At 42.8% G+C, this 51,571-nt stretch overlaps 1 protein-coding gene and 1 long non-coding RNA gene across 4 annotated transcripts; one reads left to right on the forward strand and one right to left on the reverse strand.

Annotated features, from left to right (window-relative positions):
• Positions 1–3,812: 3,812 nt before the first annotated feature.
• On the reverse strand, positions 3,813–48,391 carry ifngr2 (interferon gamma receptor 2). Of its 3 annotated transcripts, XR_014598021.1 has the most exons (8): positions 48,175–48,390; positions 35,961–36,075; positions 35,540–35,709; positions 30,009–30,154; positions 20,628–20,766; positions 8,166–8,314; positions 5,231–5,947; positions 3,813–5,198 (listed from the first exon to the last, which is right to left on the reverse strand). XR_014598021.1 is itself a non-coding variant. In XM_084022284.1 (7 exons), exons 2-7 carry the CDS (start codon positions 36,034–36,036, stop codon positions 5,849–5,851), a joined length of 765 nt encoding a protein of 254 aa, XP_083878410.1. In that variant the 5' UTR covers positions 36,037–36,075; positions 48,175–48,391; the 3' UTR covers positions 3,813–5,848. The 3 variants fall into 3 exon arrangements, 2 of the variants coding, with proteins under 2 accessions (XP_083878410.1, XP_083878409.1); XM_084022284.1 differs by having other exon boundaries at positions 3,813–5,947; positions 35,975–36,075; positions 48,175–48,391; XM_084022283.1 differs by having other exon boundaries at positions 3,813–5,947.
• Positions 8,321–17,671, forward strand: LOC311021623. Its single transcript, XR_014598025.1, has 3 exons — positions 8,321–13,286; positions 13,956–15,286; positions 15,621–17,671. It is a non-coding gene; the product is annotated as an uncharacterized lncRNA (long non-coding RNA).
• Positions 48,392–51,571: the final 3,180 nt, after the last annotated feature.

Below are 51,571 nucleotides of genomic sequence, written 5' to 3' on the forward strand. Positions count from 1 at the left end.
ACCACGTGCCACAGCAAAACAAATTAAGGGATGTGAGATGGGACCACCACCAGGGAAGTCTGCCGCCCACTGCACCAACTCCTGTCCTGAAAAGAAAAGAAAACAAAATTATGCGGAGGGACACTCAAAGGTTCGACTGTACAGGCAGCAAAGATTAAAACAGAAGGCCTATACTAAACCACACACACAACACTCACACCCACGCACACCAACAGAAAAGATAAATATTTTAACCTAAATACAAATAATCAAAAATGTACTTGAAAAGAAACAATTCAGCTGTGGGTGGGACCAGGCGTAGTGATAGGCCCGTCTATACTGACAACCCCACAGCTAAGTAACTAAATAATCAAATTAAAGATAGACTGTTAAAAAGGAAATAAATTGATCAAGAAACAAAAAAAATGTTTTAAACAGCTGGCCCACAAAGAACCGAACCCACAAAGAAACTAATCAAAAACAAAATAATTCAAACCATAAACAAACCCAAATAAGTAGCAAATTAAATAATTAACCCAGACAAATAAACAAACTAAATTAATCAAAACAAAAGTTGTGGTGAGGATGAGAATCCGGCGCTGCCTGGACAACAGCCGCAACGGGAGCTCACAGTGGACTGTGAGAAAAGGACGTCGTCGAAGACGGAGCAGAAGACGGAACAGAAGACGGAGCAGAAGACGGAGCGACTGCACCAGAGCTGGAGGCCGTGAATGGTTTACGTTTGGATAGCCGCTGTGGTGCACGTCACTGGCAGTGCAGTGCAGCCTCACACAGAGTGCAGGAGGAGAAACAGAGGAACCGCTGTGGCTTCAACAGCCGAACGAAGAGAGCTTGAGCACCCCAGAACCAGTCAGTCTGCAGTGACAACAGAGAGCAGACGCCAACTCCTCACAATGCTGCAACCCAACCAGCACGGCCAACGACACTTGAGAATGACCACATAGGAAACACGCCAAACACACCAAGCAAACCGGAGCACGCCAAGCAAACCGGAGCACGGCAAACCAACGGAGCACGCCAAACAGAGCCCTTCCAGGTGAACGCCAGAGAGAGAGTGCGCCCCGAGGGAGCGCAGTAATTCAACAGGTGGCACCAATGCGCAATCAAGCACCGGTGGTGCTGATTGAGTGGGCGTGGAGCAGAGCCACCCTCGACCTGCCACACATTGATGAGGTCAATCATTTCGAAGATGCCGCATCAGAAATAATCCTCCGATGTCTCCCACTGATGAGACTGACCACCATCATCATACCACGCAGGTGCTGGTATTAGATCCTAGTCTGAGTAAAGTAGTAGCTGTTCAGCAACCATGTCTGGTGAAGCTTGCTGCTGAAACAGCTGTGCAAATACATTTTCAGCATTTGGACAGCAACTGCGACTGCCTCTGATGTAGAACATTAATGCATCCTGTACATTTCAGAAATTAACTCTACTAATTAAATATGTCATGGGATATGTATTTCGAGTTATTTGCGAATGCCTCTAAGTGTTTGTTTTTGCACTTAGGAGAGCCACAACCTGTTTGAAATTACACTCCTCATCAGTATGACCCCGGATTGCCAGCCCCTGTCGGATGACGAATTGTAGACCACTCAGCACTTTCATCATGCATTCGCGTCTCCGTTGCTGGTCGACTGCTTCACGCTTATGGAGAATTGCGTTTATAGGTGTTTGGTGGAGGTACGCGATATACTTTTGGTGGCATTCCTTGTGGAACTGACTGCTCTGGTATACCTGCCCGTCACCACCCTGCACCTCCTCCTGTCCCTGGCCCCCCACCAGCTCCTCATCCTGCTGCTCCTTGCCACCTCCTCCTGCCCCTGGTCCCCCACCAGCTCCTCATCCTGCTGCTCCTTGCCACCTCCTCCTGCCCCTGGTCCCCCACCAGCTCCTCATCCTGCTGCTCCTTGCCTCCTTATATCTTGAGCTAATTTGTAAAGCCTGTATCAATAGCCTTTAGCCGCAAATATCGTTAACCTGCTGTGCTGACTGTGATTCAAATTCTTTAGTATTTGATCATGATAACACTAAACATAACAGCAACATTTTATTAAAGTCCCAGTGGGCAAGTCCGGCGGATCGAGGGCACTCTGTCAGATTTTGAATGTTTACAACTCTCATGCTCCTCCCCCACGACCACTGAGCTCCTTCCCCTTACTCCATGCCCTCTGAAATCCCTTAGATCACGCCACCTTTGATGGTTTTCTAAATGGATCTGAATCTGCTATACCTTGTTGGTCCGATGTTGACTGTTTTTATCACGGGCACCATGGCAATCTTTCTTTTTTTCTTTATTTTCCACCAGTGTTTTCTTATCCTTGGTTGTTTTGGACCTCCTCGTTTCGTTTTTTAACCAAGGAATTAGAAGCTTGTTCCTACTTCCCTCCGCCTCCCCCCCTGTGATAGTGGAACATAGGCTACCTGGGCTGGGTAGGTGTGAATTTTGATTCATATGTTGTGCGATAAAAAAAAAAAAAATTAATAAAGCGTTATGTGGCATATTGCTAACTGTCTTTATTGTTATCCTGCAGAGTTAATTTGGTTGGATGACTGACGTTATTCATCATTGTCACAACTTCTCGGTGCATTTAAAGGAGGCTGTGTGTGTGTCAGTTAAGTTGCAGCATGTGCGAGACCTTGCAAACGGCTTTTAATTTTTGGTAACGCATGAGTACTCTAACGCATTACTTTTATTCACAGGTAACGCTGTAACGTAACTGATTACTTTTAATTGATGGTAACGTTGTAACCTAATTAACTACTTTCCAAAGTAACTATACCCAATACTGGTGATGAACGCCCCCTCTCGGATATCTCCAGCTACAAGTGCATCTCTCTGCTTCAGCCTAAATGTGTGCTGATGCAGTAGAAGATTTACCTGATTTCTTACTAGAAACAGTTTCAAGATTCGAAATGCTGTCACTGCATTCAAATCCTCAGAAAATCCAATGACACTCAACATTTTTGCTTTGAACCATATCTCGTGTTTTTCATTTTCTTCAGGTGGTAAAAGTTGTGACAGAGATTCCTGTTTCCTTTGCTTCGTTGCACAGTGTTTTGTATTTGTGAAAAGTACAACACACCCCCCTTCCCGGATTCTCTGTCCTATATTAGGTCTTGAATTGTTTTCTTTAGGTTTGATGCTTTGTTTAATTTGGACTGCCTTGCCTTTTGCAGTTTGTCCAGTTTATCAAGCAATGCCTTGTGTGTTAGTTTAACAGAATGTTTACTGATTGATTGATCAGATTGTTCCATTTCACCACTGGTACCCACATTGAACTGTGTTTCAGCCAAGGCAGGCTCTGTAACAAGAGAACCTGGATTCTGTGCCCTTTTATAGGAATCCATCATCAATACACACAATACCTTTCACAGAGACCACCACACGGCTCTTAAATACATGTTGAAACCAACGCATTGGATTTACACTCAAAATACATGTGTGCACACAATTTTAACATGTATTGTATTGTTGGTAGCGTTACACCTGTTGTTGGCCGGCGGAGAGTGTGTGCCGTTGCTGGTCTCTGTTCCTGGTCCTCAGCAGCGTAAGCAGCTAAACTGGCAGGTGCTCATCGTAATAATATAACATTGTCCAATGTAATCCAAAGCCAAACACAGAAATCCAGCCATGTCCAATCGATCAGCTGTTGAATCCTGTGAACAACAATCCTGGCAAGTTCCAATAAAGAGTTTTTTACTTCACTGTAGTGATTTTTAACCAGATTAAATAAGCCACTGAGGGGCGAACAGATAAACTTGTTTCAGATGCATGTTATGGGCTAAAAATTAACCATTGTCCAGTACATGTATATCTTTGGATGCGGTGATCCGTTTATTTTACATTCAAATCCATATTCAAATCATAAGTGCCCTTACAGCGAACAGCCGAACAAAACACGGTAAAATACTGTTTGCCGGGGCGGTCGGTGGCGCAGTGGATAAGGCAGCCGCCCCATGTACGGAGGCTCGGCCTCGGCGCAGAGATCAGGGGTTCGACTCCCGGACTGGCGATCTCTTTCGCGCATGTCTTCCCCCTCTATCTCCCCTTTCCACACTGTCTCTCTACAAAAATCAATAAAAAGGCTTGCATGGCACTCTAGCCAAAAAAATAATCTTTAAAAAAAAAATACTGTTTGCCTCCTCTGTGCCACACACACCCGATTCTCATCACCTTGAAGGTTAACTATACTTTTTAGATTAATGCTCCACCCCGTGTACAACTCAAGAACTGAATGTGTATAAATAAAACAGACTTATGGCTCAAATATCCTCCTCAGATTGCTCCAACCATTATTCATTTATCAAGGAACATATACTGTATGTCTGATCAGCTTCACACTGCAGCTGCTGATAAACAATGATGTAACATGTTTGTCTATCAGGTTGTTGTTGCAGCTGGTTCTTACGGCTCCATGGTGAGAGGTTAACGTCACACTGCTTCAGTGTTGTCGCTGCTGTTGTGTCTCAGCAGTTTTATGAGGCTGCATGTTTGATTGTTCCACTTCTAAAATAATTAACGCATTAATTCCACTATTCATTCCGCGTTAATGCATTCTTTTTCACAGCCCTAATATATAACAAATCATCTTAGGTTTCAGAAAACCATCATGCTTGATCGCCATGTTAATTTAGTTTAGACAACAAAACCATAGGACATGTAGTGTCCAACACCAGTCTGGTGGTGAAACGTCCTTAGTTATTCTTAAACTGGTTGGAAACTGAACAGAAAACGTCAGCTTGAAGAGGGCTCGGTACGATGCCACATTAAAGCTGAATCTGTGCCAATGCTTTCGGTTCAATATGTCCATTTGTTGACATAATTGATTTGTCCTTGATTTATTTGTTATACCCTGGATGGCTTCAGGTCAAATGCCTATAGATTAATTCAGAAGTGTCAAGAAATATGCAGGTGTTTCAGAGAAAACACGGTTTCAACAAATGACTTACCGGTATTCTGATGGAACTTTGTGACACAACCAAACAGTTAATGCTAGAAGTATAACAATTCAGTTCATTAATGCAAAAAGTTAAATGTCATATTATAGAAAGATAAAGGACAGCATAAAACATTGTGAATGGATCTCCAGACTCTAGAGAGATCTTGATGTTGCTCTGCTGTTGGATGAGAAGGGAGAAAACACCATGAAAAGAAAAAAATGGATAATTCATCCCAATTAAAAAGCAGTAATATCAGCCTTCCATTATCCCTTCCAACCACATCTACTGCCCTCAGAGCATGAAGGAAGTGGTGAAGTAGTCAAGCTTACTCCATTTGGTTGGCTGCCTGGGCCAAGTGTGACATTGATAAGTGGTGTGACTCCATACCTGGCGATGAAACATTGAGAATATTTGAACTTTTATGTGTCTAAAAACTGCTAGTAAACATGACGCAGGGGCTTTGGCAGGGTGATGCGGCGGGTGACGCGTTTCTAGCGATGCATCTCAGTGTGATCAGATCAGTGTGATCAGCAGAAATGCTGCCAACCCCCATCAAGGTATTTGTTTAATTTGGCAAGATATATTTCCTACAAATTTGCTAATATTTCTTAACCTCAGTGTTTAACTCAGATTTAGTTTGTAATTGTCTACTATCTGGCAGCCATATTATACCAAATTAGAGTGGTGATAACAACACAGTGGTTCATTCTTTCCATTTTTCCGTTTCTCTCCTGACCTTGAGTTAAAGCTAAATCTAGAAGAAAATTAGACTTCCTCTTCCCAGCTTCATAAAATGATCCCAAGTCTCAATCAGTTTCAGCGGGAAAGACTTCCTTCGGCAGGCTGCAGCGCGTCCCCCAACAGCTCGACCCTCAGGTCTGATCCACACGGAGATGGTGTAGTGCTTTCATTCTCTCAACTCCTCCTGCAGAACGGTAAGTGCATCACAGTGCTCCTCTGGAGGGCTGATGAAAAGTTGATGCTCAGGAAATGGCACAGGGAAGAACTAGAGGGGGCAAAAACAGTAAATTGTATTTCTATCAAACCTCAAAGATACTGTAGGCATTATGAACACTAAATACATCATCTGGACGTTACGTTGGTGGCAGGTCTGCGGTTGTTTTTCTGTGTTTGCATTGATTTTATGCCTCAGTACTTACAAAGCATAAATAATGAATTTGCATTTTATTGCATGACAAAGGTATTTGATTACCTACCAACCGGTAAGAATTGTGGCTCTCACAGACCTGTTATTGTTCTTTAAGAAGCCCTCCTGTCCTCCACTCATTACTTGTATTAACTGCACCTGTTTGAACTTGTTACCTGTATAAAAGACATCTGTCCACACACTCAATCAAACAGACTCCAACCTCTCCACACTGGCCAAGACCAGAGAGCTGTGTAAGGACATCAGTACGGTGGCCTTGAAGTGCAAACCACGAACGCAAATCAGAAACCACGAACGCAAATCAAAAAACACGAACGCAAATCAGAAAACACAAACGCAAATCAGAAAACACAAACACAAATCAAAAAACACGACATTAACCAAACCAGAAAAGGTGGGTACTCTCGTTGCCTCTTTCCACTCATGTGGCAATCTGCACTTTTAGTACCCGTGTTTGTATGTTTTTACGCACTAGTTGTGAACGGATTACGCCTCAAGGGGGCACAAATGCCTTAGTAAATCTAGTCCTCTGCGTGCTATCAGTCTTGTTGGAGATATACTGCATCTTGCCGTTGAAATCTATGAGATCAGGCAGCAGGCGGAGACACAAAGCTGCGGCCCAGTCAGACAGTTTTCAGCAGGAAGTCACACAATAGCACAACATCCTGTTAGATCGGTTCTGAAGGCTACCTGTAGTTCTATCAACCACATCCAATGTTTGAGTACCTGTCACTGTATTCTATGATTTCTTCTATTGATGTTGGCCTTGTAAAACACACTGTAACTGCTGGTTTTGATACGTGTAGTACAGCCTACTATGTAGTGTTAAGGCTGAGTTATGCTTCCGCGTCGACACAAGGCAAGGGGGGCTTGCGGACCCCCCTCACGTCCAACGCAACGGCCTGACGTGTACCTTCCAAAAATCCTAGACGCGCGTCGAGGCGACGCAACACCAACGCAACGCCAACGCAGCGGCATTGGCTGTGATTGGTCCGCTAACTACATCCGCTGGAGACTGCTATCCGGTTTCCACTCATAAACACCGCCATTTAAACTTTTAAAAGGCTACTTTTATTGTTTGCACCTCGTTTTATTGTTTGCACCTTCTCGCTTTTGCACAAAGAAATAAAACACCAAGTTCAGAAAAATAGTGGATGTTTAAAGCCGGAAAGTAAACAAATAGGCTATAACGAGGCTAACGACGATATATGTCAAGAGTCTCAGTCGGTGGGTCAGTCTTTACAAAAAACATAGCGCCCTTTACCGGTGTGGCATTGAATTGCATTTCGACACGTAAACCCAACGCAGAACCATCACGGTCTCCAAGCAACTGCGTGGCCGTTGCGTGATCACTACGCGGAAGCATAATCAGGGCTTTAAATATTACATTTACATAGAAAATACGTTTTTCTTCTGCAGCCAGCCGTTTCCCATCATGCCCAAGTCTTGCAGTCCCCTGGCTCTACAAACTGCAGCCGCCTCCATCTGATGTGGTAATCGTTGCCCACGTGTTCAGACATCAGACATGAATGTAACCAGCATGACGGTAATCGTAGACATGTCCTTTGGAATGTCGGGGCGGGCTCAAAAGTAAAGAAATATTTTGATACAACCTAGTTTCATCTTCGGAAATAATATATTCAAACTGTTAATAAGAACAGAACCAGATCCGTTATTAAAATACCATGTAGAAGAATACATAGATATTAAACCTATTTAATGTCTATAAACACATTTTATTGACTTTTATACTGAGGTGCATGGTTTTGTGTAAATTGTTTACATTTATTTTTATTAATTTATCATTGTCCATCCTTCCATCGTCTTCCGCTTATCCTGTATTCAGGGTCATGGGGGTCCTGGAGCCAATTAATTTATCATTGTATCATTTATTATTTATTTCAGTTGATTTTCTGAATGTAGCAGTTAATAAATAATATGGCAGCACTGAGGTAAAACATTGTTTTCCTGGAAAATAAGTGAGACTAACTGCAATAAGCCTGGCTTATTTGGTAGACCGGCTTGTTGTGTGGTGTTTTTTAGTACTGAAGCTCACGTCGTCTGGAATCTGGTACGGAGATCTCAGCAACTGTTTGATTCTCCCACGTTGGCAGATAAGGACGTAGGCTGTCGCAGGTATTACCAGGAGCAGGATGACGATACACACCCCGGCTGCTATCATCCCGGAGTGGTTTGGGTCGTTTCCTGGGAGATGGACAGCAGAGACAGTGGTCACCCATTACAACTCTCCACTGACTTCAGAAGAATGATCAGCTTTAAAACTCTGCAACTTCAAAAATAGATGACACAAACAATCAGATATCAAGGCGTAGCACATTTAAGAACTAAAATGAACCCTTGCTTTAGTTATGTTGTGGAGAATCTGAAAGTGTTTTAAAAAAAACAAACGTACGGATGAATGGGGAAACGAGGAGCTGTACGAGTGGTTTCTACAGTGTAGGGGCCACAGCCCCACGATTCTCGGATGTGACTTCTCAACAAACGAGAGATGAACTATTCACCCTTAAAAGATATACAGATAAAAGGTCCTCTCGCAGCAGATGAGTAAACATTCTCCTTCAGGTCACTGGACCGACCTGGAGGAAATGTGTGGCCGCTTTATGGTTAGAGGATTTACAAACCCTTAAATCAGAGCATCTACAAGTTCTCCTCGCACCCCCGAACGAGGAGGACCAGACCTTCAGAGTCACCAGACTTTGAGGCACCTAAACACAGCTGGAAACTGATTAACACACTGTAAGAAATAAGGGTTCCAATAGGGTTCTTCTACAAGGGCTGGGTTCTACCTGGAACCATTTGCTTCTGAAAAACCCTTTCCCGAAGAAAGGGTTTTTCAAGGGTTCTTGGTAACACTAATGGTTCCAGTAAGAACCATTTTGATCCAGAGAACCGTTTTTGGAAGAAAGAGTTGTTCAGGGATTGTTGAAAGCATGGGTATAAGATCCTGTGTCACCAGGGACATACTTCCTGATAACACTTACCAATAATGGCACAAAATACAATTCCTTGTGACTACTGATACAAATACTTTGCATATCCATTTTTTCTGTTTATTTGTTTTTTCTTCTTCTCCAGATCCTGTTGATCAAACTAACATAATTTCCCATCTTTGGATTTGAACACCTGCCACCCAGTCTAAAGTCACTGGCAGTAGTGACTGAGCTAACCTGCTAGCTGGGTGGAGTCATCAGGTCCACCATACTAGTCTATCACCTTACACCTTCTGATCAGACATACAAATAATGAAACTGAAATGTTCTGTTACCAATTTATTTTCACAACCATTAATTATAAGAAAGCAACAAATCTTGTTGACCCAGGCAAAGGTTAGCGGTGACTGGGATTTTAACCCCCACCCTCCAAATCTAAAGTCTGTACCATTACCCACTGAGCAATCCAGCAGAACGTGTAGATCAGGGACTCCTCTGACTCGCCACACTCACTCACACAGCCAGGTTGACAGCTCCTTCATGTCAGTGGTCAGACAGAGAGAGCTGATCATGTGTCTGTTTCGCTCTGTCTGTATAATGTGTGACTTCTGCTTTTAGGTCACAGGTTCAATTCCCATGTTGAGAGATATCATACGTTACTGATTGCCCTTCCAGGCAATTAGCTCAGTTGGCTAGGAGCTGGTTTTTGGTGCCAGATGATGTGGGTTCAAACCCCAGCAAGGGTGATAATGGTAAGACATCAAAATACCTGGTAGTACAGGGCTCCAGAGTGCGACCATTTTGGTCGCAAATGCGACCGAATATTTTACGAGTGCGACTGAAAAAAATTGTAGGTCGCACAGGTGCCCCTAACGCTGCTCGGGTGAAAAAAAAATCATAAGCGCAGCATCTCTTTGTGTCCTCCTGATGGTATCGTGGTCTAAACCAATAAGAGACAGAGCTTGGGCGGGTCCTTGCCTCTGATTGGCTGTGGTCCTTTTCACTGCTGTAAATTGTGTCAGTTCGAAAAATGCGAGCAAGCTGAGCAGGTACTCCTGAGCGCTCAGGAATACCTTTTCTTTGAAAATGAAGAGAGGCAGAAAGCCTCGCCCCAAGACTAATTAAAAAGCCCAAAAATATGCCTTCAGACCGGACTAGTTGAAGCAATTTCCCTGGCTGATGTACGATGAAGAAAGGGACTCAATGCACTGCATTTATTGTCGGGAGTGCGGTCAGAATATGGCCGGTAATAGTGCATTTGTGGAAGAGTCAACAACATTTCGCACCGAGACGTTGAAAAAGCGCAATATGTCCAAAAAGCATACTACATGCCATGAAAAGTGTGTTAATAAAGTGGCCCCTCTCCCTGCTGCATTTCAGCGTCAGGCTGTATCGATCAGGTCCGCTGAGGAATCTGAAATGATTATAAAAGTCAAGGTCGGATACAATATTGCAAAGGAGGAGTTGCCGTTCACCAAATTTAAGTCTGAAATTATTCTGATGGGAAAAAAAATGCCAACACACTAAAGAACAAGACAGCTGCGGAGATTGGAAACGCCACATACAAGTCATTCATGATTGACGGCGACACAGACGTCTCTACGAAGGAGTGCATTATTGTCTAGTGCCGCATTTTGCGGAAAGGGAGGCCAGTCGACATGTTAATTGGACATGTCGAGGTGGAGCATGGACACGCACAGTGTTTGAAGGCCCACATTACAGCATGAGAGATCATGAATAGGAAATTGTATAGTAGCCTATTCCTAATATTATTAAAAATGAATAGCCTAAGTAACAATATAAGTAGGCTAGGCTAAGATCACATAAAAACTTTTCCATTTGCAATCTATAGGCTAGTGACCTGTATGATCTTTTTATTCTTGAGGAATTTATGCTGCCACAAAGCAAGCATGCTTGCGCTTGGGCATCAGTGTGCAGATTGGCTGGAGAAAAGGGTTGCTCTGGGTGCTGATGGCGCTGCAGTTAACCTAGGCCAGAGAGCGATAAAAAGGTGACTTTTTGGCTTTTAAAGGCGACGCAATGAAAAAAATTTGGCGCACCAGTGCAACCAATGCAAAAAGTTAGTCTGGAGCCCTGGGTAGTCTTTGTGTAACAAATGTACACATTTTTAGAGTCATGGTAGATGATGTTTGACAAAAACATATCAGAATTTTACCTCAAAAACTGATTTTTTCTACAGTGGTTTCAAATCTGCCTGCGCGACAGTGAATGGCTTACTCAATTTCTGAAGCCACAGTTGAGTTGCCACTTGTCAATCGGCTCAGATCAATAGACAATGGTCTTTGGTTCCAGAAATTGTGGATTTCAGCCTCAACTGGTGCAAAATGAACATTATAATGTCAACTGTCTTGCCTTCTTATTCTCCCGTTTGTTGCTCAGAATTGCCTAAATTTGCCAAAAATAGCCCGACCCATCGCTGCGCAGCAGTTAAAGTTTAGTTACACTACTCCCTTATTCAGGAGGAAATGACTCACAGCAAAGAAGTATAGCCTGGGGAATTGAACCCAGGGTCCCTGCAGCAAGGACATAACCCCTCTTTCTGGGGCATCTAAGTGAGCTATACTACTCACTGGACAAAGGCTTTTGAAAGTCACTTGATCTAGAGATACAGTTTGAGGTTGTGAGTTCAAGGCCTGGTTGATGCAGAGTGACCATGTTAATGCCTACTGAGGTGATGTGTGGATTAGTGACAGACAATTTGAAAAATATTAAACAATTATTTTACAGACAATTTTACTGTCTCCTCCTCATACTTTTCCATGATCGGCCTAATCCCATGGCTGCTGTACCCTGCTGACTGGCTTAGTCAAGTTGTGAAGCTGCACATAAGTTCAGTGATAAAGGAAGGTCTTTGATGTCAGAGGCCAAGCCTTAACTGATGCAAAAATCATATTGTAACACTGACTTTGTGGCTACTGCATCAGGGTTTGTTGATGCCGGGAATTGAACCTTAATCTCCCAGGGGAAAGGGCGAGGTTTGGTGTGTTGGGCCTGGGAGCTGGCCCCATGGTGGCTGTCATGTGTGAGTTAAGAGCTGGTTGCCCCATGGATTGCACCATATAGTCTGGTCTTCACCCTCTACAAACCAGGTGTGACATACCAATAGTGATTACTGTGAACAGAACAGAACAAAGAAGAACAGAAGAGAGAGAGAACAGAAGAAACTAAAGAGAATCAAGGTGAGCTAAATATAATATCTTATTTCAGCATGCTCGACCCTAGCTAGGACTTTTATGGTGAAAGTTGGACTAAGCATTTGTTTCTTGTTATGTTATGTTTTGTTCGTTTGCTTGTTTGTTTGTTTTCTTGTAGAAATGACTTACACAGCTTGGACGAAAGCCGAAGTGTGCCATTGGCTTGAAAAAGAGGGTTTTGCCGAGATTTCCATTATTGTTACAATACGTAACATTTTGAGTACTTGTTACATAACACTGAAAAGTATTTTAACATTATTTAAATCAATGTGAAAACTTTGGACACTTGGACACCTGATGCGGGAAAAGCATTTGTTGACCTAAAACTAGCTCTACAGACACCCCCCACTCTGGGGCTCCCTGATTGCAGCCGACCTTTTACACAAACTGTTGACGAGAAGGGGCACTACATGACTTCCGTGTTACTGCAGGACTATGGGGGGCAAAAAAGGCCTGTTGCCTATTTCTCATCCAAACTTGATCCCGTGGCAGCCGGCCTTCCGGCTTGCCTCAGAGCTGTGGCCGCAGCTGAGAAAGCGGTCGTAGCTTCACGTGACATTGTAGGTTACTCTCCACTAACCTTATTAGTACCACATGCAGTCTCTATGATCCTTTTAGAGAAGAAAACTTCACACCTGTCCCCTGCGCGGTGGCTAAGATACAATACCATTTTACTGGAGCTGCCTAACATCACTGTACAACGCTGCACCATACTAAACCCTGCGACTTTGCTCCCCACAGCTGAAGATGGGGAGCCCCATGATTGTGTGGCTGTCATTAACAAAATCTGTTCCCCCAGACCTGACCTCCGGGAAACACCACTTGACAACCCCGACATGGAGCTCTTTGTGGACGGCTCAGCATCAAGGAACCTGGAAACAGGCCTCAACCAATCAGGGTTTGCAGTCACCACATTACATGAGACACTTTTGGCTGAGCCTCTCCCATCTAACTATTCAGCACAGGCTGCAGAGCTGGTGGCTCTGACTGAGGCATGCAAACTGGCTAGAGGTAAGACTGTCACTATTTTCACAGACAGCAGATACGCGTGGGGGGTTTGCCACTCTTTTGGACAAATTTGGGCCAACCGGGACTTTCTGACTGCATCGGGCAAACCCATCGCTCACCACAGACTGGTTGCTTCTCTCCTTGATGCTTTGCTGTTGCCACGTCACATCGCCATATGCAAATGCGAAGCACACACACACAAAACAGACTACGTTTCACAAGGAAACGCCTGTGCTGATTCTGCAGCCAAGGTCGCTGCTAAGCAACCTTTGATAACACAGCTCGCTATCACTTCCAGCCCAGCTGTAACACCCGATGCAGACTTACAAGAACTACAGAGCAGAGCAACACAGGGGGAGAAACATGCTTGGAGACGGGCAGGCGGGGTGGTGAAACAAAATGTCTGGTATGGTCCCAACGATAAGCCCTGCCTACCAGGCTATTTGTTTCACTATTACGCTAAATTGACGCATGGTCAAGACCACACGTCAAAAGAGGGGGAGAATCAGGTCCAGAAATAACCTCAGCCCATTTGAAATCCTGTTCGGCCGGCCTTTGCGAACCGGGATTGGGCCTGAGCTAAGACAACTCCCTGAGACAGGGCATTGTGAGGATGAAATGTTGCGGTATTGCGCTCACCTAACCTCTGTTCTCTCCGATATTCACAAACAGGTGAAAGACGCACTGCCAACACCCACCACACAAAAACTGCATAACCTGGAGCCAGGTGACTGGGTCGTGGTCCGAGATCTGAGAAGGAAAACTTGGCGATCACGAAGGTGGAACGGGCCCTACCAGGTGCTGCTCGTCACAGAAACTGCAGTAAAGATTGCAGAGAGAGCCACCTGGATCCACGCCAGCCACTGCAGAAGGATCCCAGAGCCATCAGCCGACGCTCCTACACAGGCCGATCAGAGAGAGCCAGATGGCATCGACCTTCAGCAGCCCGCCACTCCAGAACGGGGGGGCGACGTCAGCTGCACCTGCTGACTACGCATCTCCTCCTGCTTCTCCTGCTGCAGATCGAGCCCTACTTCGGCCTCGCAGGCCTGGACCGACCAGAACTACCCACGGTGGACGTCGCCCCGGTCACCCGGCCGGAACAGAACGCATGGTACCGAGCCGTCGCTCTGGCCGCCAGATTGGTGACGAATGAGAGTTGTTATGTCTGCGCCCAACTCCCCAATGGCGTGGGCACAGCACTGCCTGTGGCACCCTGGCCACTGAACATCTCTGAGACCATGGGGGTCATGGTGGCCTTCACCAAGCCTGTGGAATCACCAGAACGAATCATCACAAACCTTGCTCCTTGGTTGGAGGATTTGAACATCAGCGTCGTCAGCTACGAAGGATCCGCGGTGAGCTTCAGAAATGTTACAACTGCTCTGAGTGAGGTGCACCATTCAATAATGACAACAAATCCCACACGGCAACGAGGAGCTGTGTGCTTTGTGAGAGAGTGCCGGACATCGCTTGACCACAACCTGGGCACGTCCTTTTGTAACCAGACAGTCAAGGCCACGTGTGGCAGTGCATGGAACTCTGCATACACCAAACCTGAGTGCAGGGGCGTGAACCCTTACCTTGGCAGATTGAACCTCACACATACACACAGTCTAGGCAGAGAGGGGGAGGACAACCCCGTGGTAACCATGCCCTCTAGCGATGGGTTTGGTGCATTGAGAGAGCATGTGTGGGTGTGTGGACAGCACGTCTATCAGTCCTTGAGACCAGGCTGGTGTTGGTCTTGCTATCTCGCCAGACTCTTGCCTTCTGTTGCCATTGTGCCGAGCCTGGAATATTTTCACACTCATTACAGTCACTACTACAGACCGCACAGGGCCAGGCGCACGGCAACACGTGTTTCACAACCCGAGAAGGGGCTCTCGGGAATCCTCCCCTGGTGGGGGACTGTCAACAATGCACATAAGATTGATGAAATATCCCTGGAACTCGAAAATCTGACTGAACTCACAGCTGCCGGCTTTGCAGCATTGTCCCCTGTTGTCCAGGGCATCGGAAACGTGGCTCTGCAAAATAGAGTCGCCCTCGACTTGACCCTAGCCTCACAGGGAGGCGTGTGCCATGTCATAGGGACAAAATGCTGTACCTTCGTGCCTGCAATAGATGACAACATGACCCATGTTGTTGCCCACCTGAACGAACTGTTACACAGAGAGAAAAGCAAAGACTCTGAGGCTTTTGAGGGCTGGGACATTTGGTCCTGGCTCACAGAGGGGGGGTGGAAAGCCACCGCCATCAGATTCCTATCACCTGTGTTGATGGTTGTGGTTGTAATGTTGCTGGTAGTTTGTTGCGTACTGCCCTGCTGCCGAGCTCTCGTGGGTTCGGCGGTGAGCTCTGCCGTAGGACAGTACCCGAAAATCACCATTGTTCCAGATGAAGATCTGTGGGTACCGCCCTTTTTGGATTCAGATAGTGAGTCAATCTGATATGTTAACTCACACATAGATGTTAGAAGGGGATCACACTACAACTTCATGCTTAATAATAAAACCCTTTTTGTGTGAACCTTGAAATGTAATTGTGTGCGAATTGTCTCACTCAGGAACCGCCTGTCTACCTGTCCGAACTTAGTTCCTTTACCTTCTACAGCTCAACCAGTCCGCTACAAAGGGGGAGGGTGGTTTAGAAGCCCTTCGTCTCAACCCGGTGAAGAATGGCAAATTACTTTGTCAGGGGGCTGTAGATTTTAGAAAGCAGCTCAGCTACGATGGTAGATTATGGGGCCCTGAGGTAGAAATTCGTTCAGATACATGTATGTTATATCCTCACTCCACCTGCTAATCATATTTTGTGCATCATTTTCCCTGTAAGGTGAAGGTTTCAAAGCACCAGGTCACTACACATGACCTGTATGTTTGAGGGAAGGGTGGTCTGTATCAGAAAGAGAAAGCAGGGTTGGAGGGTTCTTTTTTTTTAATTATCCATTTCTTTTTCCTTATTATTGGTATATTTGTGATTATTGTGCTCATAGCAGACATGTTATCAGTAGAGTATAGAAGGTTGTATACTCCTGGGAAAGAGGTTCTGTTCCTGGTACCATGATGGCAACTCCTGATATGAAATTGTTTAGCTTGTGCTTTTAATAGTATGATTTTCTTGTTTGATCAATATTGCTTGTTCACTATTTCCACATGCATGTGTAATGAAGAATGCAATTAAGAACAGCTTATGTTTTATTCTTTCATAATATAAAAGGCTTTTTCTCCAGGTTCAATGCATGCCCTGTTAAACCTTGCCGTGAATTAGAGACATAGACAATTATAAATTACCTTTTCTAGTGAACATAAAATGTTCAAAGGGGGGACTGTAATGGGAATTTTGGATGTTTGTACTTTAAAATTAGAATATTTGTCAGGCCAGACGTCGATCCGCATCTCCTCATCTGACTGTTATGCTATGACGAAAATGAATGCCTGTTTGTAGATGATATGAACATGAGTGCCACATTGACATAAGATAATTTCAGGACTATGACGCCTGTGTTCTGTAAATCTTGACCTTGCCTGTACATCTTGTCTTTGTAAGATAGGACATGATCCGTCCTTTGGTTCCTCCTCCTTAAAAGGGAGACTGTTGTTGGACTCAGGGTCGTTCCTGCTGATTCTGAACCTTTGCATCAGAAGGCAGGGGTGACCAGTCCCTCCTCTGCAGATGAGAATACTTAGTGGAATAAACCTCGGAGAAAAAGCTGATCCTGGTTGTTGATCTTTATTGGGCAGATTCATTTTTCCACAACAGGAGAAACCTAAAACATGCAGGACAGTGGCTCTCCAGGACCGGAGTTGGGCACCCCTGCACTGGACCGATGCTGACTTTTGACCTGTTCTCCCCTGGGACCTACACAGCCTGTTCTGTTGGACTATCTTTAAATGAATGTTTTTCTCATTAAAATGTTTTGAATCTTTGTTAAATATCAACATGATAAATGACCACACTATATTATGAACTACACTGATCTGTAGAATAAAATATGGTTCTTCATAGAACCCTCAGAAGACAAGATGGTTATTTGTGAAAACCTTTGAAAAGGTGTGAACCCCCTGTGTGAGGTCTAGATGAAACCCTTGAAATATGAAAGGGTTCTTAGTGGAACTCCTTGTGTGGGTTCTAGCTGTAACCCTTGAAATACGAGAGGGTTCTTAGTGGAACTCCCTGTGTCGGTTCTAGATAAAACCCTTGAAAAACGAAAGGGTTCTTAGTGGAACTCCCTGTGCACGTTCTAGATGACACCCTTGAAATATAAAAGGGTTCTTAATGGAACTCCCTACGTGGGTTCTTTGTAGAACCTCTAATGAGAGGTTCTGGGTGGAACTCCCTGTTTGGGTTCTAGATGAAACCCTTGGAAAATAAAAGGGTTCTTGGTGGAACCCCCAGTATGGGTTCTTTGTAGAACCTCTCATGTGGGGTTCTGGGTTGAACCTTACACACACAGTTCTAGGTATAACCTTTTATGTGGGGTTCTCGGTAGAACCCTCCAAAAGGGTTCCAGGTGGAACCTTTATAAAAGGTTAGTTATCCAAGAAAAGGATGAGATATGTGTTCAACATTAGTTAAAAACCATCCATAATAATCATTGAGGAATTATAAGCATACTGGCGAACTTCCCGTCGTTCTACGCCGAAGAACAGAGAAGTTACCAAAAATTCTAAAAATTAACATTGTCATTGTAATGGACTTAACTACTGCACTCACTCAGTCAGACGAAAATATGTCTGCTCATTAATCTGCCCGCATCACCGAGGACAAAATGCTTACTAAGTTACCAAACGTGTTTGGGCTAGCTTGATAGGTTTGCATTGTATGTGTTGGATCAAAGTTCCTTTCAACTCTACCAAATATGATTTATACAGAGAAATGTTTACAATTCATGTTACTTTGTTTTGACCTATCATTCTGTGTGAGAACTATATGCAATGTGCCAACTTTGACCATAACGGCGAGATGGTGTTCAAACGTTCTAGTCATAGGATTGCATTTCGTTTTGTTTAACAGTTTAAATCACAAAGATTTCGGACTGTAACTCGAATGGGTCCCTCCTGGACACGCCCCCTCGGTCAGCATTAAAGCTGCGTGTTACAGACACCCGTTGCTCTTCCCTCCCGGGCTCTGGCCTCCCGGCTCTTGCCTCCCCGCTCGTGCCACCAGGCGCTGGCCACCCGGCCTTCGCCTTTGCTCTGCCCCTCTTCGAATTTAGTCCCTTTCTTAGCTCCTAACTTTTACTACTTTATTAGAATAGTTCGTTCGTCGTTAGATTCTTCATTTTTGCATTTAAGCCATTCTTTTTACCCGCAACGATTTTTGATCAATGCTAACTCAACCGGCGGCCGCAAGATTTGGCATATTGACTGGTGCTTATACCCAAATCACCCAAGGCTGAACTCGAAGATGACAGCTGTTGAACTAAGACGGATTACGGCAAAGAAGGACGCCCGTTACGAAACTACCGCAGATCGGCGCTAACGGTTCCCTCGGTCCACGGCAAGGAAGATCCCCTCGGGTCTACGTCACCGACGGAAGAGCGACCGCTTGGAGTTTCAGTAAGCCGAGAAGAAGCGTCCCAAAGTAAGACCGAATCCGCATTCAACAGTAATGACCGAGTTGCAGGGTGAAACTAAGTATAGCGTCTGTTAATATTTAATATCTGTGAGGTCATTTAACCCATTATTCACTTTTTCCTCTTACTAAGGAGTCCAAATTCTTAGGAAGAACACACTCGCCTTATCGCCAAACGTGCAAGATGAGCTGTTAATCACATTTCCAGTTATATTTCTGGTGTTGTATTGGTGTTTTGTTTATTCCATCTGTTATTGTTTTATTCACTTTTGTTTAATCCCTAGTTAATCAATAAATTCCCCTAAAGCATAAAGTCGTTGTCCGTGGATATTTCTCCTGTGCAGAATACAAAGATCCCTATTTCAAGAACTTATGATCTAAGGAAATGAGACTGATTTATTAAATGATATTGATTAATTGTTAATTAATTAATAAGTGGTCATTAGAGTCATTAACGTGAATTCTATAAAGTTCTGTCTGACCAACAGATGGTGCCCCTTTTATGAGAGCAGGTATTAAAATTGTAGATTAATACACATTGATATACATATTTTAATATCGTCCTTAGTTTCCTTACATACACAGTTTACATAGACCATTAGGTATTATTAACCTTGTTTTCCTACAACAGCTATGAATACAAACTATTAACAACTTGTCAGAGCTTGTATGGAAACGGAGAGAAACAAATAATGTTTTGATCTGTTTGTATTATACCATGAAGTCCACATATGTGTTGGGTGTTGGGTACCTGGATGTAACGTTACTCACACTAACAACAGGTCTCTCTGTGTGTTGGGTACCAGGATGTAATGTTACTATAACAACAGGTCTCTCTGTGTGTTGGGTACCAGGATGTAATGTTACTCACACTAACAACAGGTCTCTCTGTGTGTTGGGTACCAGGATGTAAAATAACGTTACATTAGTGATGGAGCGTAGCGAAAATAGCTAGCTAGCTAGCAAGACGAGATAATGGCCGTGTTGGTGACGTACGTTGTGCGAGACCAGAGATGAGAGACGACAACCTCACCATTCTCATGGTTTTCTCATCTGTTTTTACTGCTACACTGAAGTTACTGAGATCTACCTGCCAGTCAATTCCCCACATCAGACCAAGTTAACTCAATTACAAATGAAAGACTAGTTGACTCATAATTTCCTTCAGTAAAATGAGGACAAGAGATCCTCCTGTATCAGACTATGTTCTAAAAACCTGTGTTACATTTGATGGCAATATGGGTTTCAACAGGCATGTCAAGTCAGAACAGACCCATTTCATTCTCTGGCTTTTAATTATGTTTAACCTGTTAATATCCAATTATTATCCAAATATTATCCCTCTGTTTCAATTCTGTTTTTTTTATTTTCATCTTGTTTTATTCATTTCCATGCAATATGGCTCTATGCTGTATGTGTAAGCTTATAAATGTCTTTGCGAAGCACTCTAGTTCAAAATGGGTTTGCTTTTTAAAGTGCTGTATAAATGAAGTCAATTTGAAAACACTGCAGGGCTTGCTTGAAACTCTCTCTCTGTTGTGTTCAAAGAAGTTTTTGACAGCCAACTCTGACAGTTTGGATGTCAGTGCTCCGTTTAATACATCATAACGGCAAATGATTTAGAATGGTCCAGGGAAGGAAGTCAGGGAAAAAACAAGCAAAAATCTATCCCTATAGCCAATTTGGTTCTTTAATGTCTCAACAACAATTTCTGGCCAGGCTGAAAAACCTTTGTAACAGCAGAGGCTACAAACATGGTCTTACTTGATGCAGGGATGACCTCACACTGAGTACAGGTAGCCAGTCCAACGGGGTTATCAAAGTAGATATACTGCACCGCCGTACAGTAACGTCCCTCCTGAAGCCCTCTGATGGTCTCTGAGGCAAGAGCATCCTTATACTTCTGTTTCAGGGTGGAATGAAATCAACACATGAAGATGTATAAGGCTTATACATTTCCTATACACTTGACTAATAACATTAAGGGATATGGTCTGATGAAAACAGTAACCATGCTGTGTGATGGATCTAATTTATGCCAATGTGACGAAGGGTTACTGTTCTCTATACCTCTACATAGTCCTTTACATAGTCCTCTACCGTCCTTTACATAGTCATCTACATAGTCCTTTACGTAGTTGTTATAAGAATTTTGTATAACCTCATGTCTTAAAGTTTTCATTGTTCAGGTTACAGCTTTAGGTGTAGAACTGTTCATTACTTTTGTATCCCCATTGCTGACCTAAATGTTATCAGGGGCCTGGCAGTCAGGATGTCTGGTTCTACACGAAGGTTAACTGTCAGTGACACTTCCTCTGTAGCGTCCTCATACGTTGTTGCATTGTAACTGCTCCTCTTGGCCAAGATTAAAGTCAGACGTCGACTTTACATCTGTCTCTGATCTCCTCCTTGGGTGAATTTATTCGTTTACGGACAAATTCCTTTAAGAGTAGTCCTCTACATAGTCCTTTAGATAGTCCTCTACATAGTCCTTTAGATAGTCCAGTGTTTCCCCTACCATTGTACAGGCCTGGCGGCCCGCCAGGCCAAGGAGACCTGCCGCCAGGCCCAAAAAAAAATCAATATACCAAAAATAAACCACCTATCAATTCATTCATAAATCAATAATCATTTACATTAGGAGCGCCTCCGCGCAGCACAGTAGACTTGCTCCGCAAGACGCGCGGCCGCAACAATCCTCGCCGCGCGCTCCCGCTACTTTTTTCTTCGTGTAGCCTACTTTACGCGCTTGATGTTGTTCTGATGCCGTTCCGCCTCGTTAAACCACCACGATGTCGCTTTCTACTTTGAAAACACGGAACGTTGACACTGTATTTTGATAAGCTGTTGCACTCTTCAGACTCGTGGTGTGAGCGGAACCGTTCCATAGGGTCCATAATATTTATTTTATTACATTACATTATTATTTATTTTTACATAATAAAAATGCCGCTGTGTGTCTCCGTCCAAAACCCGCTGCGCTCGCGCTGTCTGCTCGCACAGATCCGCTCGTGCGCACATGCGCTGATGCAGGTCGAGTGTTGTCGAGAAATATAAGCAGAGACGGCGCTCCTTAAAAACAACATCACGCCATGTGTGTGTAGTATTAGGACGTGATGACGTATGTACAACCGGCCAAAGCCCGTTTGCCCCCCCTCCCCGGGGGGGGGGGGGGGAGGATTGTTTTTGATAAGATGTGGAACTTTGAGTTAACTGCTGTTGAGTAAACCTATAACTTATATTTTACTTGATAAAATAAGACAATATATGCACTCATATGTCTTTGTAGTGTTTTACAGTATCTGTAGCTATTAATGTGATGCTCATCCTTTTCCAGCCATATTTTTCTGGACCCTGATCATTTCCATCAACCAGCACCTTAATAAGTCACTCTCTCCTTGTGATCTTGAATACACTCTGGTTGAACAAAAATGTTGAATGCAAATATAATAATTGCAGAATTGCAGACTGCTTGCTGTGCCACCTGACTTAATCCAACTGCACCAATACACCATCCGACACGTCTCGTCTGTTTAGGGTTTTTTCGGTGGGTACCACCGGGCCTGAAAAAAATTCTAGGGGAAACACTGTAGTCCTCTACATAGTCCTCCACATAGTCCTTTACAAAGTCCTCTACATAGTCCTCTAGATAGTCATCTACATAGTCCTTTACATAGTCCTCTACATGGTCCTCTACATAGTCCTCTAGATAGTCATCTACATAGTCCTTTAGTCATCTACATAGTCCTCTATATAGTCATCTACATAGTCCTTTAGATAGTCATCTACATTGTCCTTTACATAGTAATCTACATAGTCCTTTAGATAGTCATCTACATAGTCCTTTACATGGTCCTCTACTTAGTCCTTTAGTCATCTACATAGTCATTTATGCAGAACTCTACATAGTCCTCTAGATAGTCATCTACATAGTCCTCTACAAAGTCCTCTAGATAGTCATCTACATAGTCCTTTACATAGTCCTCTTTATAGTCCTCTACATACTCCTCTAGATAGTCATCTACATAGTCCTCTATATAGTCCTCTACATAGTCCTTTAGTCATCTACATAGTCCTCCACATAGTCATATACATAGTCCTTTAGATAGTCATCTACATAGTCCTTTACATTGTCCTCTACATAGTCCTTTAGATAGTCATCTACATAGTCCTCTACATACTCCTTTAGATAGTCATCCAAAAAGTCCTTTACATAGTCCTCTATATAGTCCTCTACATAGTCCTCTAGATAATCATCTACATAGTCCTCTACATAGTCCTCTATATAGTCCTCTACATAGTCCTTTAGTCATCTACATAGTCCTCTATATAGTCATCTACATAGTCCTCTATATAGTCATCTACATAGTCCTTTACATAGTCCTCTACATAGTCCTTTAGATAGTCATCTACATAGTCCTCTACATACTCCTTTAGATAGTCATCCAAAAAGTCCTTTACATAGTCCTTTAGATAGTCATCCAAAAAGTCCTTTACATAGTCCTCTATATAGTCCTCTACATAGTCCTCTAGATAATCATCTACATAGTCCTCTATATAGTCCTCTACATAGTCCTTTAGTAATCTACATAGTCCTCTATATAGTCCTCTACATAGTCCTTCAGATAGTCATCGACATAGTCCTTTACAAAGTCCTCTATATAGTCCTCTACATAGTCCTTTAAGTAGTCCTCTACATAGTCCTTTAGATAGTCATCTACATAGTCCTTTACGCAGTCCTCTACATAGTCCTTTAGATAGTCATCTACATAGTCCTCTAGATAGTCATCTACATTGTCCTCTAGATAGTCATCTACATAGTCCTCTATATAGTCCTCTACTTAGTCCTTTAGTCATCTACATAGTCCTCTATATAGTCCTCTACATAGTCCTTCAGATAGTCATCGACATAGTCCTTTACAAAGTCCTCTATATAGTCCTCTACTTAGTCCTTTAGTCATCTACATAGTCCTCTATATAGTCCTCTACATAGTCCTTCAAATAGTCATCGACATAGTCCTTTACATAGTCCTCTACATAGTCCTTTAGATAGTCATCTACATAGTCCTTTACGCAGTCCTCTACATAGTCCTTTAGATAGTCATCTACATAGTCCTCTACATGGTCATCTACATTGTCCTCTAGATAGTCCTTTAGATAGTCATCTACATAGTCCTCTACATGGTCATCTACATTGTCCTCTAGATAGTCATCTACATAGTCCTCTACAAAATCCTCTAGATAGTCATCTATATAGTCCTTTACATAGTCATCTACATAGTCCTCTACAAAGTCCTCTAGATAGTCATCTACATAGTCCTCTACATAGTCTTTTAGTCATCTACATAGTCCTCTACATAGTCATCTACATAGTCCTTTAGATAGTCACCTACATAGGCCTTTAGGTAGTCCTCTACATAGTCCTTCAGATAGTCGTTGACATAGTCCTTTACGTAGTCCTCTACATAGTCCTTTACAAAGTCCTCTATATAGTCCTCTACATAGTCCTTTAGATAGTCATCTACATAGGCCTTTACGTAGTCCTCTACATAGTCCTTCAGATAGTCGTCGACATAGTCCTTTACGTAGTCCTCTACATAGTCCTTTACAAAGTCCTCTATATAGTCCTCTACATAGTCCTTTAGATAGTCATCTACATAGTCCTTTACATAGTCCTCTACATAGTCCTCTAGATAATCATATACATAGTCCTCTACATAGTCCTCTATATAGTCCTCTACATAGTCCTTTAGTCATCTACATAGTCCTCTATATAGTCATCTACATAGTCCTCTATATAGTCATCTACATAGTCCTTTACATAGTCCTCTACATAGTCCTTTAGATAGTCATCTACATAGTCCTCTACATACTCCTTTAGATAGTCATCCAAAAAGTCCTTTACATAGTCCTTTAGATAGTCATCCAAAAAGTCCTTTACATAGTCCTCTATATAGTCCTCTACATAGTCCTCTAGATAATCATCTACATAGTCCTCTATATAGTCCTCTACATAGTCCTTTAGTAATCTACATAGTCCTCTATATAGTCCTCTACATAGTCCTTCAGATAGTCATCGACATAGTCCTTTACAAAGTCCTCTATATAGTCCTCTACATAGTCCTTTACGTAGTCCTCTACATAGTCCTTTAGATAGTCATCTACATAGTCCTTTACGCAGTCCTCTACATAGTCCTTTAGATAGTCATCTACATAGTCCTCTAGATAGTCATCTACATTGTCCTCTACATAGTCCTCTATATAGTCCTCTACATAGTCCTTTAGTCATCTACATAGTCCTCTATATAGTCATCTACATAGTCCTCTATATAGTCATCTACATAGTCCTTTACATAGTCCTCTACATAGTCCTTTAGATAGTCATCTACATAGTCCTCTACATACTCCTTTAGATAGTCATCCAAAAAGTCCTTTACATAGTCCTTTAGATAGTCATCCAAAAAGTCCTTTACATAGTCCTCTATATAGTCCTCTACATAGTCCTCTAGATAATCATCTACATAGTCCTCTATATAGTCCTCTACATAGTCCTTTAGTAATCTACATAGTCCTCTATATAGTCCTCTACATAGTCCTTCAGATAGTCATCGACATAGTCCTTTACAAAGTCCTCTATATAGTCCTCTACATAGTCCTTTACGTAGTCCTCTACATAGTCCTTTAGATAGTCATCTACATAGTCCTTTACGCAGTCCTCTACATAGTCCTTTAGATAGTCATCTACATAGTCCTCTAGATAGTCATCTACATTGTCCTCTAGATAGTCATCTACATAGTCCTCTATATAGTCCTCTACTTAGTCCTTTAGTCATCTACATAGTCCTCTATATAGTCCTCTACATAGTCCTTCAGATAGTCATCGACATAGTCCTTTACAAAGTCCTCTATATAGTCCTCTACTTAGTCCTTTAGTCATCTACATAGTCCTCTATATAGTCCTCTACATAGTCCTTCAAATAGTCATCGACATAGTCCTTTACATAGTCCTCTACATAGTCCTTTAGATAGTCATCTACATAGTCCTTTACGCAGTCCTCTACATAGTCCTTTAGATAGTCATCTACATAGTCCTCTACATGGTCATCTACATTGTCCTCTAGATAGTCCTTTAGATAGTCATCTACATAGTCCTCTACATGGTCATCTACATTGTCCTCTAGATAGTCATCTACATAGTCCTCTACAAAATCCTCTAGATAGTCATCTATATAGTCCTTTACATAGTCATCTACATAGTCCTCTACAAAGTCCTCTAGATAGTCATCTACATAGTCCTCTACATAGTCTTTTAGTCATCTACATAGTCCTCTACATAGTCATCTACATAGTCCTTTAGATAGTCACCTACATAGGCCTTTAGGTAGTCCTCTACATAGTCCTTCAGATAGTCGTTGACATAGTCCTTTACGTAGTCCTCTACATAGTCCTTTACAAAGTCCTCTATATAGTCCTCTACATAGTCCTTTAGATAGTCATCTACATAGGCCTTTACGTAGTCCTCTACATAGTCCTTCAGATAGTCGTCGACATAGTCCTTTACGTAGTCCTCTACATAGTCCTTTACAAAGTCCTCTATATAGTCCTCTACATAGTCCTTTAGATAGTCATCTACATAGTCCTTTACATAGTCCTCTACATAGTCCTCTAGATAATCATATACATAGTCCTCTACATAGTCCTCTATATAGTCCTCTACATAGTCCTTTAGTCATCTACATAGTCCTCTATATAGTCATCTACATAGTCCTCTATATAGTCATCTACATAGTCCTTTACATAGTCCTCTACATAGTCCTTTAGATAGTCATCTACATAGTCCTCTACATACTCCTTTAGATAGTCATCCAAAAAGTCCTTTACATAGTCCTTTAGATAGTCATCCAAAAAGTCCTTTACATAGTCCTCTATATAGTCCTCTACATAGTCCTCTAGATAATCATCTACATAGTCCTCTATATAGTCCTCTACATAGTCCTTTAGTAATCTACATAGTCCTCTATATAGTCCTCTACATAGTCCTTCAGATAGTCATCGACATAGTCCTTTACAAAGTCCTCTATATAGTCCTCTACATAGTCCTTTACGTAGTCCTCTACATAGTCCTTTAGATAGTCATCTACATAGTCCTTTACGCAGTCCTCTACATAGTCCTTTAGATAGTCATCTACATAGTCCTCTAGATAGTCATCTACATTGTCCTCTAGATAGTCATCTACATAGTCCTCTATATAGTCCTCTACTTAGTCCTTTAGTCATCTACATAGTCCTCTACATAGTCCTCTACTTAGTCCTTCAGATAGTCATCGACATAGTCCTTTACAAAGTCCTCTATATAGTCCTCTACTTAGTCCTTTAGTCATCTACATAGTCCTCTATATAGTCCTCTACATAGTCCTTCAAATAGTCATCGACATAGTCCTTTAGATAGTCATCTACATAGTCCTTTACGCAGTCCTCTACATAGTCCTTTAGATAGTCATCTACATAATCCTCTACATAGTCATCTACATTGTCCTCTAGATAGTCATCTACATAGTCCTCTACAAAATCCTCTAGATAGTCATCTACATAGTCCTCTACATAGTCTTTTAGTCATCTACATAGTCCTCTACATAGTCATCTACATAGTCCTTTAGATAGTCATCTACATAGGCCCTTACGTAGTCCTCTACATAGTCCTTCAGATAGTCGTTGACATAGTCCTTTACGTAGTCCTCTACATAGTCCTTTACAAAGTCCTCTATATAGTCCTCTACATAGTCCTTTACGTAGTCCTCTACATAGTCCTTTAGATAGTCATCTACATAGTCCTTTACGCAGTCCTCTACATAGTCCTTTAGATAGTCATCTACATAGTCCTCTAGATAGTCATCTACATTGTCCTCTAGATAGTCATCTACATAGTCCTCTATATAGTCCTCTACTTAGTCCTTTAGTCATCTACATAGTCCTCTATATAGTCCTCTACATAGTCCTCTACTTAGTCCTTCAGATAGTCATCGACATAGTCCTTTACAAAGTCCTCTATATAGTCCTCTACTTAGTCCTTTAGTCATCTACATAGTCCTCTATATAGTCCTCTACATAGTCCTTCAAATAGTCATCGACATAGTCCTTTACATAGTCCTCTACATAGTCCTTTAGATAGTCATCTACATAATCCTCTACATAGTCATCTACATTGTCCTCTAGATAGTCATCTACATAGTCCTCTACAAAATCCTCTAGATAGTCATCTATATAGTCCTTTACATAGTCATCTACATAGTCCTCTACAAAGTCCTCTAGATAGTCATCTACATAGTCCTCTACATAGTCTTTTAGTCATCTACATAGTCCTCTACATAGTCATCTACATAGTCCTTTAGATAGTCATCTACATAGGCCCTTACGTAGTCCTCTACATAGTCCTTCAGATAGTCGTTGACATAGTCCTTTACGTAGTCCTCTACATAGTCCTTTACAAAGTTCTCTATATAGTCCTCTACATAGTCCTTTAGATAGTCATCTACATAGGCCTTTACGTAGTCCTCTACATAGTCCTTCAGATAGTCGTCGACATAGTCCTTTACGTAGTCCTCTACATAGTCCTTTACAAAGTCCTCTATATAGTCCTCTACATAGTCCTTTAGATAGTCATCTACATAGTCCTTTACATAGTCCTCTACATAGTCCTCTAGATAATCATCTACATAGTCCTCTACATAGTCATCTACATAGTCCTCTACATAGTCCTTTAGTCATCTACATAGTCCTCTATATAGTCATCTACATAGTCCTCTACATAGTCCTTGAGATAGTCATCTACATAGCCCTTTACATGGTCCTCTGTATAGTCCTCTCCATAGTCCTTTAGATTGTCCTCTACATAGTACTTTAGATAGTCATCCACAAAGTCCTTTACGTAGTCCTCTACATAGTCCTTTAGATAGTCAACTACATAGTCCTTTACGTAGTCCTCCACATAGTCCTTTACATAGTCATCTACATAGTCCTTTACGTAGTCCTCTACATAGTCCTTTACATAGTCCTTTACGTAGTCCTCTACATAGGCCTCTTTCCTGGACAGAGAGTAGGGAGGAGTGAGTGACTTCAGACAGATCCATAGTCTTGGATCACCTACTTTGCACATACAACAGGAAGCAAAACCATGTGTATCTTGTAGGGGTGTGACGAGATCTCGTACCACGAGATCTCGCGAGATTAAAGTCGACGATATTTCTCATGAGATTTGTGAGCTATACATAGCTGAGGTTTTACATACAGCTGTTACTGACTGGGAGCTTAAAAAACCCAACCACGGCATCGCTTATTGTTACAGACAATGCACGTAATATGGACGTGGCCGTGCACGACGCGGGATTGAAGTCGCACATCGGTTTTGCGCACACTATAAATCTTGCAACCCAAGCTGGCCTCGGTGTTCCCCGCGTCGCTTGTTTACTCGGGCGGGTGAGACGTGTGACTGCTTTTTTTCATCGTAGTTCAGCGGCTACCGCGGTGAAAATGTCCAGGCAGAAACGGCTACAATTACCATCACACAAGTTAATGACGGGCACGTTGGATATGCTGGCTCGTTACCTTGAGTAGCAAGCTGCCATAGCAGCATCACCAGCCCAGAGATAAGACAAAACTCCCGAAGCATTGATACACTTGACAGCTGCGATGTCAGAGATGCTGAAGATGCTGTAGTTGCAGCATGTTGTTCATGACATACTTGGTCAGGCTCCGTTTGCACTATTTGCACTCTGTATTGACAAAGTAGAACTTTGATTTGGTTTTGCACATATTTACACTTGGGAAAAATAAATATTTTATTTTATTTATTTTATTTTAACTTTTATAAATTTTAGTTTCAGTTTAAATTTGTGAAAGAAGAAGTTTATTAAAAGATCATGCTTACATCATGCATGTAAAGAGTTATAATAAAATATTTCTAAATGCATGTGCAACTCTGTTAAATTAAAGTCTGTTAGTCCAGTCATATATTTTGTCATTGTAGTTTTCTTAGAATCTCGTCTCGTCTTGTTCTCGTGAACCCAATATCGTGTCTCGTCTCGTCTCGTGAGTGGAGTGTATTGTCACACCCCTAGTATCTTGCTAAACCTACATGGTCCTTCTCACCTGCAGAGGTTCTCCTTCCTTGCCATAATAAACTCTTTGTTTTGCATGGTCTCCATGTTCCAGGGCCAAACTGTGGTTCCTTCTCAAATGTACAGTCAGTGAGCCAGGTCCTGCAGTCAGACTGAAGTCTGGAGTACAGGAGTCACCTGGAAGAGCAGTGCACATACATTGACAGTTGACATATGACAAATCTACACCACCTATCCTCTATCCACATTGTAGATGTGAGATCTTGTACAGTATGACAACCAAAAACCATTCAGACTTAAAATAAACAAATAAACAAACAAATAAATCCAGCACAGTAGGTTTTTTTAAGTTTGCCATCATAACTTCCCATTCTGAGCATGCGTCTGTATGAGCAGAACTCAATTAAAACAACAAGGAAATAACAACGTGGCTCTAATAACCAACCACTTAGACCAGCCATCCCCAATTAGCGGCCCGCGGGCCAAATCCGGCCCGCAAGAGTAAAGTGTCCGGCCCGTGCGGACCCAGTGACACTATGCAATAACCTGCCTTAAGGTGAAATAAAGAGTTCTGTAAAGTTGGAAATATATTAACAGATTCTAAATTCCTGGATCAATAAATCTGAAGTGAAATGTTTTTCAAGAACAAATAATTCATCTGTCCCACTGTAATATCATAGACTACGAGCTACAAGGACCAAAACCCAGATTTTTTACAAAAATAAGCCAATTGATCTCTATGCGCAGCCGGCAGCCGGGCAGGTGCGCAGTGACCGTATGCAAATCGCAAGACAAGAGCAAGACGCTGCAAAAAAAAAATCAATAACTCCACTGTGTTATACAATCTGTTATTCCTCTTGTGCACCACTTGCTATAGTGCTATTTTTTGTTGTTGATGAAAACGGTCATATTTTGTGGATCAAAATATTCTCCAGGGGCATTCAAATAAATTAATCATTACTATTTAGATTTTCTTTCAAGTGTGCATTTTTTATCTGTCCCTCAGTCTATGACTACTACTACTACTACTACTACTACTACTACTACTACTACTATCTGCTACAACAACTACCACTGGTAGTACTAATCATTACAATAATAATACTTCTTATAATATAAACAACAATAATAACATTTGCACATAAAACAATGTTTAGTGGTCCAATGAAAAAAAAAGACAATTTGGCCCTCGACTTGGCAACCTGGACATAATTTGGCCCTCAGTGAAAACTAATTGGGGAACCCAGACTTAGACCAACCAACCACCAGACTTAGCATCTTTTCTGAATCTGTCCAAGCATCTCCTGTAATTCATCAAACACATAATCCACCAGAGATCACGTGTTAGTCTTACATCACTGTATTTCTCATTAATGTGAAGTGGACAGAAAGGAAAAGAGTAACATTGTTTTCACAAACACCACTTCAACACAACCCAGAGCTTTCTACCGTTACTGTGGTGTCTTCCTCATTTAAGCAGCTTCCCCTCCTCAACTTCTCACAGAAATGAATCTGAATTTATTATCATTGAGTGCTTTTTTTGTTCTGGAAGCATCTCTGTCTCTCTGCTGCAGTACCACTCTCCACCTGAACTGTTACTGAAGCACCGGTGGGGGCGCCGTTTTATAAGTAAAAGTCTTATTAAATGCTGTTTAATGTGATCCCTGGTTGTAAATATAAAGATTACTATCGAAGAAATCACAAACTCTAATTTAGGGAAATCATATAACATAAAACAAATTACAAGTCCATGTACTGTCATCTTTATTCCATTACTTTTCCTGATTTTTATTTTTTCATTTCAGTATCAGTATCAAGATATTTAGGCAGGTTATCATATCAAAGTCACAATTTTGAACCAACACTACTTCAAACCATCGTTAGGTAGTTTGACACCTAAACTTATAAACATACAGTATAGACACAATTAGGGTTGCAAAATTCCGGGAATTTTCAAAAGTGGAAACTTTCCATGGGAATTTATGGGAATAAACGGGAATAAATGGGAATTTTTAAAATTGATGGTTGGCTTTTCAAAGGGGACTTAAATATAGCTGAGGAAAGTTATTTTGTAGCATAATCTTGACTGAAACAAACAGATGCCATTCAAATACACTTGAATATACATGCCATTCCTCAACCACATGCACAGAGCACACTGCTTAGTGCATGGCTATTGAGACCACACCCCCTACTGGCACTGTGCATGCCTCCATCACATGTAGATCACTAGAAGACTGGACCACACTTTTGAGCCTGAAGCACAAAGACTATTGAAGGCAGTAGGCACACATTTGAGCTTCTGGACTAAACAAAGTGAAGTAAGTTTTGATGCTATTATTATAATATATGTATTAAAGCTCTAGTCTTCGATTTGAAAGGTTTGAAAAAAGTACCCCCCCCCCCCCCACACACACACACACACACAACCCTCCCCTCTGTGCTCCTCCGAGCTCGTATCGTTCTCCCCTCCCTCTTATTTTATAAGCCTCCCACCTCCCTCTTATTTTACGAAAATAGTTCACTGAAATGTGTTTCTGAAAAAAAGATAGCTATGCAGTTGCTGAATCTGTCTTTATTTTAGATCGACAACGGTCAGTTTAAAAGATTTTCGAGAGCTTGCGGGCGGCGCTCCGTCTCTCGAAATTTGCCGCTCCGCGACGGCATTGCACGGCTTCTTACATAGACAATGAATGGGAACATTCCATTCCATTTTTGAATGAGTGGGGTTGGGAGTATTGAACCTAACATTCCTGTTTTTGACTTCACCCATGAAACAACTAATTAAAACATGTTCTGTTCTACTTTCAAATAAATCTGTTGAAATTGAAAACATTTTGTATGGATGTTTTCTTATGACTTCTGTTCATATTTATGCTTGGATATAATATATTCCTAGTTAGTTCCCCTAAATTCCCATTCATTCCCATAATTCCCATTATTCCCATGGAGAGTTTCCAAATATTAAATATTTCCAAAATTGGAAACTTTCCGGAAATTTACCGGGAATTTTCCGCCCCTTTGCATCCCTAGACACAATTAAAGGTGCTATATTATGCTGTTTTTGCCCTCAATTCCACACAGCTGTCAGAGGTCCAACAACACTGTATTTGATATGCATTGCCCCAAACCCATCCATGGTCCTGAATTCCAGCTGTCTAAAAGTTGCTCAAATTAGCTCTGCTGCGAACAGGCTGTTTCTGTGTCTGCACCTTTAAGTGCTTATGGCCTCCGTCTGTCATCGCCTACTTGGAGAGAGACGGAGACGATGCCACTTACGCTAGCAGTAGCACGCGCCAATGTTTATGGTGGATGTATCGCTATAACTCACCTATGTGGCTCAAGTGATGTTGCTGGTCCCGTATGGTTGGGACAGATCCTTTTACGAGGTCAGTGTCGAGGCAAAGCCAGCTTTGTACTGACCCTCGTTACTGAAGCAGTCCGATGTGAAGTGGTTAGCACACACACACAAGCTAACACGAACCGTAGCCGGCACATTGTCATTAAAAATGAAACGCAACCACTGTCTCTTCTGTTCTTCTGTAGCTGGGACCGAATAGAAGCACTTATGTTGATTTGTACAACCAACAACAGAGCAATCTGTGTGTCTATCTCTGAGCGACGACATTGTGAAACACTGATATCTCACTGCTGTTTCACTGCAGGACACACCAAACTTCACCTCGGTGATGAACGCCCCCTCTCGGATATCTCCTATCATCAGAGGAGTTCAGTCTATGCGAATGAATCCCTTCGTTACGTAACGACGAGAGCTGAATCTGAACAGCCTGTAGGAGCGCCGTTGTACCAGTGGGAGTTGTTAGGATTCTTCCATTTTTTACTTTACCACTAAGAGCCCAGTTCCATTTTATGATTGTACTATGGGGAGCTTTACTCCGTTCTATTTACTTTAACGTTCTATTTACTTTAACACTGTTTATTATGTGAGCCTTACTGTTACACTGACCCCTGCCTAGCACTGCTAGTTCACTTGACCACAGATTACCATCCGCATGAACACCTGGGGGATTCATGCATCTGTTATCAAGTCCAAACACTGACTACTATCACTGCCATGCACCAGCACACTTTTTATTCAAGTCTAAAGACACTGTAATTTAATTGCTATGCACCAATACCAATTAACTGTATTCTAAATGGTTTCATCAATCATCTGCATTATTAAAATGGTTACACATATCCTGTAGACAAATTAGGAAGCCAGGATATGTGAGAGCACCAGTGTTGTGCATAAACATCGTGAACTTTGAACTGAACGCAATGCATTTTTAAATAAAGAACTTGAAGTTTTTCATAGTATCTCTTCTATAAGTTCAGCAAAGTTTGTGTTTGTGTGCGCCCACGCCGGGCTTGCGCAGCACTCTACACATCTCAGGTTCACATCAGCCGCCGAAGCGCCGCCGAAGCTCCGCCGAAGCGCCGCCGAAGGGCCACCTCCAAGGCTGAAAGGCGTGGAACAACACAGACTGCAACAAAAGGTCCATTTTCATGACTTTCAATTAAAAAAAAAACATTTTGCCCAAACCTATCCATTTCAGGCCCCCAACTCCAAACGTTTTGCTGCACGTCACCGCACCACAGCTTCAGGTATTTGTGCTCAGACCAATCAGCGTCCTGTGATGAGCTAGGGGCATGGCGTTGGTGTGTGCGGTGCAACACAGAGATGACTGTTTATACTTAACAACAATGGCGGCTCCTGAACAGGTTAGCGTAGCGGCATCGATAGCAGGGCTTGAAATTAACAACCGCCAATCCGCCAAATACAGGTGAATTTCAGCTGTGGTGGGTTGAATATTATAGATTTTAAATGTAGTCTTCTCGAAAGGCATCTCAATATTAACGCCCCTTGGACTGTCCAATATATTACAGCATGGTGTAAGATCCAGGCAGGTACAGCACATGGAGCACTATAACCAATTGGCTGCATAGTGTACAGGAGCATCTGGCTGGAAATGGTCAAAAGGTCAAAATAGGAGACACCTCCAAAGGTGGTTTAGAATGACCAAGCTAAGATCCTGAGGGACTTCCAGATCAAGTTAGACATCCCAGATCTCTGTCCAGAAGAGCGCAGTCCTAGGAACAGCTAAGATACTGTGCAGAGCCCTCAGGCTTGCAGGCCTCTGGTAGAGAACACAAGACCGCCCATTGGGTGAGTGGGGAATATACATATATAACGAATCTGTGAATTATGTTTATGTGACTCTGGAACTACCCCCCCCACATCCGTGCAGCCCAGTCTGTGAATATTTTTAAGTCCCTTTTAAAGACCCACCTCTATTTACTTGCCTTTGGCTAGTGTCTCCTTTTATGTGCCAGTGTATATTGCATTTTTTAAACTTATTTTATCTGTAGCCCTTTTCTTTTTTGTGCCTTAGTTTATTCTTTGATCATTGCACTTTATTGTGAAGCACTTTGGTGCGGCTAAGCCGTCTGTAAATGCACTATATAAATAAATTGACATTGACATTGACATGTACGGAATAATTCTAAATCATATTGAAAAAACGCTGCCTGTTAACATGGCTGGTTGTGCTTTCTTACCTTGTCTGCTACAGGCTTTTACTGGTGTAGAGGTTAGCCCACGACGCTCTGCCTGTACACGCAGCATAATGCAGCCTAGCTCGTCATCAGCTTTGGTGGAAATCACATTACAGGAATTCAAAGATGTGTGGACACATGCTGGTATACGTGTCCACACATCGCTGTCAAAGCTGAGGACAAGGAAACAGAGATTTACGATCAGTCCTTTACTTACAGCTAGGAACACATTTTCATACATTCAAATGGAAATACAGTGTCAATTGATATCATACAATGTGTTTTATTAGCCAACATCTGTGAGCTGTGTTGCAACAAATGAAAGTGAAAATGTAGGAAGGGTAGGATAATGCAATTGTGTGCTCTTGCCATGCAGGTTGCAGATTGCCACACTGCAACAGGCACTGAAACCATCAGAGCTCACCTGCTGTACTCAACTGTGTAGGTGATGTCTCCTTCCTCACCGGCAGGACGCCATGTAAGCAGCCAGTTATCAACATGGATGTTCTGTGGCGCTGCTGGTGGCTCCTCAGACAGTACTGGGACAAACACATGTGGACATGGACAGAGCAGCAAATGAAATTAAGATCTTTTGTTTGGGGAAGTAAAGTGCACGTAAATATCATGTTAATAAGGGCCACCCTTTATTGAAAAAAAATTAATTCTAAATTAGTTTTATCTTTTTCCGTCAGTCAGCAGCGGTTGGTCAGCAGGTGGAGCTACTCACGGAAGTGCAACTGCTGAGTCAGGCTCCCTCTAGTCTAAAGTGTTTGACCAGGTACATTTCATGCTGACTCACAATGGAGGATCAACAGGCAGAGAAAGAAGACCATTCAACTTCCAGTCCCAAGAAAAAGAAACAACAAACTAATGGAAGTGAAGAAAGAAAGTCATCAAGAAGCAAAGTGACCGCCAACCAGGGAAAACCACAGACCTCCTTTCAGTGAGGAGCATTTGAAGGCATCACACAGATGAGACAGTGAGGACGCGTTCACACTATACACGCATGTTGACGGACGAGGGAGGGCGTGTCTGGTGCATGGGGGAGATGCCTTTGCGGATGCAGCCAGCAACCAATGAAATTGTTAGCCAGCTTATTCAGGCTACTAATGTGCAAGTGAAAATTCAGTATGAACATTCAACAAGAATTTTGACATGGTTTAGACTTGTACTCAAGTACACTCAGCATCAATGAAAACTTAACACTGGTATTTTTTTATGTGTGGTCGGATCCTTTTGATGTAGGTACTTGAACTTTTATATTCGGTTAGTATGGATATTTTACTGATGAGTTTTGAAAGAAAGCAACAAAAAGTACACTTTTTTATAATTTTATTGACATTTAACAATGACATGCCCAATTTCCAAATTCCTGAAATTTCAATATCTCGTGTTACCGCCATTAGCATCAAGACAGGCCACACAACGTCTACGCATTGACCGTATAAGACGTCCAACATTGTCCTGGGGTATGTTTGCCCATTCCTGGTGCAACGCAGCCACCAGTTCCTGGCGATTCCTGGGTGGAGGCACACGTCGAGAGACACGTCGTCCCAGCTGGTCCCAGAGGTGCTCAATGGGTGAGAGATCCGGCAAGTATGGTGGCCAGTCCAGCACATAGATGTTCTGTTGCTCAACATACGCTGTGGTGACACGTGCAGCATGCGGGCGGGCGTTATCCTGCTGCAGAATGCTGATCTCAGGTGGATTCCTGATGAACGGCACACACGTTGTCTCCAGCACCTCGTCAATGTAACGTCCGGCAGTGAGGTTGCCATTAATGATGACCAGTGGGGCTTTATGGTTGGCAGAGATGCCAGCCCACACCATAACACCCACACCACCCCATCGATCGCGCTGACGCACGCAGCACTGTGCATACCTCTGCCCAGGGCGGCGCCACACCCGCTGACGTCCGTCGCTCCTGTACTGACAGAATCTGGACTCATCAGAGAAGAGGACTCCACGCCAGTGTGCCTGAGTCCAGGGTAGGTGGCGCCGAGCCCATTCCACACGATTCTGGCGACGTTCATTGGTCAAGACAGGTCCAATATTGGGTCTTCTGGCCGCTAAGTTGGCAGAATGCAGGCGCCGACGTACAGTACTGGTACTGATGCGTGGTTGGTGCCTGCCTGGAGTCTCTGCAGCCGTCTCGGCAGCTGTCTGGAACCTGTCCCGCAGGTGCTGCATCACAATGTAACGGTCGTCGGCCTCAGTCGTCACTCATTCGCGTCCAGGACGTGCTCTATCCCTCACAGACTGGGTTTCGTTGAACCGGCGTCTCAAGTTCATTATTGTGGGTGGAGAACAACCCATTCTATGAGCCACCTGTCGAATCGACAGTCCACCCTCCAACAGACCCAAAGCTCGATGTCGGTCGTTCTCTGATAGGCGAGGCATAATGGCATCCAGGACAATGAAAAGTCATTTTTTCAACATGGCTTTTTATAGAGAACAAGAACCAATCCCAAAAACTCACAGGATTGGCAGCAAACACAACGAGCACAACGACATTGCTCTAATTACAAAGCAAGTGCAGTCAGGTGTGACCGTAGGTCAATGGCAAAACAACCACCCAGATTTCACTTGTTTCAGTGTTTCCCCTTGAATTTTTTTCAGGCCCGGTGGTACCCACCGAAAAAACCCTAAACAGACAAGACGTGTCGGATGGTGTATTGGTGCAGTTGGATTAAGTCAGGTGGCACAGCAGTCTGCAATTCTGCAATTATTATATTTGCATTCAACATTTTTGTTCAACCAGAGTGTATTCAAGATCACAAGGAGAGAGTGACTTATTAAGGTGCTGGTTGATGGAAATGATCAGGGTCCAGAAAAATATGGCTGGAAAAGGATGAGCATCACATTAATAGCTACAGATACTGTAAAACACTACAACGACATATGAGTGCATATATTGTCTTATTTTATCAAGTAAAATATAAGTTATAGGTTTACTCAACAGCAGTTAACTCAAAGTTCCACATCATATCAAAAACAATCCTCCCCCCCCCCGGGGAGGGGGGGCAAACGGGCTTTGGCCGGTTGTACATACGTCATCACGTCCTAATACTACACACACATGGCGTGATGTTGTTTTTAAGGAGCGCCGTCTCTGCTTATATTTCTCGACAACACTCGACCTGCATCAGCGCATGTGCGCACGAGCGGATCTGTGCGAGCAGACAGCGCGAGCGCAGCGGGTTTTGGACGGAGACACACAGTGGCATTTTTATTATGTAAAAATAAATAATAATGTAATGTAATAAAATAAATATTATGGACCCTATGGAACGGTTCCGCTCACACCACGAGTCTGAAGAGTGCAACAGCTTATCAAAATACAGTGTCAACGTTCCGTGTTTTCAAAGTAGAAAGCGACATCGTGGTGGTTTAACGAGGCGGAACGGCATCAGAACAACATCAAGCGCATAAAGTAGGCTACACGAAGAAAAAAGTAGCGGGAGCGCGCGGCGAGGATTGTTGCGGCCGCGCGTCTTGCGGAGCAAGTCTACTGTGCTGCGCGGAGGCGCTCCTAATGTAAATGATTATTGATTTATGAATGAATTGATAGGTGGCTTATTTTTGGTATATTGATTTATTTTTTGGCCTGGCGGCAGGTCTCCTTGGCCTGGCGGGCCGCCAGGCCTGTACAATGGTAGGGGAAACACTGCTTGTTTGGCTCATTACTACTCAAGTATGAGTAGTAAATACAAATACTAAACTCTGAGCTAAAACTAGAGTGGTATTGTAAGTGTTAAGTTTTCATTGATGCTGAGTGTATCTGTGAAACTAATCATCTAAGAGAGACCATATTTTGTAGAATGTTTAAGCTAACACCAGAGATAGAGGCAGAAGTGATAGAAGTCCTTATCTGCAAAAATGGGGGCTCAACCACTCTTCAAATGTACTACTTTATTTCAACAAGCCACATTTTAAGTACCTACCATACTAGGTTATCATTGAGCTACACCCCTGATATTCCATGTCTGGAGGCTATTAGTAACAGATATACACTGTAGAAATTGAAGGCCACAGGTGAGATAGTTTTCCAGATATTGCGGTTTAAAAATGGCTTTTCAGCGTATGATGCCAAAAACTGTCTAAACTACCCTTCATTCAATGATGTTTCATGAGAAAACTGTTGACAGTAGAGACCTAATATTTTGGATTTGTCCTATAAACAAGTGTGTCTTTGTAATTTAATTTTTTCAGGACATTCTGAGATGGTCAGGTGGAAAGATTTTCAGAAATTTGATGAAATGACACGGAATGACCCTTCAGCTTAACTCAAGACAAACAAAGTGGAAACAAGTGAAGCTGCTAAAGCGGACATAGTAATGGTATACAAAAGAACAAGAGACCGAGGTAAAGAGATATCAAAGCTACTTTCATTTTCCTCAAAAAGAGTGAGCCGGCCAGTGGTGATGCAGAAGTCAACTCCCTGACTCAGCTCCATGTACAGTACATGTAGAAAGGGGAGATTTAACCCACACTCCATGAATTACAAAGACAACATCTCAGCTTGTGGCTGAAAAGAGAAACGAAAATGCTGATAGCCTGGCAATGCTGATAAAGGAAAAATACCGACACCATTGAGGCTTTCAAAGAGCTGTCAGAGTTTCTTTTCAATGAAGTTGGAGACATGAAAGCATAAGCCAGTGATGATCAACAGAAAAGACAACTGTTGAAGGCAAGATGAATGACATGGAACGCTATCAAAGAACCTGCAGCTATGCGGCCTACCAGAGCAAGAGGGAGAGAATAACATCAAACAATGTGTGGTAGACATCAGCAGAGTGGTCATCCCCAACGCTGGAGAGGACCTCCGCTTCCACATCCACGTCAGCCCTTGGCTGCGGTCGAATAGTAAAAAAATTCGGTCCTAAATCCTATTCCTTGACCTCGGAGTAAAACATCACAAAGGAAAGGTGATAGGAGAACTGAAAAGGATTTAGGAAAAGTCGACCGCGGTCCTCAGAGAATCCGACTGGACTTTCACTATCTACGTCATTATAATGCTGCTGATGAATTACAGCTGATGATCCAGTGATTGACGTGCGTCTGCGCTGGAGAAACTACAATAATGGACTACAAAAAGCATGTCGTCCACTTCTCCCCATGTTGTTGGTTTTATAAACAGGTCCAGCAGCTCCTCCTTCCTGTTTGACTGTTTGCTGTATTTACAATTCATTTGTGGTTTTAGTTTAGTTTTTGTCATGTTTGTAACAAGATTTAAATAAATAAAAAATACCATTAATTTATTATCACTGTCTACACACATTTATCAACACAATTCCAATGACTATATGTCTGCGTGAAGGTAATTGTTAAATATGCAAATATGCATATCGTTTGTTTTCATGAACGGCCGAGGTGTGCGGCACGTTGCTCTCGCAAAGAATTGTGGGTCGGTGTGATCGCCTTTCCTTTCATATAGGAAGGTCCGTTGTATCCTATGCTAAAGGAGCTCTGAAAGGAAGCATTGGAGCTCCATTCCTTTGCATTTAGAGAGTTATAACGGCTCTTATCATGGCAGCCACTTGTTTACTTCCAGGTCACTTCTTTTTTTTTTTGTAAATTTTATTTGTTTTATTTATTTATTTAAAAAAAAAAAAAAAAACATACAGCCAGCACATTATTTAGTGTATAATGTGTACATGTCGATTCACTGAACAGATGTCCCAGAAAGTCCACTCACACAGATTGAGTCAAGGAGGCCGGAGGGGAATGGCAAAGTCTCAGTATGGAGCACATTTAGGTCCCAGTTTTTGGTCTATCCTTCCTGATGTAGTCTATGAAAGGGCCCCAAATCTTCTTAAACTTAGCTTGGGAGTTAGACATAGAAAACCGAACTTCTTTAAGGTATAAACAAGAAACCATATCATTTAGCCACCTCTTGAAGCAGGGAGGGGAAGCTGACTTCCACTCCTTTAGGATGACCCGTTTTGCAATGGTCATACCAAACATGAGGGCTTGTTGTAAAGCGGAAGGAAGAGCCAAAGAACCGCTGGAGCAGCCCAGTATCACTAAGAGACAGTCAGGAACCAGTTGTCTATCATAAACAGCACTGTACAAACTGAAAATGTCAACCCAGAACCTTGTGAGCTTAGAGCAGGACCAGAAAAGATGCCCAAGAGTTCCATCAGCTGATTTGCATTTATCACAAGTGGGGGAGACAGAAGGAAAAATTCTGTTCAGTCTGGTCTTGGAATAGTGCAACCTATGAACTACCTTAAACTGAATGAGCTGTAGTCGAGCATTAATAGAGCATGCTTTTATCCTATTTAACCTTTTCGCCCATAGCTCGTCAGAAATTACTTCGCCGGTGTCCTTGATCCACGCCTCTTTAATATGGTGAGAGGGGGTTGCCATAACGAAGAGGTTAACAAACCGAGAGATCAAATGTTTGGAGGTGGGAGGTCTGGTCATAATATCATAAAAGTCATGTTGTATGGGGGTCGCATCTAGGCGAGAAAAAGATTGCTTGACAAAATTCCTAATTTGTAGATTACGAAAAAATTGATTAGCAGGGAGTTTGAATTTGGCCTGGAGCTGGGCAAAAGATGCAAAATGATTATCAATGTAGAGATCCCTGATAGTAGTTAAACCCTTATCTGACCAGTGCTTAAAGGCAGCATCCATCAAACCAGGCTTAAAACAGGGGTTCTGACATATGGGGGCATGAATTGACATTTCTGGGAGGTTCAGAATTCCCTTGATTTGCTTAAAAATTTTAATTGAGTTGCGGAGTAAGAGATGATTGCGTAGCGATTTAATCTTAATATCAGGTTTTGAGAATAGAATGGCTGACAAGGAAGCACCAGTGAGTGATACAGCATTGCTAAGCTCAATCTCAGGCCATCTAGGGCTGGGCCCAACCTCCTCTGCACTCCCAGCCCTAGACTGATTCCAGAAAACCCATGCTCTAGCGTTACAGGCCCAGTAGTAATGTCGAAAGACAGGCAGGCCTAAACTACCCTCTTCAATGGGCTTCTGTAAGTAGGCCTTTGAAATACGGGGGGGCTTGGAGGCCCAGACGAAGGGCATGATAACAGAGTCCAACATTCTAAAAAAGGAAGAAGTGAGGAAGATGGGCACATTCTGAAATAGATAAGTAAATTTAGGGAGCACGACCATTATGACAATGTTGACACGGCCAATCAATGAAAGGGGGAGAAGTTTCCATTTTTCTATCATGCACTTGAGCCTGTCAATCAAATCCATATAATTAAGTTTAAAGAGAAGTTTTAGATTTCTGGGGATGTTAATCCCCAGATAAGAAAAGTGGTCATGGGTAACCCTGAAGGGCAAATTGAGGAGAAAACTGGAGTCAAGACCGTTAGACAGAGGCATAAAAACAGATTTCTCCCAATTTATAGTAAACCCAGAGAATCGCCCAAAGCCATCTATCAGGTTAAGAAGGGGTGTAAGGGATTTTTTTACATCAGAGAGAGTCAGAATTACATCATCTGCGTACAGACCTATGGTACACTCAAATGTGCCGCACCTTATACCGGAGATTTGGGGGTTGGCTCTAATGGCTATGGCCAGCGGCTCAAGAGCTAATGCAAAAAGCATAGGAGAGAGGCAGCAGCCCTGCCTGGCGCCGCAGTACAGCGGGAACGGGGAGGATCTATCGTGGTTGGTTAGAACAGAAGATTGGGGACCAGCATAAAGCATTTTTAATATATTCATAAATTTTGACCCAAAACCAAATTTATCAAGTGCAGCAAACATGTACCTCCACTCTACCTGGTCAAAAGCCTGCTGGGCATCTAGTGTAGTGTTGTCACGATACCAAAATTTTGGTACCGGTACCAACATGTGTTTCGGTACTTTTCGGTACTTTTTCAAATAAAAAGTGAACGCAAAAAATGTCATTACTGACTTTATTTTAATAGAAAATCTTAGAACAATAACATATTAATCAGCAAATAAAATAAAATACCACAAAGACAAGCTTTTCTAATGCACACAATTTTAAAAATGTTAAAATATAAATACAATAATATAATATAAAATATAATAATATAAATAAACCAGCTCTTTTTTTTTTTCTTCCAGAGCTACTTTTGTTAAGAGTGAAGGGCGGTGGCGCTTGCTTTTAGCACTGAATGTGGCTTTTTTTCATGAGTTTAAATGACCTGTCGTTCCCTGAGCTCAGTGTGCAGGTCTGGGTGCTTGTCCTTTAAGTGTTTGGATAAGTCGGAAGTGTTTCCGCCGTTAGCCATGCATGTTTTAAACACCGTTTACACAGTGGTGCATCGGCGTTAACTGCCTCGGCTTGTGCATTTGTTTTAAGCTAAAGTACGGCCATATCGCACTTCGCGGCGCTGGTTTGTCCGCAAGTTGCGGCGTGGTGACGGTTGCAGCAGCCATTCTCCTCTCCGTGCTTCTCTCGCTCTCTCGCTCTCGCTCTCTCGCTCTCTCTCTCTCGCGCTGTCGCTCTCTCGCTCTCTCCAAGCTTTCCTCCTGCTCCGTTTGTTGTTCCAGTCTACGCTGCTTGCTAACTTGCTAGCGGTTTCCTCCGGCTTGCCTTTTATCTCCCCAAGCTGCGGCTCGCTCCTCGTCCTCTCAGCTGTAGTTACAACGCGGTGACGTCACGTGGCGAGTTCGCCGCGCTGTTGCGGGCGCTGCCGGCGGCGCTGCAAGTACCGGTCCCGTCCAAATGCAATATGGTACCGTTTTAAATGCCTCAGTACCCCGGTACCAAATTAGTACCGGTATACCGTGCAACCCTAATCTAGTGAAATCACAGCAGAGTGGGGCAATTTAGTTGAATACATTAAGTTAAGAAAACACCTTGTGTTTGAGAAGGAAAATCTATCAGGGATGAAACCTGATTGATCAGGATGAATTAAAGTGCCAATATATTTGTTTAACCGATTGGTCAGGACTTTTGCAATCATTTTTTGGTCAGAGTTAAGCAGACTTAGGGGACAATACGAAGAAACATTTGTTTCGTCTCTGTCCTTTTTTAAGAGGACACAGATATGGGCGTCGTAGAGGGTATGAGGGAAGGTGCCATTCTTCACCGAGCAAGTGACCATCCGAAGCAGGAGGGGGGCGATAATGTCAATGTGCTTCTTGTAAAATTCTATCCCAAATCCATCTGGACCACATGCTTTGCCACTGGGAAAAGAACAAATAGCATTTCTGATCTCCTCCAGTGTAAATTCAGAGTCCAATTCTAGTCTTGCGGACTCAGAAAGGACTGGAATGTAGGTCACTTCTTCAGTTAGGAAAAGCAAAATAGACTAATCCACCGCAGCTCTAGAGTCAGACAAAGAGAGGAAGGCAAGACTCGGCAGGTGATGACAAGATTTATGTCCAAGTCGATGAAGTCAGCAACTTCCTCAAAGTAAAGAAGCTGAAATGAGCTGAAAGACAAGGATGCACACAACCAACTGTGGCCACAGACAGAAGAAGGTCGGAAGCGAGGTAAAAAAAAGGGTTTCGTTGTCAGAGCCAGAGCCTTCATTGATGGGAAAGAAATCAAAGGTGATTGGGAACAGAAAATAAACATAAGTGAATCTATTCATTCCATTGTTCAAAACATACTTATTTGTTTGATAGTCCATATACTTTTTAGTTTCAGGTGTACACACCTGTTCTATAAAGCGTTAGTATTCAAAGGGTTAAGAAAATCATGTTAACACTTGTTTCACTTCTACCTAACTCCAGGATTTGATTTCATTCAGTTAAGTTTCTGTTTTACCTCAACTCTTTTCATTTTGATGAACGTTTAAAAGGCAGATTTTTATTGTCTGCAAGAAACACATGCATTTGATTCAGAATTTATTTCTGGAAAATCAATGGGGAACAACATTTGGATGGCTTATGGGAATAATAACTCTACCGGTGTACCTGTATTAAAAGGATCTTCTCAGGGCAAATTACTTAAAAACACGGCACATCTGGAAGATGGATCATATTAATTTTTGAATTTATGGAGAATATTTATTTGTGCAATATATATGGTTACAATGATAACCACAGAATTTTTTTTTTTTTTTTAATTTTGCAAAGAAATTAGGGTTTTACTGAAAACCTTTATGAATGTTGAACTCACTTTAGGGGACGACAATTTCATTGTAGATCCCAAGAGAAATACTTCACACTAAAACTCAGTTCCGGCTAAAGAAAGAAATTTCACAAACTTCCATAGTCGGGAATTTAACCCTGGCCAGCAGCGTGCGAACTCAGCACGTTACCTCTACACTTTTTCTGAAACCGGATGATTTATGTTGTTCTATCGGAGCATGTCGGCTTCAGTGAATATGATCAAAAAATGTTGCGACTGGGACTTTAATAACCTATGTCTGCATTTAAATTGCTTATTTACTTATAAATTGAGTAAGAGCAAGCGCAAATCGTGGCAGTGGCAGCTAGCCGTGGCACTTCCGGTGGCACCGCGAGGTGCCGCGGCAGCTGTCGCTGTTTGGTGGCATCTTCAGGTGGCATCTTCAGGTGCCACCGACCTGCCACGGCACCTGAGGCTGTTTGAGGCACTTGCCACTGACCTGCCGCGGCATTTACCGACATGCCACGGCAACTACAGCTTTTTGAAGCAGCTGCCACAGGATGAAGTTGCTGTTAAATGATATTTAAAAAAAAAAATAATGATAATAAAAAGTGATTTAACCATAAAGACTTGGCACATAAGACTGTAGCATTATCAGAGCACTAAATATTTGTTGAATTTATGAATGCCAAAATCACGGGGGTGGGGGGTCGATGTATCTTTTCTCTCGCTCTCTCTCTCGCTCTCTCTCTCTCACACACACACACACACACACACACTATGGGGTCAGTTCAGTCTCATTAATAATGAATGCACAGAGAAGGATTCACAAATGTATTTGTGATTATATAAATGACTTTCTGCTCACAAATACATTTCGTTTTAAATAAATGTAATAGAAATCCATAAATATATGAATAAAAAAATATTTGCAATTTTCATCAAAAATGTATTTGTATGTTGTTACATTTATATACAAACTGTTAAACTTGAATTTACAAGACGCTTTTCATTTTTGAACTTGTTTGCATTTGTTCGTGAACTGGTCTGTATTTATTTGTGGATTTTTGAGACTCTCCTGGGGCCTGTACTACGAAGCGAGTTCAACATCCCCAGGGTATCTTTCAGAGATCCAGCATAAGTTACCCTAACAAAGGCAATCGGAGATAAGCGGTCACACGAAGCTGGTTATCAACTCCTTAACTCAACCCAGGGTTTACCTGTCCAGCTATGAGCGCGTGCACATGAAAGAGGCGGCGTTTGCAGCATTTGACCAATCACAAACATGGATCAGTCTACGGCAGCGGAGCGGCGTATTTCACGTATGAGGAGCGAACCATAATCTTACAGAAATACGAAGAAGTTTAACATATAATGCAGGCAAAAGGAAACCGTTTCATCTGTAACATGCAGGAAGGACAGCTGGCAAAAACTCGCCGACTGTGTGAATGCGGAAGTCGTATTAATAGTATTAGTAGTATAATATGACTGCCCCATCATAAGGACACTACAAGATCTGACTGATTACATGGTCACTTTAACTTTGCTGAATGCTTAGTGGTAGAGTTACTGCCCCATGTAATGAAGCTCCTTGCAGCGGCTCCGGTTCGAATCCGCTCTTCGGCTGTCTTTTAAATCATGTCGTCGCTCTCTCTCTCGTCCCTTTAACTCTTATGATGTCTCTTATGGGAGCAAATCAAATAAATATAAAAACATAATTCAAAGTGGTAAGTAGGCTGTACGCTGACAAAGAAAAGTCTTTGTGAGAAGAGAGTCATTTATATATAAATCAGAAAATACATTTGTGAATCCTTCTCTGTGCATTCATTATTAATGAGACTGAACTGACCCCATACACACACACACACTGGAGACTAATCATGTGAAACATATTTCATATATGAAAGCAGTGTCAGTGTCTTGAAGACAAATACAGGCAGATTTGACATAGTTTGACTGACAGTAACTTCATTTCTGCGGCAGGTGAGTGGCAACTGCCTCAAACAGCTGTAGCTGTCGGTAAATGCCGTGGTAGGTGAGTGGCAGGCCGATTTTGGCATTCAACAAATATTTAGTGCTCTGATAATGCTACAGTCTTATCTGCCAAGAATTTACGGTTACATTTTTATCATCATTATTTTTTTATTAAAAAATATCCCACAGCCACTTCATCCTGTGGCAGCTGCTTCAAAAAGCTGTAGTTGCCGTGGCATGTCGGTAAGTGCCGCGGCAGGTCAGTGGCAAGTGCCTCAAACAGCCTCAGGTGCCGTGGCATGTCGGTAAATGTCGCGGCATGTCAGTGGTAAGTGCCTCAAATAGCCTCAGGTGCCGTGGCATGTCGGTGGCACCTGAAGATGCCACCAAACAGCGACAGCTGCCGCGGCACCTCGCGGTGCCACCGGAAGTGCCACAGCTAGCTGCCTCTGCCACGATTTGCGCTTGCCCCTACTGTATAAATTCACAACAAGACTACTTGGAGTTTACTTGGAATAATAAAGATTGACTTTTGCCCTAACCCTAACCCTTAAACGCTGTGTCCCGGAGGACAGAAAGCACAGAGTCGTGGACCCGGACATTAGCTCAACACCTTGTAACGCGAAGTACGCGAGGTTACCTTGGCCGACGATTAGAAGACACAGCACATCGAACAGCATCGTGACAACGTCAGGGGTGCGACGACTCCCCGGACACAGTCTTCTTCAGAGCGGCCATAGCCTGCCTGCTGGACGTCTAGAAGCCTATTACACAACCGACCACTTCCGCACAATCTGGGATACGGGAAGTTACGAAGTTACGGTAACTTTCTTGTTTTGTTGACATCCGCATCAGCAGGCTTCCTGAAACGCCCCTTCTTCTTCTTCTTCTTCTTCTTCTTCTTCTTCTGCTTCTGCTTCTGCTTCTGCTTCTGCTTCTTCTTCTTCAAGCAAGGTGTATTACCGCCATCTACCGGACTGAGGTGCAATTCAATGGGTATATTTTCAAAGAAGAATGGATCACATCAAATAAAAAATATGAAGAAAACCAAATAAAACAAACAAAAAACAAATCAAAACAAAGAATACTAAATCCTGTTTGCTAACTGTGAGTCTTTGATAAAGGTTATTATGGAACTCGATATTTCCTGATCTAGGCTCACCCAGCAAGGTTAGGGAAAAAACGTTCACTGAACTCACTGCCCTTTTCAGTTTTTCTCTTTGTCTAGAGAATCTTTCACATTTCAACAAAACATGCTCCACATCCTATCTCACTCCACAAAATTGGCAAGTTCCAGATGGACGTTTGTTTATGATAAATACTGTTAAGACCAGTATGACCTATTCTTATTCTGGAGAAACAGACCTCCTCCTGTCTATTTATGTAACTCGTTTTGCTTCTTGAGATATTTGGTTGTACTAAGATGCCTGCTCTTTTTCTCCTTACCCCACTCAGTCTACCACATGATATTAACTTTCTGTTTGATGATTACCTTGATTTCTGATTTACTGAGTGGAATGATTCATTGAATCTTCTTTCATTTCTACGGAAGCCCTAAACAGCCATGCATACATACATTTTATTTCATCCGTTTTCTCGTGATAACGAGATCATTTTCATCCGTTTTCTCGTGATAACGAGATCATTTTCCTCTGTTTTCCCGTGATAACGAGATAACAAATGAAACGCGATAGGCGAGATTTCAAATTCGGTAAAGTTGGAAAGATATTCACAGATTCGAACTGACCATAAAGAGACCCTTGATGTGTGTAGTGATTTTGGAGTCTCTGTAGGCCTACTGTATAACAGTGGAGTTATTTATTGTCTTGCAATTTGCAGACGGTGCCTGCGCACTCGCCCGGCTGCCGGTTGCGCATGGAGATCAATGTTCTCCGTTCAGCTCGCAGGACGGCTTATTTATGTAAAAAATCAGGGTTTTGGTGCTTGTAGCTCGTAGTCTTTGATATTACGGTGAGACAGAGGCATCATTTGTGTTTGAAAAACGTTTCACTTCTGATTTATTGATCCCGGAAGTTCGACTCTGTGAATATCTTTCCAACTTTACCGAACTTCAAAATGATCTCGTTATCACTGGAAAACGGGTGAAAAATTATCTCGTTATCACGGGAAAACGGAGTAAAATGATCTCGTTATCACGAGAAAACGGAGGGAAATTATCTCATTATCACGGGAAAACGGAGGGAAATTATCTCGTTATCACGAGAAAACGGAGTAAAATGATCTCGTTATCACGAGAAAACGGAGGAATTATCTCGTTATCACGGGAAAACGGAGGAAATAAAATATATGTATGCATGATCGTTTAGGGCTTCCGTACATTTCACTCCTCCCCCTCCCCCTCCTTCCTCCCTCACTGCTGATGACTTTGCAACTTACTTTACCAAGAAAGTAAATGACATCAGCTCCTCATTCACTCCTATAACCTCCGAGAAAACATCTCCACTAACTCTCAGCTCTGATGGCCTTACCAGCTTTAGCCCTCTCACCTCTGAAGACCACATTTTGTCTGGAGAAAGGAAGAAAACACTGCCACTCCAGCTGCCCTTTCAACTGCCTACTCGTTTTCACACTCCCCAAGACGAACAGGGCGAGGAGGAGGAACTGGGCTCCTCATCTCACCGAGATGGTCCTACCAGGTCCTTCCTCTGGACCACCTACCCCGATCTACACTTGAATTCCACGCCGTCTCTGTCACCCTTCCTTTCAAGCTCAACATCATAGTGATATATCGCCCACCCGGTCCTCTCGGTGACTTTTTGGATGAGATGGATGCCCTCCTGAGCTGCTCCCCTGATGATAGCACACCACTCGTCATCCTCGGTGACTTCAACATCCACCCGGGAAAGCTGCATTCATCTGAATTCATTGACTTCTTTTCCGCATTTGACCTTACACTCTCCCCCTCTCCACAAACTCACCGGGCCGGGAACCAACTTGACCTTGTCTTCACAAGATCCTGTGGCATCTCGGCACTCTCTGTTACCCTGCTCACCGTGTCCGACCACAACTTTGTGACTTTCTCCCTCCCCATGAAGCCCACCACATCCCTCCCCTCTACGCCTCGAACGGTCACCAGCCGCCGCAACCTGAAATCCCTCACTCTCTCCGCTCTCTCCTCAACGCTTATTTCCTCGCTACCATCCTCAGAACAGTTCTCCTTAATGCCTACTGAGGAAGCCTCCTCCATCCTGATGTCCTCATTCTCCTCTTCTTTGGACACTCTCTGTCCCCCAATCTCACGACCTGCGTGATCATCTCCCTCCCCTCCCTGGCTGTCCGAACCTCTGCGAACCTCTGTGAACCAACAGATCATTGTTGCAAGCGGCAGAGAGAAAATGGAAGAAATCGGGCCAGCACGAGGACCTTGCTCACTACCACCACCTCTCTGACTTCACCTCAACTGTTTCGGGAGCTAAATCTGCCTTCTACCTGGCAAAGATCAACTCTTCTGCCTCCAACCCCAGGAAACTCTTCTCCATGTTCTCCTCCCTCCTCACCCCTCCTACCCCCTTCTTCCTCCCTCACTGCTGATGACTTTGCAACTTACTTTACCAAGAAAGTAAATGACATCAGCTCCTCATTCACGCCTATTCCCTCCCGGAAAACATCTCTCCCAACGCTCAACTCTGATGGCCTTACCAGCTTTAGCTTTGAGACGTTCACGCACTTGTTACATCTAACCGTGCCACCACCTGCTCCCTTGACCCGATTCCCTCCTCTCTTCTCCAGGACATCTCACACGTCATCTTGCCATTCCTCACCACCCTGATCAACTCCTCCCTCACCTCAGGTGTCATTCCAGCGGCTTTTAAGGCGGCTACAGTGAAGCCTCTCCTTAAAAAACCCACACTAAAAGCTACTGACATCCAAAGCTACAGACATCCAAAGCTACAGACCTGTATCTCTTCTTTCATTCCTCTCTAAAACCTTGGAACGTGCCGCCTACAACCAACTGTCATCCTATCTCTCGATGAACAACCTCCTTGACCCTAATCAATCAGGATTCAGGACTGCTC

Source organism: Eutrigla gurnardus (assembly GCF_963514095.1).
Source record: "Eutrigla gurnardus genome assembly, chromosome: 12".
NCBI classification, from domain to species: domain Eukaryota; kingdom Metazoa; phylum Chordata; class Actinopteri; order Perciformes; family Triglidae; genus Eutrigla; species Eutrigla gurnardus.

What these genes read in the sequence shown, in the direction of transcription:
- ifngr2 (XM_084022283.1), bottom strand. Translation starts at nt 48,214, where the DNA reads ATGCTGTTCGATGTGCTGTGTCTTCTAATCGTCGGCCAAG. An exon ending in TCTTCTAATCGTCGGCCAAG is followed by an intron (nt 36,076 to 48,174) that starts GTAACCTCGCGT and finishes TGTTTGTCCCAG; the next exon opens with TACTGTCTGAGGAGCCACCA. An exon ending in AGGAAGGAGAACCTCTGCAG is followed by an intron (nt 20,767 to 30,008) that starts GTGAGAAGGACC and finishes ACCCTGAAACAG; the next exon opens with AAGTATAAGGATGCTCTTGC.